Below are 72,089 nucleotides of genomic sequence, written 5' to 3'. Positions count from 1 at the left end.
GAGCGAGGAATTAAATATTATTATAATATGCGAAAAAGTGATCTCCTTACTGAGTTATCGCACACACCTATACAATCAATTGAACGGAGATATATACTTCGCATGGATCCGGAGTATCTACTTGATGAGCCTGTTTAAGAAATATCATCAACAATTTTAGCTCCGTCACCTTTTCAGCCTATTAGAAAAATTAGAACAGAAATAAATAAAAAGATTAATTCTCTTGCAGATTGGATTGTATCATATGATCCAGAACCAATTAAAAAGATAGTGAATAAAAAAGTTGATGAATTAAAGTCTACAGTTTTAAATTTGTATCAAAAATTTGGAATTAGAAATACGATAGAATTGATATTATCACAATCAGCTGTTAAGAATGTAACAAATCAGTTTTCAGTTAAAGGAATAAAAGGATATGATGCTATATCTTTCATGAATGCTGCTAAAAAAAGTGCAGTTAAAATACTTAAAGAAAATAGAAAATCAAAAGTTAATATAGTTCTCACTTGTGAAATAGAGAAAACTAGTATTACAACAGGAGAAACTATAACCACAACCGTTCCATTTACAATGAAGAGTACTGTTGTATTAGAATCAACAGATTTATATGAGTTTTATGAAATAGCAAAGTTTAGAATTTTAGAAAATTTATTATCATTTCAACAGCTAGGGTTTCTAACAGAAGCAAATTGGAGATTTGCTATTGTAAATGCACATGAAAATAAGAATGATTGCGATGCAGCAACTGAATGTCACATTTGCGGAAAAGATTTGGATAATGATAAAGTACGTGACTACTGTCACATTACTGGAAAATATAGAGGTGCTGCTCATAATATTTGTAATTTAAAATAAAAAATTCCAGATTTCTTCCCGGTACTATTTCATAATTTATCTGGTTATGATAGTCACTTTTTTATCAAGAAATTATCAGGAGGTAAATTGAGCTGTATCCCAAACAACGAAGAAAAGTATATTAGCTTTACTAGAGAGATTAAAGTTAGAGAGTTTGTTAAAGATGGAAAGAGTGTTGAAATAAAGCGTCAAATTCGTTTCTTAGACAGTTATAGATTTATGCTTTCTAGTTTAGATTCTTTATTAAAAAATTTATCAAAAGAGCAATGTAAAAATATCGGAAAATTGTATTCAGGTAAACAATTAGATTCATTACTAAAAAAAGGCGCATATCCATATGATTAGGTAGACTCTGTTGATAAATTTAATGAAACCCAATTACCCGCAAAAAAATCGTACTTTTCTAAATTGAACGATGAAGATATTAGTGATGATGATTACTCACATGCACAAACTGTATGGAACGAATTTAAATGTAAATCATTTAAAAATTATCATAATTTGTACAACGTTTCAGATGTACTTTTACTAGCAGATGTTTTTGAAAATTTCAGAGATGTTTGCATGAAAATTTTTAATTAGATCCGGCTTGGTATTATACACCACCAGGGTTAGCTTGAGATGCAGCATTGAAGAAAACAAAAGTAAAATTCGAACTGTTGAGGGACTACGATATGGTACTAATGATAAAGAAAGGTATAAGAGGTGGAATCAGTATGATATTGAATAGATTAGGAACATCTAATAATAAGTACATGGATGAGGCATATGATAAAAGCAAAGAATCAACATTCATCCAACATCTAGACGCTAATAATCTATATGGATGGGCGATGAGTAAGACAATTCCAGCACATGGGTTTAAATGGATGGATGAAGATGAGTTGAAAAACTGGAAATCAATTTTATGTGTGCTAGAAGTTAATTTAAATTATCCTGAACATCTGCATGATGATCATAATGACTACCCACTTGCTCCTAAAAGAGTAAAAGTAGGTTCTGCGAACCCATGCAGTGTAGGTTCTGCAAACCCATGCGGAGTAGATAAAGTTGAAAAATTAATTCCCAACTGATTTTGAAAAAGACTTTTTCAAACTGATGAACAACTCAGTATTTGGAAAAACAATGAAGAACATTGAGAACAGAGTTGACGTTAGATTAGTGACGAATAGAAATGAAGCTGTTAAATTAGCTTCTAGACCAAACTTCGAGAGTCGAACGATATTCGATGAAAGTTTAATAGGGATTCAGATGAAGAGAACCAAATTAATGTATAACAAACCAATTTACTTAGGCATGTGCATTTTAGATTTAAGTAAAACTCTAATGTGCAAATTTCATTACGATTACATAAAGAATAAATATTCTGATCGAGCAAAACTATTATTTAAAGATACTGATTCTTTAGCATACGAAATAAAAACAGAAGATTTTTATGCTGATATTTCTGAAGATGTTGAAAGCAAATTTGATACAAGTGAATTTGATCCAAAGCATCTAACAATAGAATTTGTAGGATTCAAAGTTAAAGGAAACAAAAAAGTAACTGGAATGTTTAAAGATGAGTCTGGAGGAGCATAAATTGAATAATTTGTAGGACTCAGATCAAAGTTGTATTTTTACAAAGTACACGGAAAAGATAATAAAAATGTGAAGGAGTAAAGAAAAATGTTGTTAAAAAGTATATAACACATGAAGATTATAAACATTGTTTATTAAATAAAGTGGATCAAATTAGAAAAATGAATGTAATAAAGTCAAATTCACATGAAATTTACACAGAAGAGGTCAATAAAATAGCATTAAGTGCAGACGGTGATAAAAGAGTCATTTAAGAAGACGGAATTCGCACAGCATATTGGCACAACAAATTAAAAGAAATCAATAGCAAACAGGTCAATTAGGCAGTAGATCCTTCCGATCCACAAATTAGGCAGCAGGAATGAGCAACATGAAAAAATAATTTTTTACAAGAAAAAAAATTATTAAAAGTGATCTAAATAAATTTTTTATATATATAAAATGAGAATGACAATAGAAAATGCTAGTAATACTAATAACAAACGAAAGTTGAAATTAAAAACTTTAATAATTAGTAAAGATGGTATAATAAGGAGAATAAAAATAATGATAAATAAGATTGATGAACTTGATAAAGTAATAAAAGCAGTATAAGAACATTACAAATATTACGGTGAAGAATTAACAATGTAGATTTTTCCATATATTACAGCCAAAAAATTGATAAATATGATCCATATAAAGGTTACTACAATCACATTGAAATCTATAAGTAAAAAATTTTTATAGTATATTATATTAAAAAAATTAACAAATTTATTAATGTTGAAGGAATAATTCTACCTAATGAACCTATAACAAATTTTCAATTGATAGAAGCAGCAAAAAAACTAAAATTAAAAAATTTTAAAGGTGTATTTTCAGAGATCAATTACCCAAAAATACAAAAAGAAAAGAATGTGTAATATTAAATACAGGAGATTCAAGTATACAGTGTTTTCATTGGATTTGCTGGTACAAAGACGGTGAAAATAAATTAAGTTTTGACTCTTATGCACAACCCCCATCTGTCGAAGTTGTTAATTATTTAAAAGACTCTGTTTATTATAATAGTGATAGAGTTCAGTTTGGAAATACTTCATTCTGTGAACATTTGTGTCTCTATGTTTTAAAAAAACTAGATGAAGGATATTATTTTCAGAATGTTATTAATAATCTATGGTAATTTTTTTTGGCAATATATAAAATGCCTGTTGATAAATTCGGACGTACAACAATTAATTCAACTACAAGTCGAGTCGTTTCAAATGGATTAACAGCATCTCAAACTAATAGTTTGTTTATTAGAAGAGATGGGCAAAATAATGCAACTAGTGATATTGACATGAATACAAACAAACTAGTGAATGTAGCAGAACCTACGAATCCAAATGATGCTGCTAGAAAGTATTATGTTGACACAATAAGACCTAATCCTTGCAGTTTTGAAATACTACCAAATTCAAGTTTAACATGCATGGGAGTAAAATCCCAGACTCTTGAACCAAATACAGGTACTGATGGAACAGCAATTTTTATTCAAAATAGTGGTCCTGGTAGTCTCAGAAAACTATGGTTAGCATTTAAAGGAACAAATCCTAATGAAAGTGTATCAAGTAACGTACTTATTAGGATATATGCAGATAATACGCTTTGCATAGGAAGTATTGGAATAAATACTTTAGGTTTAGCTTGTGATTTATTATTCGCCCCACTTGGTGGACCATTTTATACTAACTCTTTACAAGGTTAAAATATACATTCTAATATTGAATTAGGAGGATACTTTACACTTGATTTATCATTTAGAACTAATCTAAAAATTGAATTATACAATAAAACTGGAAATCCATTTACATATTGGTTGCAACCTATTATTACAATAAGTTCAACACAACAAGCAAATATTATTTCATTAATACCCCTATTTATTTTAGATCTTAAACTATACTCATCAACATTTAGATATTTGAACACAACTTATGGTAATGAATTATATTATTGAACACTGCAGATAATAGAAACGGTGTTTATTTAAAATATATTAGAATGCATATTATCGGTAGATCTGGAAGTTGGTGGGAATCAAGAGTAGGCATGTATGGCGCAATCAGTTCAAATTAAAGACAGAACTTAAATTAAAAAGCATCATCTTTAATACACTGAACAAATCGCAAAGCATCTTCTATGCTAAGGTGTTTGTTTTTCATTAGATAGGCTGACAATAGAAATACTTCTTGATTGACCAGCCAAGGTAAATGAAATATAACGACATAAAAATAAACAAATGAAAAAACAGAAGAAAAATATAAATCATTTGACTATTAAAAATTACAAATAGAATTGATAATACTTACAAATCGCTCCGCTCATTTTCAAAGGTTTGACCACTCTGCGCGCATTATTATGAACTAATGTTGTAGGTATATTAAAAATAAAATTTTGATATGTTATCGTAATTTCTGAACCTTGACGTAAAGTTTTTCTGAAAGGAAAATGAGTATATTTACATAACTTATATAGATTGACACCATATCTATCATAAAATTTATACAGTGTTGGTCTAAAAAACTTTTATTTTTTAAGAAATATTTTACAAAGCACTTTTTTCAATAGAGACAATTTATGAGAAAAAAACAGATGAAAACATATAACACCTCATAAATAAAATTTTAGACAATGTTTAAAAATTAATATTTTTAAAACTAATAAGTTTTATTATTTATTATTTAATATTTCAACTGTTAATATGTTAGTATACGTAGTTTATAAATATATTAAAATAGTTATTTCAAATACCATATTTACCAATGTTATAAAGTTTTTTTGAAAGATGTTTAATTTGAGTAAGGAAAATTTCTTTATTCATCTTTGAATAACAATATCTAATTCTTGCTTCAAGCTCTTCCAAATTCTCAACTCTCCAATTATTCTCGTACACTAGCCGTTTTAAATCACCCCAAAAGTTTTCAATTGGTCTTGCTTCTGGAACGTTAGCTGCGTTTATATCTTTGGGTAAAACTTTGATTTTTTTCAATTTTAAAAAGTCGATGACGGACTTTGCGTATGGTGATCGTGCTAGATCAGGCCAAAAGATAAACTCATTGTCTTTTTTAAAATATTCTGATACTAGTGGAAGTAAAGTCTTAGAGGAAGTAAAGTTTTTAGTATCCTTTTATAAGTGTACTGGTTGATTGCCTGCTTACTGTGATGAATATAAAGAGGGCACATTCCACGGGGGCTGATGCAACAGGAAACTAACAGCTTGTCCTCGTACTTTTTACGCAAATTGTATCTTACTTGGTCAGAACATTGAGAAGGATCAGCCACATAAAGCCTATCATTACCAGCTAATGTGCTATTGTTTAAGGTAAAATAGCTTTCATCATCCATAACAAAATCCAAGTTTTTGTAATTTTCGTACAATTTACGACATTTAGGACGCATAGCTTGCTTCTGCTGATGGCTACGATCTGGACGATTTGTTTTTTTGAAAGTTTGAATGTTAGTCATTGTTTTTAATACTTGGGAAATTCGAGTTTGACTACAGTTAAAAACTTGAGCTACTTTTTTTTGGGAGCACCCGACTTATTTTCAAAAAATCCAGCAATCTTTGGAATATTTTCTTTAGTAGCTACCTTAGCGATTCGACCACTTCCAAATTTTCTTTTTAGAGATCCATTCTCCAATTTTACGATTTTATTGTAAGCAGTTGATCTGGGTAAACCCCATTTTAAAAACTGCTTAGCAACAAACGCTTTACCTTTTTCTCGATTTTTTTGGAAAAAAATGTCCTTAATTTTTTCGAGGTCCTTTACTTTGACCATTTTATTTCCAATATTTAAATAATACTTTTAACTTAATTAAACTAAATTTAAATAGATTATAAAATCCTCTTTCAAATAAGTATTAAGGTTTTTTGCGTGCATAAAATAAATTACATAATAGATGCAAATAAAATTTGTCCGAAATTATATTTATAGGGTATTATGTAGGTACCAAAATTAAACTTTTTAGCAATCCATAGGCGTTTTTAATTAGAATAAGTAAAACTTATTTTAATAGCCCTTTTATTTCTTATATATTTTGAAAAAATTGTCGTCCGAGTTTTGACAAAACTATGAGCAAATATTTAAGAGACCAAAAGTGTACCTTGTTGCTTTGAAAATATATTGACACTAAGAACATGAAAATACACTTCTATGGAGTACTTGTGTTTTACCTTAATTAAATATAGCTTTATTACATGTTCTTTAGTACTTTTTACTAGGGGTGCACCGATGCATCGGCCACAGCATCGGTCGTAGTAACCATCGGCTGATGCCGAGTGTTTAAAAAAATCAGTTTTTTTAACTTTGTGCATCTATATCGTATAAAAAAATATAATAAATATACTTTTTTATACAATATAGAAACAAAAAATAAAAAAAATTTCTTTTTCAAAACAATCGGCATCGGCCTTGGTAACCATCGGCCGATGCCGATTGTTTTGAAAAATGAGCCTTTTTAATTTTGTGTTTCTATATTGTATAAAAAAATATCATTATTATATTTTTTTATACAATATAGAAACACAAAATTAAAAAAACTGATTTTTTTAAACTATCAGCACTGGCCGATGGTTACCATAACCGATGCCGAGCCCGATGAATCGGTGCACCCCTACTTTTTATATATAATTATGCATAAATAATGTCTCTAAAACAAGTTAGAAAAGAAGTGCAAATAAAATTTTAGATTTCAATTCATAAGCTTAAATTGCCTTTCTAAGGTTAGAAAAATAGAACAAAAATGTATATACAATTATGAGAAATCATTTATTTAACATTATAACCATCGTTCTTACGATTTCTGATCTCATCAATAATAGTTTTAATTTGGGATCGGCGACCTCAGGAAGTCAAAGTGTAACTGGTTTTCAAAGTAAAAATAAAAGCAAAGATTATAATAAAACCATGTGAAACTGTTGTTTTTCCGGAATGCTTTGGACCATTGCACAGTGGTTTGAAATAATTAAAAAGTGGCATTAATTCAAGATTTGCAAAAACCCGATGTATATAGTTCTGATTATGCAAGATTAATGCAAACTAGTCATATTTTCGTGTTCTGAAAGAATTTTATTTTTGGCCACTTGGCGCTTTCCCGCAAATGCTCAAAATTGGCATTTTTTAAAGAACAATTATTTAGTGAAAATGCAATAACTTCGAACTTTTATTTTATTTCTTAAATTGCACCTGTGAACTTTCATATATTATATATCAATTGGAAAAATATTAAACAGGCTTTCGTAGTTTATTGTTAAATATTTTATAAAATTACATTTCATGCCGTAAAATGCAGAAAAAATAACCTTTTAGACAAGGAAGTAAAAGCATGTTTTAATGTGACTTTTATTAAATTCTGTATATTTCAGTAAAAATCTGAATACGTATAGATAAACTTCGACCCTTCTTCTTTAAATCCAATAAAGGTTTTGATGCCGCTCGAACCCGCCTAAGAATAACTATTTTCAATTTGAAAATGTTTCTACTTAAATTGATTTTTTTTTTCTTTACATAAAACATGACTGTCATTTTCAATCAAATTGCATTATGTTGTCATAAAAAGATACATTTGTGGTAACTTATATAACTGTGGTAAGACCTACTATTTTTATAACTTCAAAATACTTCCTTTAAATTAATATAACCTCAAAAACTTTCGCAAGTTGAAAGAATTTTCAAAAATTCTTTGTTTGTTGATTTAAAATTGTGAAAATAAATAATAAAATACAAATCGTTCAAATGAAGTTAAAGAATAAAGATTTTCTTTTGTGACTGGTGATGTTATTAAAACGTCGGAATGTTTAAAATTTTGGAGAAGAAGAATGTTATGAAAATTGAAGGTGCTCAAGAAAAAGAATTAGAAAAAAATTATTAACATTACAAACCACGTACAAACAAAAATGAAGGATATTCAATACTCCATGTATAAAATTCATAGAAAGTCAATATCCTGGTTAGCACATGAATTTAATTTTGAATTTAAAGTGGTTATCTGGAAACTCTCAAACTCTCAAACGTATAAGAAGCGCCAGAATTAAAGAAAGGGCGGCATACATGGCCTTTTAAAGACAAAGGAAAACGAGGTAAAAGAATAGTAATTTCTAATCAAGAGGGACTTGCTTTTCTATTAAATTATGGTTTCACTAAATCTCAGTACATAGAGAAAAGATTGGAAAGTAAAAAGAGAGGTGCAGATGTTTGGCCGCTTTACAGCGATAAACATCTGCACCCAGATATTCTGGTATCTAAAAAAACGTTGACCAAATAATATGCACATCTCTGACAAGATGGCAAATGTGTCATTACAAAATCTTCTAATACATACTGTTCAAAGAATAGTTGAATCACAAGAGACGCATTTTGTACCAAAAATTACTAATAAAGAAAAGGACTCAATTGATTTGATTTTTGTTGTAAATAAGAGACTTGATGGAGCTGATGTGTTTTGAGCAAACCCAACTCCTAATTCTATTAGATTTTGCACAATGATCTTAAAGTACGCTAAAGAAAGTAAAGAACTTATTCTCGAAACAAATTTTTTTGTTGAACGACAAATAAATTAATAATAAATAAATATGGCTACCAAACGAAACATCAAAAGTTCTTTATTTTTAACAGGCATCGATGGAAAAGTTTAAGTGGATATCACTGAAACATCGTCTTATCAATTGTGTCCGCTTTGTAAAGCAACACCTACTGAAATAAGTCACATTGAAAACTACACAAACAAATTTATTTAACACTGAGAAAGCATTTTTACTCTTTAGAATAAGTCCACTTAATTGCTGGATCCATTTTATGGATTATCTCCTTCATTTGTCGTACAAATTGGATATTAAGCAATGGCAGGCAAAACGAAAAATAAATAAAGGTTATGTAAAAGCTCAAAAAAGTCTTATACAAAAAAGATTTTGGAAAAAACTAAATTTACACGTAGACAAACGCCGTCCAGGTGGCACTGGTTCATCTAATAATGGTAATACTGCACAACGAGCTTTTTCTGATCCAATATTTTTATCAGAAATTGTGGATATAGATATAAATCTTATTGTCCATTTAAGAACAATATTAATATGTTTGTCTTGTCAAATTCCGATTGATAAAAGCAAATTTGAAAATTGTTGTTTACAAACGGTTTTAATTATCAGTGAGAAATATTCATGGTATAAAATTTCTATAGGTGTTCATAAAGTGTTAGCTCATGGAGCTTAAACCATGGTTAAATTAATTTTGCCAGTTGGAACTTATGGCGAAAATACTGCAGAAAGTCTTCACAAATGTCATAGAAAAGATCGTATCGATCATCCAAGAAAAACCTCAAGAATTAACAACTTAACTGATGTTTTAAGTCAAGTTTTAGAAAAATCAGATCCTTATATTTCCAGTATTATTTTGAAAAGTCGTTTGAAGTCTTTATGTTAATCAGTGCTACCAGAAGAGGTGTTGCAACTTTTACTGATTTAAAGTTCCACAAGAAGTAAGGATTTTAATGAAGAGATTTTACCTGAACTAATTGATCGACAATTAGATTGCGTTGATATAGAAGCTGGTAGCCGATAGCGAATAAAATACTCAGCTATAACTACAAAATTTACTTTTAATTAAAATAATTTGAAACCACTATTATTAAATGATATCAGTGCTTCTATTTTGTATGTTTTTTCTTATTTCGCAATTCCCCTTACTTGGGGTAAACCTCTTTTGTATTTTTTTAAAAAGTCAATTTTTTTGATTATATTTTTAATGTAATAATTTTACTTTATGTATGTTAAGGAATATATTAAAAAATAAAATTGGAGCGTTATTTTTAGCACTGAATAAAAATGACTATCATGCTTTATGTAAGAAAATCAATTTAAGTAGAAACATTTTCAAATTGAAAAGAGTTGTCTTGGGCAATCCGGGTGACATCAAAACCTTTATTGGAATAAAAGAAGAATGGTCGAAGTTTTTCCATACGTATTCAGATTTTTACAGAAACATACAGAATTTAATAAAAGTCACATTCAAACATACTATTATTTTATAGTCTAAAAAGTTATTTTTCTCTGCATTTTTACGGCATGAAATGTAATTTTATAAAATATTTAACAACAAACTCTGAAAGCCTGTTTAATATTCTTCCTATTGATATATAATATATTAGAGTTCACTTGTGCTGTTTAAGAAATAAAATAAAATTTCGAAATTACTGCTTTTTCACTAAACAGTTGTTCTTTAAAAAACCGCAATTTTGAGCATTTGCGGGGAAGCGCCAAGTGGTTTGAAAAAAAAAATTCTTTCAGAACATGAAAATAAGTCAATTTGTAACAATCTTGCGTAATCAGAACTTTATATTTTGGATTTTCTCAAATCTTGAATTTTTGCCACTTTTTGATTATTTCAAACCATTGTGCATTGATTAAAAATCGAAAGTCAGAAATGCAATGCAAACTTTAGTTTTTGAGTTTTAGAGTTAAATGAAAAGGTTTAAAAACGCCAAAAGGCGTACTTCGGAGCGGAAAGTTTAACAAATAAGTTTCTTTTTTTTCTTTCTTTCTTAATTTTGAATTTTTTTTTTGTACATATATTTCGCCGTTCTACAATAATTAGAATATCTAAGTAAATAATTAAATATTTACATGACAAGAGCAAAAAAAAAGGACAATAGTTATATATATATATTATGTAAATATATATATATATATATATATATATATATATATATATATATATATATATATATATATATATATATATATATATATATTTATATATATATATATATATATATATATATATATATAGAGAGAGAGAGAGAGAGAGAGAGATAGCAAAAATAAAAAGATAAAAAAAGAATGCGCACACTCACATATAAATATATGGTAAACAATAAGGAGAACTTTTTATATAAGACTTCAAGAGTATATAGTATAAACTTTTTTACAACCTCGGTAATAAACAAAAGATAAAATTTATTTTAATAGAATTTTTTTTTTTTTTTATATGTGTATATATAAATCTAATAAATATATTCATAACTATGTAAATGGAATCATAAGAGTACTCTTATTTAACGCCTTAGAAGAAATTTAATTCATTGTCGTTTAGTAAAAGAGTTTGCCTAAGTTTTGTTTTAAATTGGTTAAGCGAAGAGAGCGTTTTAAGATCATCAATTAAAAGTGTATTCCACAATTTTGGTCCTCGATTTGTAATTGATTTTAGTGGCTATATAATAAGTTTTGGATTGACTAAAATTGTTTTTTGAGAATCTTGTGCTGTATCAATGATTTATTTTTTTGAATATTGAGTAAAATAAAGGCGGTGCCATTTTTTTATCTAGTTTAAACATAATTCTAAGAAGTTGATAAAGATTTACTTTGAAAACATTTAATATATTGAGTTTACTAAAATAAATTTTTGTATGGGAGAGTCGAACTTCATTTGTAATAATAATAAAGAAGTTTATATACTTTTGTAACGTTGGTGCTGCACCAAGCAATATTTTCATAGTTTAGGTAGCAATGTACAAATGAAAAGTATATGTATTTCAAACAAGATTGGTTTAAAAACTGTTTAGCTTTATACAAAACACCAATATTTTTTGAAATTTTATTCTTAATTACATTTATATGTTCTCTCCAGTTAATATTTTCATCTAGAATTACTCCCAACAAGGCTGCAAGCAACAACGCTCAAGTTGGGAGTTACTAGAAAACAAAAAAGAGAGTTAATGAGCAATAAAAAGGTTGACAATAAAAAGTGAAAAAGTTCTAGATTGTTAGTTAAACATTTAACACTGCAAAGAAAAATAATGCTACCAAATCAAATTGTTAACTTGATGGAGGCTAGACTTTACAAACCTTAAAATTACTTGCATCCTAGCAAGCACAAAGATGTTTATAAGAAGTCTTGAGATGGCTAAAATAAAAATGAGACATTTAAAAGACGCTTTAAAGATGATAAATTTTTGATGTCTTTTTTCAGATATCTAATAGACGCAGCTAAAGCATTTAATTTTTATGCAAATTCTTGAGACGTAAGAGATAAAAATGAGACATCTGAATGACATCATAAAGACGATCACATCCTAGTTGTAATAATTTAGACATCTGTTAGACACATTTAAGATGTCTGATGTCGCAAAAACTTAAATTCCGTCTCCGTGAAATTATAATATATGCCAATTATATGCCGCGTAATCGAGGTATTTGAATGTCACACAGAGTTAGGGAAACATAAAGATGGGAAAGAGATTTAAAGGGTTAAAGTGCGGGGGAAAAAAAATACAAATAAATTTTTAAAACAAGCATAAACTGATAAAGTAAAAAGAAATGACTTTGCCTCATTAGAAGAACCAGTCCAAATATGACAACAAGAGGGGTCTTTTGTGGAGGAAATTTTTTGATCAAACCCTCAATGGTCTTACTAATAACAGATAAAAGACTTATCGGACAATAGTAGGAGGGGTGAGAAAGTTTTTCTTAAGTTTTAAAAAGTTGGAGCCACAGTTGTCATTTACTAGCAGGCAGGAAAAATAGAATCAGTCAAGCACTTATTAAATAGTTTAGAGAGAATTGAATAGAGCTCTGGAAACCCTTTTGCAAAACTATGAGAAGATGCACAATTTGCATCAGACAGCACCTTTTTACATCGATTTCTTGCAACAACAAACTTTTTTTCAAAAGAATTGTTCTTTTGAAAAAGATAAAAAAAGTGATTACGCTTAGATATTGCTGCTGCACAAAAAGAAAGAACCAATTAAAAAAAATGAGGCTTGACCTAGAACCAACTAGAGGGAAAAAAAGCTTACGCACCTGCTTGAATCCATGAGGTTAATAAGTTAGCACATATATTTGTAAAAAGAAAAAAGACGTCACCCTGAAAAAATCTGAAAAATCTTAGTTAGCTTTAGGGTAGTAATTAATACTGCGATAATTGGGTCTGAAAAAGAAAGATGTGATGAAATCTTTATGAAGATCATTACATGGTTAAAACCATCTAATAGGTATCAGTGAGGATGTTTGTGAAATAAACCTTACTGAGAGTTAGCACAAAGTTAAAAAAGCCTTACTCTTATCCGGCTCCAGAACCATTAAACTGAGTTTTATAGCTATGCGTTCATTTAAAAGTATTATGAAGAGTTAAATAGCCTCTATCAAGAAGGCACATGCAAATTATATGAGTAGAGTCAAAAAGAACCAGTATTCATCAATCTGAGCAGTGGACAATGCAACACAGGATTACACCTACGCCAGTCTAATAGATAAAGAAGGTCTTCAAGGCTGGTCAATTGCCTAGGAGGCTTTCTGAATTGCATTAGCTGAATGCAGTTAGCATCCATCCAAGATGAGTATTTTTTATCGAGACAGCATCAAAATAGACATAACTTGTTTGTTCTTGGTAACTAATGACGTATTTAAAAATGGAGTTCGACTATTTTTTTTTTCAACTGCAAGGTAGGTGTATTAAATGATTTGATTGAATTTTTTGCTTTCTTAACCTACCCAAAGCACAATTGGAAGTCGTCATCATTTCTCACTTTACATTTTACATTTTAACATTTACATTTTAACATTTTAATTACATTTAAACGAAAAGTTTTAACCTTTTTAAAATTGCATACGCAATTGAGAAATAAAGTACGATTATCAGCTGCCAAATACCAGATGTTATTGTATAGTTAATTTTTATACCGTTATGTTGTGTTTGTGTATGAATTAGACAATTAGACTGAATTCGGTAAAAGTAATAATTTGTTGCGTATAAATTTTTTTTAAACTGTAAGAAGTTCTTCAATTTATAAGTTCTTAGTTGCATATTCAATATTTTTAAAATATAAACAATATATTTTGTTATGTCGTTGCATATCAAGGATAATGATTCTATAATCCTTGTTGCATATACAAATTAACTTTTAAATGTATGTTCTCATTTTCAATTTTATATTAAATCTTCCGTTGTATTAAGTTAACTTTTCATTTCTTATTTTATCTGAATTACTAGTCTCCAATTTATTTAATCGTGTTACGAATAATAAAGTATTGTTGCACGAGAGTTTATTACTTCACTGATATATTTAATAAAAGGTAATTAATAAATTTGTAATAATTAAAAATTTTACAACAGGTACTGAATTTATAAATTTGTAATAATTTAGATTTTGACTCATAATAATGGAAAAGAAATTAAGTAGTACAAGCGGTGCAGCAAAAAGAAGAAAGTTAAAAGAAACAAAAGCTACTTTAGCTAAATTGCCGAAGCTAACAACGTTTTTGAAACCAATCGAAAAGCGAGCGGAAACGGAAGTGGAAAGTCAAAACTCTGCAGAAGTGGTATGTATAAATCAGTCAGTAGAACATGATGATATCGAAGAAAACATTGCTACTGGTAATAAAAATGTGAACGAAGAAGATGTGAATAGGTCTCCGAGAAACCACTGAACACGGTGATTTAAGCATAGGATGTTATTGTGAGCATGCGCATTAAGTTACACTATATAAAAAATGGCGGAGCAGTTTTTCCGTAAAAACTAAAAACTTTAGTGATTGATTTCCTTTCTAAATGTCTATTTAATCTTCGCAATCAAAAAAATGAAAAAATTTTTTAAATTATATAATTGATAAGCTCTTTATTAAATTGAAAAGAATAATAATAATAAGTCGTAAAGTAAGACATTTTTTTGCTTAAAATAATTAAGTTTTTACGTGAAAAAAAAAAACAGCATCCCCTCAATTATTTAAAGAATATCTTGCGACTGAAAATTTTTTGGATAAAAATTAAAACATATTCTTTTTCTCGATACTGTAAGGAAAAATTTTATGTTAATCATTTTCACCAGTCATTTTTTTAAATCGAGATAATTTATATAACGTTAGGCAAAAATTATTTTATTTTTTTGACTAAAAAAATGTAAGGTTAGCTTATTTATGCTCAAGAGTTAAAATCAATAAGGTCAATTTGAAAATGAAATTTAAATTAGGATTTTATTTTTCTTTTAAACTTTTAAAATTTGTAATAAATTTTCAACTAATTTTAAAATTCTTTTTCAAAAATAATTGTAAAATTTTATAAACTCATTTTTCTTTTTTTTACAATTGGCTTTATATCTTTTGCTTTAGGGTGATTTCTTTAACAGTGCTTTCTAGCCGACTACAACCCATTATATGCCAGAATAATCTATTATGACTGTTGAATTTGGCGTGTAAACTTTCACCACCTTGTTCACAATACACACCGATTCTTAATCTCCATTTTTCAATAAACTGATATACATGGTTTTCAAGCAAATGCATTTTAGGTGTTACAGAAGCATCTGGCCATGTAAATATATAAAATTCCATGAGTTTTTGGATTGCTAAATTAAAATTTTAAATAAAAATTGACGAGATTTTCCATTATACAATACAGAAAGAAAAATAATACTCAATAATATCATACTGTAAAAATAAAAAGGGGTAGTTTAGGTATTATAATTTACAATCAAGAGAAAAATTTACAAGAGTAAAATCGAAAAAGTTAGTTAAATATTTACCAAGCTCCTGAATATCATTATCTTTGAAATAGTGTGAACTATTCTTAATATTATGACACCTAGAATAATATAAAAATAACTTTTTAAATTTCTGACTCACATCGATAGATAGTAAGTGAACACCGGTAATCTATAAATCCAAGTTCTACAACTAGCTGTGGAATCGAATTGCATTTTAAGTCAAGCAATGGTTGATGCTATAAATAAAAAAAATATCAAAAAAAGTCAAATCAATTCATAAATCAAGGCATTAATTAATTCATAAATCAAGGCATTATAAACATTGAGCTTTAAATATATTATTTTATGCAATACATTTTTTAAATATATATAATAAAATGTATATACACATATATGCATATATAAAATATATATATATATATATATATATATATATATATATATATATATATATATATATATATATATATATATATATATATATATATATATCTATCCACCTATCTACACTGCGACCATTTTCTATAGGCGCATGTTGATTTTGTCTCAAAAACGTACTTAACTTTATTTTTATAGTGTATTTTAATAAATTATAAATAAAGTATCAAAAAATAATGAAAATTATCAAAAAATAATATCAAATTTAAAAAGAGGCCAATCATGAATGAATTAAATTCAAAAGATAGCTGACTATTTTCTATAGACGCAGTTCCCATTTTTTAACATAACTATCAAAAAAAATGTTTTTATCACATTTTTAGTACTCAATTGGAACTCCTTTGCGCTCAATTACTTGATAAATTCGTTTTGGTATACTTCCACCAAGTTTTCCAGCACTTTTGGCTCCATGTCCTCCCAGCATTCTGATATCGCTAATTTTAGCTCTGCCACAGAGTTATATTGCTTTTGGTCAGCATAGATACGTCTTACATTGATTCCCCAGATGTTTTCAAAAGGATTCAAATTTGGACTGCGAGCAGGCCACCATATTTGCTCAATTTTTTTAACTTCAAACCAAGCTTTAGTCTCGTTACTAGTGTGAATGCTGGCGTTGTCTTGTTGAAAAACAAACTTTTTGCGTCGATATTTGTTTTTAAATAGAATCGAACATAATTTTAGCAGTATGTATTCAGAAATTTTTCATTTTGAAAGATGTAAATGCTAAATTTAACTTTCCTGTTGCACAAAACCCAAGATAAAACCATCAAAGATCCATCTCCGAAATTACTTGTGAAAAAATACTTGGGTTTTCTCCTTAAATCACGCCAGTAGCCACTAAAACCATCAGGCCCATTAAGATTAAATTTTTTCTCGTCCGAAAATATCACCTGGTATTGAAAACAGAAATACTCAGCTATTTAGACATCTTACGTATTCATGAGAATTTAATCTAAAAGTTCTTACTTGTTTCCAATCGTGTGCCATGTTTTCGTGGGCGAATTCCATCCGTTTCTGTTTGTGAAAGGGCTTCAAACTTGGTGCTTTATTCATTTTTGATCGTTCAATGTGTACAATCGTAAAATGTATCTTTAAGAACTTTCCTAATCGTCTCCTTGCAAACATTTAAATCCAAATCTGACTTAATTGTTTTCAAACATTTTGATGAACTTGATGCAAGTCGAGCAATTCTGCGATTTTCACGGTCTGAAACCTTAGATTTCTTTGGTTTCCTCTTGATTGTTGCATAATCTGTTGGATTAATCAAGAAATTATGGATAACGTGATTTAATCTTGTCAATTTTTTAGTAATTTTTTAACTTTTTCTCGATGATAAGCCAATATTTAACCTATTTCAATATCGGTAAGGACCTTTCTATTCGGCATTTGGTTAAAGTTCAACTAAATTTTGACTCACAAAATAAAAAATACTACAGAATATAAGAAATTTGCGTAAAAACTTTAGTGCGTCTATAGAAAATTGGCACGTGAATATTAAAAATTTAATTATTTTAATACAATCAAGACTATTTATTTAAATGATGCATAATGGATCATTGTTTTCTTACATATATTTATTCAAAAGTACCATTAGAACAATTTTATTACCACTGTAACACTGCAAATCCGCTATATTCTACATGCGTCTATAGAAAATGGTCGCAGTGTATATATATATATATATATATATATATATATATATATATATATATATATATATATATATATATATATATATATATATATATATATATATATATATATATAGTATTAAAACAACTACCTTAAGCATTTTGTGAACATGGTCTCCTACAAAACATTTCCTTCGATAAGGCTTGCCTTTAAACTTATTTTCTTTCAATATATCATCTAGTTTTTGAATTCATGGTACTGACACTTTATCTAGTTCGTTACACTCGTGTAAACTTTGTAGTTCTATTGACTAATAATATCTTTGTAGTTCTATTGACTAATAATAATCAAATTAAGTACACAAAGTTTACAGATATTTAATCTTTTAATTATATTATAGTTTTAAAGCAAGTTTTATGTATAAATTTTGATTAATAGTAAATTTAATGATTCATATTTTTTACTGAAAAACTATACCTTTTTGTTTTTTCTCAATTCATAATAAAGAACTCTTGGTTTACATGTTTTCAAAATATCTTCTGCTCTTTCTGGATCATGCAAAACTTGTATTCCAACTGTGTCTTGCAAAAGAGCAATTTCTTCAAGACAACCTGTAATAACGCTATTCAAAAGACTTGATTGGACATGCATGGAAATAAACTTGTTAAATTCTGATTTATCAATAGTTTTATTACTTAATGCAAGTTCTCCAGCAAGTTTTATATCAATTAAATGACACTCGTCTTCTAACATAATAAAAAATTTCAAGTAGATACCCAGAGATATATGTAATGCAGGCACTGCAACCTGTTAAAGTTAATAAAAACAATTGTTATAATTTTATAGTATAACAGCATTATTTAAATAAAAAGAACTAAATTACTTGATCCAGAGGAATATTAATCAAAGATTGATCAATAACATCGTTGAAAAGCTTTGCATTCTTTAAAACTCCTCCATAACTCTGAAAATACTCAAAGTTATCTCTTAAAGAATAAAGTGTACTATGTGAAACATTATGTTTTCAATTTTCAGGAGTTATTTTGATCTTTTCCTTTGTTATGTCACAAAAGAGGCAGCAGACCTGCCGACCTGTGAAATGAAGAAAAAAAGGAATAAATAATGTGTTGTACAACTGTTTAAAAAAATAATTATTCACTTGCAGATATAGATTTGTTAGGAAAATTATTTATTTATTTCATAGTAGAAAAAAAACTTACCACTAGCTCCTGTGATTCCATATACACTGCACAGAAAATCGTAATCTCCAAACAAAAAAACACGACAATAGTGATTTTTAAACAAAAAAGATTTTTTATCCAAGACTTTGTGGAGAATAAATATTTTACAGCTTTGATACATTAATAACATCTTAAAACTAATTACAAAGTACCCACCCAAACATGTGTGAAAACTAAAGAAAAAAAAAGTAATTTGAATTGTTCTGAAAAATTAGATTTTATTGTTCAGAACAAATATTAACCGTGACTGCTGTGACATATTAACTTACTTCCAAACCATTTTTTGCATCTCATCAACTTGCTGTGTATATCAAGACAGTCCAACTTTCAGGTTGACACAATAGTCTTTTGCTTCAAAAGTACTAAACACAAAACTATTTGATTTTGAGTTAGGCTGATTTTGATTAACAACTTGGTAACTCATTTTAAAAGAACCACCTCCATGATCACTACCAATTTTTATATGTATATCATCCTTTATAATCCCACCATGTTTAAGTAAGTTAAACCTTAAAATATTAACATTTAAATTTGTATATAAGTTTGTATATATATATATATATATATATATATATATATATATATATATATATATATATATATATATATACATATATATATATATATATATATATATATATATATATATATATATATATATATATATATATATATATATATATATATATATATATATATATATATATATATATATATATATATATATAACCCTCGGAATTAGGAAAAATGAGGTCGGCAAATTATTGCTTATTAATTTTTTTGAGGTCGGCATCAGGTCGGAAATAATTGTTTAATACAAAGGTGTGACCATAAAAAATCGAAAGGAGGTCGGCAATTTTTTGCCGACCTCAAACACTTTCAGGTCGGTACCCTAATTCCGAGGGTTGTATATATATATATATATATATATATATATATATATATATATATATATATATATATATATATATATATATATATATATATTAAACCATCGTCGCGATAAAGGCCTATATCTTTTATATTGATTATTTTACTTATCAATATAAAAGATATAGGCCTTTATCGCAACGATGGTTTATTAGTAATGCGTAGAAAATCTGGTCCACAGCTCGACAAAATTAGAAAAGATATTATAAAAATTTTTAAAAATATTGGCTTTCAAATCGAAATAAACATAAATTTAAAAACTGTGAATTTTATTGATGTCACATTTAACCTCTCTGAAAATTCATATAAGCCTTTCAAAAAACCAAACGATGAACTATTTTATATTAACATTCACTCTAACCATCCACCCCAAGTTCTAAAACAAATCCCGATTTCAATTAATAACAGACTAAACCAAAACTCCTCAAATGAAAATGTATTCAATTCAATTCCTCTAAACGAATAATTGAAGATGCCCTAAAAAAAAGTGGTTTTGAAAATTTTGAACTAAAATTTGACCCTGAAAAAAAGAATACAAAAAAAAGAAATAGAACTAGAAATGTAATTTGGTTCAACCCCCCATATAGCAAAAATGATTCTACTAACATAGGAAAAGTGTTTTTAAAATTGGTCGATAAGTATTTCCCGCGATCTAATAAATTACATAAAATTTTTAATCGAAATACAATTAAAGTTAGCTACAGTTGCACAAAAAATATGGAAAGAATTATAAAAGGTCACAATAAGGCTTTGTTAAACAAAAAAGAAATCCTAAATGAAAAAACTACAGAAAATTGTAATTGTAAACAAAGAATCAATTGTCCAATGAGTGGAAGTTGTTTATCAAAAAATGTGGTATATAAATGTGTTGTTTCCTCTAAGAATGTACCTGATAAACAATACATTGGCATAACAGAGGGTGAATGGAAAAAACGTTTTGCCAATTATAAGCAATCTTTCAAGAATAAAAAATATTCAAAAGACACCATGCTGTCAAAATATATATGGGAATTAAAAGAAAAAAATATTGGTGATTTTATACTGAATTGGTCTATCCTTAAAACAGCGCCTGCATATAACAATATTTCCAAAAAATGCATACTATGCCTACAAGAAAAATTTGAAATAATTACACATGCAAATCAAGAATGCTTATTAAACAAAAGATCGGAAATTATTTCTAAATGTAGGCACGAAAATAAGTTTCTCCTAAAAAACTATAAAAATAAATGAGTTCAAATAATATTTACATTAACTACCCTTTTTAAAAAAACATTTAAAAAAAATAGCATAAGTAATCATTTCTAAAGAATTTTTTTCCATGCTTTATCTAAGGTTACTTTCTATATATGTTTGTGTGCCACAAAATTTGAAATCAATTTTTGAAAGCTTTTTCTCAACCAATTTTGCTCAAATTTTGCACACTTAATCATTTTCGATGACAATACAAGGAAATGGAAAAATTTGACCAAGAAAAGTTAATTAAGTTAACAAAAATTTAATTTGTATTTTCCCATACATTTTATTTATTTGATATGAATTGCGTATTACGTCACAAAAATCATTGATTTGCAAATTATTTGCAGTTTCGAAGACATTAAAGCGCAGCGATTCAAAACCTATTGTTTTTTAAGTCTTAAGTTAAAAAACAAAGTTTTGGTAAAAACAGTAATTTTTAAATTTTAAAAAAAAAAAAAACAGTAATTTTTCCTTCTACAAAAGATAACAAAAAAAGAATTTCTAGGCCCAATAGAATTCTGCTTGCATAAAGCATGGATTTGAAAAAAGAATTTTTTTTTGATTTACTAGTTTATAATAATGTCAGCAAATTCCACAAATGTGTGAAAATTTACAGTAGTTAAGGCATTTGCAACTTCCTGTAATTTAATTTTTGGTATAAATTGAAGTTTTATTAATTTGATCATCTATTTCTGATGAATCTTTGTTGATGAAACACAGTGTTTAATGGAAAAAAACTTTGTTAAGTGATTTTCTACTACTAATATATATATATATATATATATATATATATATAGTTCTATAGTTTGTTGGCTTTAGGAAGAGCGGAAGGAAAAAAGTGATTCTTACGCCAACACATACGTCACTTTTAATTACTTTTGACTTTCGTCCAACATTTCCGTGTTGGACGAAAGTAAAAACCATTAATTTAATTACAAATTAATCGTTTTTTAAAAAAACCACAAAAACGCAAATTTAATTGACCAGAATGTTTTTAAAAACATTCTGAATGTTTTTATAACATTTTGAATGTTTTTAACAATATAAACAAAGTTTTTATTTTTATTTTTTTTAATAAAATGTTTTTATTTTTATTTTTTTTAATAAAATGTTTTTATTTTTATTTTTTTTCTGTAAATCATGCGCGGAGTGTTGCTACATCGACTATCTTATAGCCTGACTCGCAAGGGAGTGCTGCTACATCGACTGACAAATAGCCTGACTCGCAAGGGAGTGCTGCTACATCGACTGACAAATAGCCTGACTCGCAAGGGAGTGCTGCTACATCGACTGACAAATAGCCTGACCCGCAAGGGAGTGCTGCTACATCGACTGAGGGTTTGGTTGGGGCAGGCAGTCTATCATTATTAAAAAAAAAAAATTCCGGTCTTGCATTTTAATTTTTACTTTTTGTCAACAAAATATCGAAAAAACTATCTGACAAAAACTAAGCGTTATATATATATATATATATATATATATATATACATATATATATATATATATATATAAATATATATATATATATATATATATGTATATATATATATATATATATATATATATATATATATATATACATATATTTATATATATATATATATATATAAATATATATACATGTATATATATCAATATGGTTATCAATTTGATAGTATAGTTGGTAAATATGTAGGTAAATTTTATATTTTATTAATATTAAAGAATATTTTATTATAGGTAAGTTTCCAATTTGTTCAGAAAAATTTAATTTTATATTAAGTTATGTGAATGTAATATCTTCATTATTCCTAATTATTTTTTTTTTTATTAATAAAAGTTTTTGTTATTTAATAGAGTTTTTATTTTAAACAAAATGTTTTTATATGAAAAAAGATCAGCAGGATATTATTGAGCGATTATTTGAAAATTGTTTTAGAAAATAATTTTAAGTGATTGTTTTTAATGTAGTTCTATAAAATAAATTATTAACTCATTTGATAAAAATTCAGTAAGTAGCGGCTTTGAACTTTACATAAAACTATCAACCCATAACACGCATTTATTAGCTATGTTGCTATCATTAGGGAAAAAGTATCATATTTTTGTGACAATGGTCAGCACTTTCGCAGAATTTTGTTTTAATTAGTAAAAGTAAAAGATCTAATTTTAAATAGAACACTTATTTCTAAGCAATTAAATGGTAACGATTTTTTAATGAGATTAGAATATATAGTTATATCATCAATAAAAGGAGTAATTTTTAAAGATAGGCTACCAGGAAAAATATTAACATATAATGGAATTAACAAGAGAATGGACTCATAATTTAAAGAAAATGATGTAGAGAATGATACTGCATAGGCAGGTGCGGATGAAGCATTGTTTGATATTTGACCTAATTTCCAGACATGGGACAAGTTCTAAAAATTATATGTTTATACTTATATCAAGTAAGGATGCTTTGCAAAAAAGTGCAATGATTGGAGCTGGGGAACAAAAAAGTCCTAAAATATTAGCTACACCTGCCGCAATCTTGAGAGCAACAAGTTTTTTTACTTTTTTCAATCAAACTTTTATTTATCGAAAAATTTTAAAACTCAAACACAACCTCTTAGCAATCAACAATTATGATCTTATAAAATTCGCAACCTTCTCAAAATGATGGGGTTTCAAACTCTTTATGGTCGTATTTTTGAACGCTTAAAGATTTTAGTGTGAGTTTTAAAATTTAATGGTGAATATACATTTAGTTAAGAATTGTATAAAAATTATTTCATCTACTTGTTGCACTGACGTTTAGGGCTGATGTAGCTAAAATAATAAAAAATTTGTGTTCAAAGGCTCCAATCATTGCAATTTTTTGCCAAGCATCCTTATTTGATATAAATATAAACATATAAACTTTTGGAGTTTGGTCAATTTCTGGAAGTTAGGTTTCTTAAACATCAAAAAATGCAACATCCGCATCTGATCGGTAAAGTGTGTTCTAAATATTATCCCGAATACACCATGTAAAGAGAGCATTTGGAAATAAACAGCATGCTAAAATTTAATAGAAGACTTTAATTAGTCAAAAGTAATGGAGTGATTAGCTTGATATTTGCACTGTTTGTCCAAAAATATGTTGTTAATGGTTTAAAAAAGTTTCACTTTTTGAAAATTTATAAGGCTATTTGTAAGACTTCTTCAAATCATATTTTCAGAAATGTGTTTATAATGTTGTTGAAAACGTTTGTCAAGTTGCAGTATCCATGAGCTTCCTAAACAATGAATGCATGAAAGATCATCTTTAAGGATTTGTTAAAGGTAGTTGACCAAGTAGAACAAGAAACACAATTTTCAAAAATGATATGGGTTTTGAAATCAGGTCATTAGTATAAGCTGTGAAACAGCTGCAAGGAATGCAGGTAGATTTAATTGGAGCTGTCCAATTTCGAGCGCTATAATGGCGTGGTTGATGTGGAGGAGACAATTTTTATATACACATGTAGTTTGCTATATGACTGTTCTTAGTCATATAGCAAACTAGAAAATTTGTCACTTTTATTCTTAGGAATAAAAGTGACAAATTTTCAGTTATAACTTCCGTCAGCTTGGTGCCTGCCATATTTCAAGGTTTTCAGAAGATGTTATTTATATTCCTATGTTCCAGACTCTTTACAATCATTGTAAAAGTGCAGAAAAAAACATTAGGTTTTGTTGCAATTACTAGAAATAAAGTTTACTTTCAAACTGTTTTCTTAAACTTGATTTTTTTTCTCTCCGAATTGTTATGCTTCTTTTAGTGCTATGTTTTTTTACTCTCACTCTATCCCAATATCTGTGCTAGTTCTCTGATAGGCTAATTCGATTAACAGCTGTAAAATGAAAGAATATTAAAAATGCCTAGTTTTTCATGGATGGTGTCCTTGTTTTAGGTAATGTGCATTATCAAAACAGCTTTTGACTTTGTCAGGATAAACAAAATTGAGACAACTGCATAGCTATTTCTTTGTAATGCCATGCAGAGAAAGTATATTTGCCAAATAGTTTCAATCTATTTTTTACAAATATGCCTGATTTTTGGAGTAACATTTTACCTGTAAATTATACCTTTTTCAAAATTCACTAGACCTACTCTCTTATTGTGAGACTTATTTATGTCCATTGATCTCAGTTTACAATATTTTATATTTTAACTCAGAAATTATATTTTAGAGACTTATAGAAAAATATAAATATTTCTATAAGTCTCTAAAAAGTTTAATAAGTTTATTTAATGTTGTTTGTTCAGACAAGTCTAACATTCCTTATTTTAAACATGTCTCTCCTTAGGATAATGCAGAACTCAACGCAAATTACTTCTCCTCTAATGTCTCTCTTGAACCTAATGGTCTAACTTTTATAAACTGGTCTAAACTTAAATAATAATCTCATCTTGAGTCTATCAAAGTATACTTTGACAACCAATACAAATTTTGACTCCCTTGCTTTGGAAGTCGATATTTGTATTGGTTTTTGTTTGGAGGGTTTTGCTTGGAGGTTGTAAAGCAAGAACTTTGTTATTGACGTATGAAAGAATTTTGATAAAGTCTAGCTTGCTTATTTTTTCTAAAAGCTTGCTTTACAAGTTGTATTCAGCAAAGATTTTTTGACATTACCACCTTATTTCCAATAACTTTTTGGGTTTCACAAACTTCTGATTACAAGGTTCTGTGTTATTTTTAATTTATGTTAATTATCTTCCTGAGAATTTTAACTCTTTTTACATCTTTAACAGTTTTTGGTTTGCAGTAGCTAACGAATTTGGATAAAAAAAAAACTCTTTTATTTACTGCTGATAATTGCCGCACTGCTGGTAAACTTTAGGCATTTTTGGATTATTTTTCACTGACCTCTTATGGAAACCATATATAAAATCTGTTGCAAAGTTAGCCACTGTTTAGGTTGCCTTTTTTCATACTCCTGATTTCATTCACTATAAATTTTCTTGCTTATCTTTAGTCTATATATGTCTTGTTCATCTTTTTATGAAAAATTGTTTTCATATTTTGAGTATTTTTCTAGTGTTTCATTTTTTAAACAAATTTTTAAAAAGTTTTAAATATAGTAGGACCTTGACCTTCAATCTCGAGTCTTTGTTCTATTGTTGCAAGATGCATTTGTTTGTTTTTGGTAAAAATACAAATATGGTTACTGTTGAAGCGAGGAATCATCTTTTGCCTTATAAAACAAAACTTATTTATGCATCATTCAGCTATGTTGTAAACGTAGTTATTTTTCTTTCACAATAATGCTTTAGATTACTTACTGTCTTAATGATTTCTTTAATTTTACAGTTTTAAGCTTTTCAAATCCTTTGTCAACCGTTTTCTTCTTAATTCTTCTTTATTCTTTTTTTTTATTTTTGTTGACTCCCAACTTAAAGTTTAATAACTTAAGCAAATTGTGGTTGTTGCATATGAATTTGTTTAAAGAAAACGTTTGTATTTATGTAGGATACTGTAAATAATATTATATTTAATGTTTTATTTGAGCCTAGAATTAGTTATGTAAAGACTTGCATATTTTTTCAAACTTTAATTTTTTTTACATCTTTCAAATATAGTAACAGATCACAATATATGAGAAAAATGATTAAAAAAAAAAGTTTTCTTTTATAACAGGTTTTAACTCTTTATTAATTTTTATAACGTTAGAAAAATTAATTAGGATCAAAAAAAACCTGTTATATAAGAAAACATTTTTTTACAAAACATTTTTTCTCATCTATTGTGATCTACTACTATCCTTAAAAGATGTATTACTATCCTTGAAATAATAAATTAAACAGTTAATCAAATATCATTAAACAGTCTAATTGATGTTTCCTTTACTAAGTTGAGGGCCATCCTAAGTTAAAAGTAAATCAATTAGCACTTTGAACTTAGTAAAGAGAACATCAATCATACTGTTTAACGATATTTGATTAACTGTGTAGTTTTGTTCATTTTATTGTTCGGAATCTGCAGCAACACCCTAAGTTAGTATTGTTTTTCATATAAAGAAAAACATTACTAACTTAGGGTGTTGTTGCAAATTCCAAAAAATAAAATGAACAAAACCTTTTTTTACAAACATTAAAAAAACAAACACGTAGTTAAGAGAATTTATTGTAAAAATTTTATAAATTGCCCTGGTGATTTTAGAATTGTTAAACAAAAAGTTAAATTTTATTTCTGCAGCGAAAAAATGAAACTATTGAAATACTGCAAAAGAGAAAAAAAAGTTGAAAAAACTTCAGAAAGATATACACATCATTTGTAAATAGAAAGAAAAACAGTTATCCTAACATACACATTTTGGCAAAAGTATGGTATCATTAACTTTGACAAATTACAATGTATTATGGAGATATGATGAATAAAATACTTAGCATGTTTGATTTCTATTGGTGTGGTCAATTATAGTACCTTAAAGGGTTTTCTTATATATCTCACAAGCAGGTATAACTATAGTTATTTTAAACAGGAATGACTATAGCTATCCTAAAAACACCTGAAAACAAGGGCTTCAGTAAAAAAAGGAGGCTTAGAATCGTAAGTAAAATTATGTAGTCGTAAATAAGTAAAACTAATTTATATAGGTTTATTTTTTGAAAGTATTAAGAACTCATCATTCAAAACTGTTTTACTTTAAAATAATCAGCAGTAATGCTGATATAGCCAGCTTTAAGATGCACAAAATACATTATAACTCGGGTTCATTGACGCGTGGATGTTTTTTTTATAAAGCAGTACAGATTTCATACTCCAGGATGAATTGAAAATGATGTAGGCAACCTGTAAACGGGTTATTAGTTACAGCATTAAGGGAATACAGGACTATATGCAGATGTTATAAATAATAAGGCAATAAAGAAAATACTAAACTGATTGATTACATAAACATATACCATCAAAGATTCAAAATTCGTTACAAACAATTGTTTTCAGAAAATTCAATACCGACTGTTATTACAAAGTATATAAATTATATAAAAATAAATACATGTTTTACAATAAAGTGTTTTAATAACTATACTCTTAGGAATATATATATATATATATATATATATATATATATATATATATATATATATATATATATATATATATATATATATATATATATATATATATATATCTAAATATATATATATATATATATATATATATGTATGTATATATATATATATATATATATATATATATATATATATATATATATATATATATATATATATATAGTTTTTTATTTATTTTATTTTTAATGTTATGTTTTACAGGGGATCTCAACTTTGTAATAAAGAACTCAATTACGTTTTATTTATTTAAATTTAAAGGGCGTCAGCTTTTTTTAAAAAAATTTAAAATGAATGAAAATAAAAACAGATTAGTACAGAAATTCAATTCCTAAGGTAGTATAATTTAAATATCTCTTTTAAGTTTTTAACTTTTAAGTTTTTATTTTTTTATTTAAGTTCTATTATCCACAATTTTATATAAGAAAGTTGAAAACAGTCTTAAGATTTAAGACAAATTTAGTCTAGATTTTATTATAAGAAGGGGCTCATTGTTTTACTAGATATTTTTGAAAGATCCTTAAAAAACTAATTTTTCAGTTTAATGCTGTGTTTAAAATATAACTATGCAGGGTTATAATTTGTATTTGCTAAACAAAACAGGAACTGTTCTTAATTTTTCCCATATTTCGCCATCATGGTTCTAACGAAGATGTTTCTTATAAGTTTAAAAGTAAAGCAAGGCTAAAACAAGGTAAAACAAGGCTATTATTAGTTAGGTTTCTTTTATGTATTATATTTGGTTGTGGAACTCTAGTAACTTAAATCATGTTTTGCTGGAGTGACAAAATCAAATAACGCCTATATACGACTCTTTTTTTATCTTTAAACACAAATGTTTTAGCAATATTGTTTAAATCTTTTTTTTTTAACATATCAAGCCATGTTTTTAGTTTAAAAGTTTTCAATTGTTTTTGTCAGTCTGACATTATTTCTTAAATATTTCCAGATTTAGGAAACCTTATAAAAAAACTTTCTAGAGGTAACCTATCACAATATCTAAAAACTGATCTACAAATTCCCCAAAAACAATATTTGCAGGACCTTCTTCATATTTATCAAATTGATTGTGCGAGTATCAAATATCATAATCACTTGCGCTAAATCAAGCAGTTCTATTTTTAGAGCACAAACTGAACGCTATTACTATTCTCGAACGTTTCTTTCGATTTTTTTGGCTACTATGTTTAACGTTTTTACTTGATCCTACTTTATATTTAACGGCTATATTATAACTATTGTTATATAAATAATTAATGCAATCAATATTTTAATATTTAATATAGTTGTTGTAAAAATTAATTTCTCCACATTTGTGAAATAAGTTTTTTTAAAACGAAGCATTTTTAATTTTAAAAACAAAATTTAAAATACTCCGTTTTTATTTTTATTTTTATTTTTTTTTTATTTTTTTTTTATTCGAATTTCCAAACAATGTTAAATTGAAGAATTCTTTTTATCAAATTTAATATAACTGTATATAAATGCATTGCCGGATAAACCATAATCAAGCCTGTAAGCAGTGCAAGCGGTTAAAGCAATACAGCTATAGCCAAGGGGGAGATTTCTATGGCACCCCTAAGCCTATAATTAACCAACTAGTAAAATAAACTACTATTTATTCAAAAGAAAAACTAATAAAATGTTATTTTTCTTGCTTTTCTATCGGCAAATTCTTTTATTAGTTTATTAATGTCGATTTTTTCAACAATTTTACATTTGATTGACAAAGTTTTAAAATTTGTTAACTTAGACTAAAATATTGTTGATCGTAGATAGGTTTTTATCATCTTAAGCTTTGAAAAATTCCAAAAATTCAACCGTTTCATGTATAGTCATTTGGATTTAGCTCTTGTAAGGGTCGCTCTTTAATGAAATTTAAAACAAAAGCAGAAGTAACCACATTCTTATCATACAAACAAATAATTTTTTTTTTATGATAAGAAAAACATGCACAACCTGCTATCGTCTTTATTTAAAGTAGAGTCCTCAGTTAATTTCAATTAGAGATTATTACAAAGTTTGACGAGGTCAGGTTTTTCCGGAATCTGTTTTATGTTGTACAAAAAAAGACCATGATTCTGAATACATACTTAACTAATCAAATTTTTCATTGAATAAGCTTAATGTAGAGTCCAAAAGAGAGTTAAAAAATTCAACTTCAAATTTATTTTCTCGTAAAGTTATTGGCTCATTGCGTACAGTTTCTCCAGCTTGACGTCTAATACATCGAACTCTTGATGTGGCTTTAAACACAGGTTAGACTTCTAGCTCTTCAGCCATATCCTTTGCCGTTAAAATAGCGCTTATGAATCCTGTATTTCTATATTCCTCCAAAAAAGTGCAGTATTTTTTCAACATTTCTGTGCATTTACCGAGATCAATGTCAGTTGATTGTAAAGATTTCATACGACTTTACCTTGAAAAAGTGCTTTATACCAAACAACCACAGAAAGTATAAATCTGAAATCTTTTAACTGTTCTGCTAGAGTAGTAGCTTCATGATAACCTTGAACATGAGTTTTTAGATTTTCAATAGTCAAAGTAATTAAAGCGTAAAGGATGACACTAATTTGATAAAACTGTCACTGAGCTTTTTAATGGCATATAATTCCAAATAATTGGTTAGAATTTTCTGTCGATGAACTGAAGCTGAAATCAATGTGAACAACCTCTAAAGTACCCCAAATAAAGTAAATGAGTATACAGACCACCTTAATGCATCACGTAGTACGAAATTGTAGATATGACAGGCACACGGTACATAAACAGCTAAAGGTTTTATGTCTAAAATTCTTGTTCAAACCCCAATATTTTTTCCTTTCATGTGTACCCCTTTGTCATAACCCTGACTCCCACATTCGTTCAATTCCAGTCCGTATTTATTTAAGACATCTATTTAGTGAGACTTTCACCATTCGACTCATTTACAGTAAAAAATTCTGTGAAATGTTCATTCACTGATATTTTATCATCCTCTAATGATAAATCAAGAAACAGTATAGTCAGTGAAAGTTGTTCTAGATGAGTAAAGCCCCGAGTACCGTCAGCGAAAATTGAATAATATTTTGATTTCATTGCGCGCGATATAACTTTTGACTTCTCTTTTCTACCTATCTGCTCTATTAACACAATTTGTATATCTTTTCCGCAGTAGTGTTCTAAAATATAACCCTTAATAGCTAACGGCAAGTGCTCCCACATAACTGGATCAAATTTGGTAAATAGTTGTACTAAGCCTAGAACGTTCCATTATTAGGCGTTTATAATTTGTCAGTAGTGAACGCTATATTGTTTTCAGCTAAATAAAGTAATAATATGCATCAATCTAGACAAAACAATATTTCACCTTGTAGTTTCTTTTTTAAGTAAATGTTGTTCTTGGCAATCTATTTTTTTTCCTGATTTTAATCGTAGATCAGTGTTGATTCATGAAAGGTAAAATTTTTTATAAGAAGTGCTATTTTCAACCGTGATCTACTATCAAATAGCCAGCAACAAAAACAATAAACTCGATCCTTATTGACAAAGTGATTTATTTCGTTGTCTGCAAGTTTTTTTATGAAATGACAAATAGAGAAATGCCGGTCTGTATCATTCTTTGGATAACTATCAATTTGAGTTTGCACTTGGCAGTTAGATATTATATGATCAATAGTTTCGTTTTATCAAATAAATGGCCATATGGCTGGATTCGAAATATTTAGGAAAACAGTGCTAAAGTCATCTGGAGTTTGAATTTGTTGTACATCGCCAACGGAGTCATCGCATGTAGATATTGTAGTTGTAGCACAACTTATCTGATCACTTTGGAAAACTTCGTTTGCAATATCTTCAATACCAATTTAATCTACTGATGCATTCGTTGCTACTTCAGATGTAGATGTCACATTCAGGTCTTGATTTTTTGTTGTGGTATAACTATCTATATTTATAAACTTTTTTGTATTGTGAAATTCCTTTTCTTTTTCTGCTTTCCGTTTTCCATATTCTGACCAAGATTGTTTTCTTTTCATAATCAACGTGTTCAAACATTTTGCAACAATTAGCAAAGTAGTAATCAACAAGTTAAGTAAATCTCTGTAAATCCAAATACTTTTAAAAATGAATTACGACAATTAAATGTTGTTAAAACGTTATTTAAGCAAGATAATTTTTTAATTGCGTAAATGCGTAATTGAATCTTAATACTCATTAGTTAATGACCCCTAAAAGTAGTCCTAGATATACCTATAAGCTGACTCGGCCACATCCTCAAGCCCTGCGATTTTTGGAGTCCTATAATTTAATTGAAAAATGTTTAAATCTGTACAGTAAAGAATAAAGCTATGAAGTTAATACTTTTAGAGTGTATTTTAGAACCTAATTGTTGTGCGGACATAAATATAAACATACATAAACTTGAATGTTCTCAAACATCTAAACAAGCAGTGATCAAGTTGAGGCAACTAAACGTTATATGCGTGGTCAAGAAAAGAGAACAATCGCACAATATTCCCGACCAAGCCTGTTATTTTAGTTATTTTATTTGACTTAAAAAGTGAATCGATTTCACAAAAACGGATTTCAAAAGCGTAAAAAAAAAGCTGAAAAAGAACAAGAATTTATAAAAATTCAGAAACTTAGTGGTTTTTTGTGATAGTCGGAAGTACAGAGCCCATAAGTCGCTCCATTGAAACAGAACAGTTAATTATAGAAAACGATCATCACCTGCAAATCGTCACGCCCAATAAGTAACTGATAGCTGTACCTTAAACATCAACAAATACGATGATATTTGCTACGGGAACATCTCTCTGAAGACGATATTTGTTTGGAATTTGAAAAGGAACAAAAATTATTCAGTATTTTGATAATGGTTTCCATGAATCAAAACAGTTTTACAAGGACCATGACTGGTTAAGAAAATCTTTATTACTTTTTGAAGGGTTTTTGAGATTTCCTTTTTTTTTTACTACAAATAGATTGAGAGATTGGAAAACTGCTGTTTTGCTGTTAAAAAGCTACGAAAATTGTATAAAAACACAAGAAGCTTTAATGGTTTATTTAATAAGAAGAATTCACAACATATTGAACAACAAACCAAAAGAAGATTAAAAAAAAAACATTAACATTGGACAATGGTTTTAAAGCGTGTGGTAGCACTTTGGTTTAAAAAAATCTAACATTCAGAGGTTCCAACGAAAGTTTGTCGAAAAAAGTAATTAAAATTTACTTGGACTCCTTTTTTATCAGAACAATTTTTTTTTTAATTTATTAAAATGAAAATTTAAGATAAGAAAGTTCTACACTTTCTTGAAAAAGGGCCCCAAAAAGAGATTCAGCCATGGACCTTAAAGGTTGTGAATCCGGCCCTACTTATTAGCACTGATTGATTATTTACTCATGTAATGTTTTTTAGTTTAACTAATAAAATTTGCTTACGTTCAATAGGTCTTTGTGGAGTTTTCTTGACGATTTTTAATACGGCCTAATTTGTAACAAATATAAATAAGTTCATAAAATTTTGTAGCTTTTCTTTTCTTTCGTAGATATAATAAAAGACAAAAAGTTTTTAAGTAAAATAATAGTAGTTTTAATTATTTAAAATTGAATGCAATTGAATCTCGAATTACCAATGTAATAATTTCTGTCTAAATTTTGCCCCATTTTGTTCGACGCCCTGGGCGATCGCCCAACCAGGCCCTACCCTATCGCCGCCACTGCCTGTGTGCAAAATTAATTTTTTTAGTATACTTTATATAACAAATATATAAAAAGATGATTTGTTTTAGTTTTGAAATAGCTTTTTAACAAAATTCTTTACATAATCTTTAATTTTTTAGATTGACGCTCGAATGAATTTAAATTAGAAATAATTAAACTAGTTTATAAGTAGTAAAATAAAAGAACTAAATTGCGAGAAAGCAAACATAATAATAAGCAAACGTATGACGATAATGTTTTGTTATGAATGGGGAAATATTTAATTTTTTAAACATTATATTTAAATTTTATTGGTAACTTTCTTAATAACAATATTGTTTAATTAAAAAAATATTTGGACTTAAATTGACTTTTAACGTGGTTTTAAATTAAATTTAGTTACAAAACGGAATTTTAAATTCGCACGTGACTTTTTATTTGACTTAGTTTAATATTAATTTAATGTATTTTAATATTACTTTTAATGGTAATAAATATGTAGAGTGAGTAAAGTTACATTTACTTGCGTTTTGCTTTTCCAGTACGCAACAAAACCTCATAACAAGGCTTGTTGAGTGCCTCAAAGTTTGCACAAGATGCTACTACGCGGACATGAGTTTGTGAGGAGAATGGTCTCCTCTATAGGCATGCTCTCTAAAGAGGCACAGGAACCGCAAAACAGGACATTCCACGAAATCTGCAAAACTTTTTTGTAAAAACTACGAAAGCAAATGCAGTCATTCAAAAACAAGCTATGACGTGTTAGGCTAACTTTTGTGCTTAAAAGACCCATTTCTAAAAATTTAAAATCTCAACTCTCAGAAGGAAGTGATTTTCTTCAGACTTTGAGTGTCGATTGACCCAAAATATATATAACTTTTTAAACATGTATGTATGTTTTATAAATAATTGTAGCTAACGCCTTTTTGCAGCATTTAAAAACAAAAGCTCTCATTATTGCTGAGGTTAGTCAATTTTCACTGAGGAGGTAAATGACAGTCATGCTTGCTGAAGAAATTTAAATAACAGTCATGCTTGATTTGACTCAAAACAAAATCATGATAAGTTTCTAGAATTATAAATAAACAAGATCCAGCATTAAAGTATACTTCAGGAAAAGAAAATAATGAAAAAAAGTTGCACTTTTTGGATATAACTGTAACCAACACTAATAACATATACTATGACTTCAAATTCCACTAAAAGTTGATTATCACTAATACACAAATAAATCCAGCATAAAGCGTAAATAGTTATGGTTGTTTTTAAAGGTTTTGTATCTCATCCCATTAAATTTAAATGACGATCTTAATGATGAAATACAGTTTTTAGTTTACACGTTTTCAGATAATTTTTACTAACTGTGGGGATGCACCTGAGACAACTTCCGTGGCAAATGCTGACTTAAGTAAGCATCTGCTAAGGTTGCTTCTCTTTATTGTGTTAGTCATTTTATTACTCATGATTTTATTTTCTATCTTTACACTCTTACAATAATCGGTTTTTCAAACTATCAAATTTGGTTCGTTTATTGGGTTTGTCCCAATAAACGAACCGAATTTGAATATCTAAAAAACCAATATATTTTGGTTTTTCAGGAACCCCAAAATAATTTTGATTTCTAGAAAATCAATTTGAATATCTAAACAATCAAACTAAGTTGGTTTTCTAGAAAATCAACGCTATTTGGTTTTCTGGATAATCAAAATTGGTTCGTTTATTGGGACAAGCCGTAAATCCAAAATTTGGTTTTTTCAGCAATAACAATGAAAATTAAATTTTATGTCATAATGCTTAAAATAAAACGTTTATAGTTATTTAACTTAGCTTAATGATGTTTTGTAGAATAGAAATAATTGGCCAGAAATTACCATTTACTAAAAAATAAGCTAGCAAAAAGCAACCCGTAATACGGGTTATGGTGGGTCTGTTACATAATGAATTTATGGTGGCTGTTTTCCACAATATAAAGTTGCGAAACTTTAACTAATACCCTTTTAGAAAAACGCATTCAAAATAAAAAATTAAACCATCTGTAAATTAACATAAAAAGTATGAGAAGGTATAATAATTTACCAATTATTTAACATTATTTGAGTTGTTTACAACTGGCATAGGTACTATCAGTGTAAGGTAAAACCGTTTTCCTCAACATTCCTAAGTTCAACCCAATACGTTTTTAGTTACTAACACAAAATAATAACACTTTATCATGCTTTATATTGACAAAAAACAAAAGCAAAATTCTTGTTATATTTTTTATAGCATGAACTTTAACTAATTATTAAGATTAATACAAAGTGAACTTATATTATACGGAAGCTATTAATTTTTTGCTATCACCTTGATTAATTTTTCTTTAAAATTGTCTTAAAAACGTCAAATGCACACAACTAAATAAATTTATTAAAAATAACTAATTTTAGTTGTATAAAAAGGGTGTTCCAGGCCAACATTTTTCAACTATATCTATAACCATAAACTCATATCATAATTAACTATAAACTTATCTATATTCTTATAAGTCATTTTAATCATTATACTATCTAAAAATTCTTATCTCATTTCAACTATTGTCTTAACTATAATTTCTGAGCCAAAATAAAATAATATAAAGATAATGGGAGTATAACAATCATAATATATTAATATATTATGTTTACAAACTATAAACTCTGAGCTAAAAAAAATTTTTGTACTTTTTTATAAATCAATTTTTCAGACTTATCAATTCTTTATTATCAACCCATGAGTTGAATGAATTAGGATACCCATACCACTTTACTAATGATAAGTTTACGAATAACTTTTTCAATCCTAAATATGTTTTGATCAGTTTTTTGCATTTCTTTTTCATAAAAAGTACTTTGTATTTCTTCACTATTATCGTCAGTTATTTTATACGTTGGTGGATCTGTAAACTGAATCTGTGACACTGTAAAATCTTCTTCAGTCCATCTCGGTGTGCATCCTTTTTCAAACGTTTCTTTCTTTTTAATTATCCTAACTCTATCACCAATTGAAAGCTTTGGTTTTACAGATTCATTTCATTTCCATTTAAATTTAAACAAACAATATTTTTATTCTTTTTATCGCTAGCTTCAACTGGTGTCATTTTAATTGAAGAATGCTTTATGTTGTTGTATTTATTTACCATTTAATCTAAACCGTTAGTATATTTTCTAGTAGAATTAGCTGAATTTCATTGTTCTATTCCAACGTTCAACTACACAACTTTTTTTTCATTTTAAAATGAATATAACTCAACACGTAGCGCTTTAACATGCTTATTATAAAATTCTAAGCCTTTATCTACCCACATTTTTTGACACTTTCTTTCTTTAAAGATTTTGCTTAAAGCATTAGCAACATCAACTCCAGTTTTACTCTTCAATGGAGCAATCCATCCATATTTCGAAAAAATATCTATCACCATTAAAAAGTATTTTATGCTGTCATTGAATTTGGAAAAAGATTTCATGTCAACTAAATCAGCAGCCCATATCTCATCGATTCCATTTACAATCACTTTTCTTTTTCTGAAATGTTTTACAATTGGTCTATGAAGTTCGTTTGCAAGTTTGTCAGTCCATTTTAGGTCTTTCAAACCCATAAGAATTAGGTCTTTATCCTCTTTTTTTTTACTGATCGTTGGTAGTTTTTTTGAGTACTTTTAGTTTCAACACCCAATCCAAACTTTGCTTTAGATGATATAATAGGTTTTATAATACCTCGTTCAATTCTTTCACGTATTGTCGGATTTTTTATAGCATCCATTTTTTTCAATCATAATTTTATCAGCTAAATTTGTTTTTGCCGTGTCATCAAAGTATTTATAAGCAAGATCGTGATGGTAAGCTGCATTATCAACTCTATCTATAGATTTACTCCAGTCTTTATATGCGTCGGTAGAAGTTAATCGTTCATCTAAATTAGTACCAGGACCTGCAAAGTTCATTTCAGGTATATGCATTTCACCTGGAAACTTCGACTATGGTAGTTTTATTTTACATGTTGCTGAATTAATCGAACTCACATAATCTCCTCCTGTTTTTGATGATACAAATTGAGTTTTTGTTTTTCCGCAAATAGCGCAAGTTCCTCGTTGCATATTTCTATTGTTTTTACTCATAACATTTTGCAAGTTTAGTGTAATTGTTGTGTTTCTACATTTAACGCAGTAGATTTTTAGATATAAACAAATAATGCTATACAGCATTTTTATATATAAAAATGAAAATTTATATATAAAAAATTGATATTATAGATTTGTCATGGAATGCGAATAACACTAAGAAAAATAATAATAAGTTGTTTCCTAAGAGTATAAGAGGAATTATTGTTGGAAAGTCGGGTTGTGGAAAAACTACTTTATTATTGAACTTACTTTTGAGACCTGGTTAGTTAGACTATAATAATTTACATGTTTTCGGAAAGTCGCTTTTTTAACCAGAATACAAAATATTAAAACAATCTTTTGAAAAAAAATTGCCAAAAGAAATTATTCTTAAACTATTTAAGTTACAAGACAAAATAGAAAAATTAAATGCAAACCCTGAGCTTATAATTGAAGACATTTAAATGAGAAAACAGATATGGAGTGAAAGTTTTTTGAAACAGCAGAAAATGTACCAGATCCTCAAGATCTTTATATTCATAAGAATAATTTGATGATATTTGATGATTTACAATTAACAAAGCAAAATAAGTGTGAAAAATATTATATAAAAGGAAGACATAGTAATGTAGATTGTTTCTATCTTGCACAAAATTATTTTATGTCACCTTGGCAAACTATGCAAGAAAATACAAATTTTATTTGCTTATTTCAACAAGATTCAAAGAATTTAAATCACATTGATAATGATCATGTTTCAAGTGATATGACAAAAGATGAGTTTAAAAACTTTTGGAAGAAAGCTTGGTCAGAACCTCATGGGTTTGTTATTATAGATCTATCTTCTAAAAAAGATTATGGAAAGTATAGAAGTGGATTAAATTGTTTTTATATACCAACTTGTTGAAAATAGCAGTGTAAAAAAATATAAAAAACAAAATATTATCTTCTATATATATAAAAAAAAAGGCATATTATTTATCAGTGAGCGGAAATAGCAGTATATTTAGAACTAGTTATAGCCCTATTATTATACTTAGAGAAGGCAGAGAATAGGAAATGGCTCTAGTTAGTTTGTAGACATATCACAGTTTTCCTAATATTAATTCTTCAAACAACATATTTAGATGTAGCGCAAATAATGGATCAACTAGGAAGGATATAAACATTCCAGATGGATGTTATGAAATTAATAATATAAATAAATATATCCAATTGATTATGACAGGAAACGGTGATGCAAGTTCAGTAGTAGCAAATATTACAATTGAAGGTAATAAGAATACATTAAGATCAGCTTTAACTATTGCAGCTCGTTATAAAATTGATTTTACAACTTCAAATTCAATTAGAACTGTTTTTGGTTTTGACAGTGGAATATATTCAGCGGCGACAATATATCAACTAGTATAGTAAACATTTTAAATGTTAATAGTATACGGGTAACAAGTGATATAATATGATCTTCGTATGTAAATGGAGGAACTGATAACGTTATATATTTATTTTTTCTAACTGTTGGTCCTGAATATAAAGTTGTTTAAGAGCCGTATAACTTAATTTATTTACCAGTAACACTAAAAAAAAGATCAAGAATCGAAAATAAATTGCTCGATCAAGATGGAAATTTTTTGAATTTACGAGGAGAAAAATTAACTATTACATTTCATATAAGAGAAGTCAAGTAGTATTTATTATTAAAATAAAACGTAAAAAATAGTTTTATATACATATAAAAATGAGTATATGTACAAACATTAAAGTAAATGTTTCGCAAGGGCAATTAGAAAAACTTAAAAAAGCAATTGAAGATGGTTATGGAGCTAGTATTAAGTTATCGCATTCAGATCTTAATGGTGAGCATGTATCAGCTGTAACAAATACACAATTGAATAGAATTAAAAGAGCATATGAAAAAGGTACTGGTGTAATAATTAATTTAAGTAAAACACAACTAGCTCACAATTCTCAAATAGAGGGAGGATTTATTGGTGCACTTTTACCTTTCCTTAGTAAAGCTGGAAGATTTTTATTATCAAGTGTCGCTCAAGCATTTGCAACAGGTTAACTAACAGGAGTAGGTTCAGCAGTTGGATCAGCTATTGTTGATAAAATTGCTGGAAGAGGTACTGTGTACAAGAAAAAGAATGGACAAGGAGTTAAAATGACAGCTGCAGGATCTGGTTTATATTTGACACCATTGAGTAAGGGAGGCTCTGATGGATTGTACGTACGTAATGGAAATGAGTATACATCAACAGGATCAGGTTTATTATTAGGACCAAATTCACCATTGCTAATATTCGATTCTTGAATATGATTCTGTGATTTCTCGAAATTTTTTTTATATTGCATATAAAAAGAAAAGGCAAGAAATAATCCGTCAATACACAAATTAAAAACAAATATATACCAAATGAACCTCTATATTATACATTTATTATAATATCATCAACATCAACATCAATATCATACAACATTTATTATAATATCATCAACAGTTTCTGATATTACAGAGTTTACAAAACTCTGTAATATCAGAAACTGTTGATGATATTATAATAAATGTTGTTAATACTTCTGATTCTGATCTATTGATTAAAAAAGGAGATAGTTTACGTTTTGTGAATTTAAAAATTATTTACAAAACAATTATTTTTACTTGTTAAATTGGAATATAACATATATTCAAATATTACGCCTAGTATATCTAGTGCAAATGATAATAAAACTTTCAATAAAAAATATCCAAATCTTCCAAGTTCACCTGATGAATAAAATAAGATTATTAGTGCACATATATATATCGCCTAAACACAATTAGTGAGATTCAAAAAGAAATAGAGAGTGAGAGAGAAAAGAGAAATATGTTAAGTAAAAAGTATCATAGAGCTGTAAAAATAATTTCGGCAATTGATAATTTATTACTAGCAAGCACTATGGAACTATTGGAATTGGCTTTTTAGCAACAATAATTGCAGCACCAGTCGCTATCGCATATGAAAGTGCAGCATTAGGAGCAGGTGTTTTATCATTAACAGGAGGGCAAGTTAATAAAAAATTAAATTTAAAAGCAGAAAAGCATGAAAAAGTTAACCCTTTAACAGTGGACGACGGTTATATCCGTCAAAGCTAAAGCAATACTTATATGTGAACAACGGATATAGCCGTCGCTGAATATGCTTTGTTTTGAAGACTTATATCTCAGGCAAAACTGAATGAAATTCAAAGGTTTTTTCAATAAGAGATTTAAAAAAGATTTTAACTTTCTGTTCTGTATTTTATTTAAGTTTATTCTATCTCGCAAAGCATTAATTTTTCAATCAAAGTTAAAACTTTATTAAAAAATGGCGCAAGGAAAACAGCACGATACTTCCAATTTTATTCTTCCAAAAACGAAGTTTACTGCTGAAGAAGCTCTTCGTATTTTGTTGGAAAGTGACAACGAAGGTTCTTTTGAGTCCGAAGAAGAGTTTTCTAGCTCAAGTGAATCAGATTATACGGAATCAGATAGTGATTCAGATATTGAAGCTCATGAACTGCAGGCGAATTGGAATGTCGATTGTAATGAAATGTCTTCAGCAGGCGTTGTTCAAACAAATAAACAAAAAAAGGTCGAAAATATGCAATATTCATGGTCTAATGATGAAATTTTAGGCTGCTGTGCCAATTATGAGTTTACTGGTACCCCAGGAGTACATCCTGACATAACCACTTTTGAACCACACCAACTGTTTGAGTTCTTTGTAACCGATGAAATTTGTGATTACATATTTGAACAAACAAACTTGTATGCTTTGCAATCTCTAAAAGAGAAGCAGTTAAAGCCAAAATCTAGATTTAAAATGTGGACTCCAGTAACTAGGGATGAAATACGTATATATATTGGTTTGATTCTGTATCGTGGTATTATTTGGAAACCAACATATGAGTTGTATCATACAACCAATGTGATATATGCTACACCAGTGGTGCGTAAAGTTATCAAGTATGATAGATTTAGACTTATTGATACATTTATTCACTTTGTTAATAATTCTCATTTAAAAGAAAGTGCTCTAAAGTGTGCAAAAATAAAGCCTATTCATGACTATCTATTCACACTTTTTCGTAAAGCTTATGTGCCTCAACGCAATATTGCCATTGATGAATCTTTACTTTTATGGAAAAGAAAATTGAGCTGGAAACAGTATATCCCAAGTAAACGAGCAAGATTTGGTTTAAAGTCATTCATTCTAGCTGAAACTAAAACAGGATATATTTGGAATGGTTTTTTATACACAGGGAAGGTGGATAAGATAAACACTGACAATTATAATTATATGGCTACAAGTATTGTTATGACACTTATGAATAATCTTTTAAACAAAGGTTATTGTGTATTCATTGATAACTGGTACACATCTGTTGAAGTTTGTCACAAACTTTTATTAAATAAAACTGATTGTGTTGGCACAGTAAGAAAAGACCGGAAAAGTCTGCCAACTGGATTAATTTGCAAAAAGTTACAACCAGATGAGAAGTTTGTTCAGTTTGGAAAAAGTACAGGTATTATGTGTACGAAATGGAGAGATTAAAAGGATATCTATTTATTAAGCACTTGCATTAAAAATAGTATCGTAGAAGTAACTAGATCTGGTAAACCAAGAATAATACCTGCTGTTGTTGATTTATATAACAAAAACATGGGCGATGTCGATCAAGGTGACCAAATGTTAACCACTTATATTTCAGAACGTAAAAGGGTTAAGAAATGGTATAAAAAATACTTCATGCACCTAATAAACACATCTGTTCATAATGCTTACTGTATAGCTAAAAAGTTAGGACTTACAAAAACATCAATTGTATTTCGCCAAAGTATTATTGATTACATATTTTCAACTTATGTTGACCAAACGAAGAACTTAAAAGCTAGAGGTTGTTCTTCAGTTAATTCTAATCCAATGACACTAGTTGAGAGACATTTTCCATCATTAATACCTCCTAATCCAATGAGGGCAACCCCATCTAGAAGATGTGCAGTATGTAGTGCTAACAAAATACGAGCTGACACTAGATACATGTGTATTGATTGTGATGTTGGTCTCTGTGTTAATTATTGTTTTAAACACTATCATACTTCTAGAGACTTAAAAATAAATGTTTTATAATACTTATTTATTTGAATATTGTAAAAAATATGTTTCGTTTTCTTTTTTGTGACTTAATGTTATAAAAAAAAAATTCTTTAAAACAACCATTAAAATCGGAATTTAAAAAAAGTACTCCACTAGGAAAGAGCCGCCGTGAAAAAAATATTCCACTGTTAAAGGGTTAAAGTACTTGCTGATTCAAAACTAAATACAATTAGTGACTATATATCTCTAAAGCTTTGGTAGGTAGAAGTATAGATGACAATGAATTTAAACTAATACTAAGTGAACTTGAAAATTTAAAGCCATCCTAGAGCAAATTAAAACAAATTCAAAAGAATTAACTAATGAACAAACTGAAGAATCAATAATTAAACAAGGAAGAGATGAAGCAATTAATATACTCAAAAGCAGATTTAGTAAAAATAAAACCGTTAAAACAAAAAACGTAACATAAATTGTTATGTCACGTTTTTTTATATTTATTTATAAAAAGCATAATGTTATTTCTAAAAATTAAGGATCCTGAAAAAAGAGACAAAATTGTTAAAGATTACTTAGATACTAAAAAAAGAATACAGCAGAATAATTAAATGAAAAGATGAGTGAAACTAATTTACAGTTAGGCTTAGAAAAGTTGTACAAGCCATTAATTGACAGTCAAGATGGAATAAAAGAAAGCATATCTAAATTGCATGATCAAGCTGATAAATTTGTACTCTTTTTTTCAAATTCTTATCCTGAAGCAAATAAAGAGATAATGATAACTGATTCTGAAGAACTATTGCCTTATCATAAAAAAAAAAAAGATATGAGGTCAGGAAAAATTGCAGCAGGTTATTTAAATATGTAGGCTAATAGTAAAAAATCTACTGAATCTACATTTGGGATACGTAATAAAGAAGATGGTATATTTTATATGGGAAAAAAGCCAATACATATTAGTGATGAGAATGTAACCATTGATGATGAAACATATTATGGTACTCCTGGTCTATGGGAATTGTTAACAAAGTTTAAACCTGATAAGAGAATATATAATGAAGATGATCTTAAAAAATATAGAGATATATTAATACAAACAGATGCAATTCCTTCTGATGCTAACCCAAACAAACCAAAGTCGTCTCGTAGTGGAAAAGACACATAAATAATAGCCCCCATTTGGAGAGACATAAATAAAAATAAGAAGCGTAAATCAAAAGGAAATGGAATTGAAGGAAGAACAGTAATGCAAACTGTAATTCTTCCTAGCGACCCTTATGCATTAATTGAAAAGCTTGATTTATGTATAGCTGCATGGAAAGCAGGTAACACTGGAGCAAGAAATGAAGCTGATGCAATTTGTGATGAATTATTTAGACAAGGTATAATAGATAGTTCACAGCATAAAGCTATACAAAATAATTTATAATATATCAGTGCATGTAAAAAAATATATAGTAAATAAGCAAATGCTACTTGTTTATAATAAGAGATATATAAAGAAACATGCTATTGGAGAAAGTGATATATTCGAAAGTATAAGAGATTTATTAAAACGAATAAAAGCGTCAAATGTAACAAGAGTATAATCAGCTATGTTGAAAAAGATGTCTGCTACTGATTTAAGAAAAAGTGCAATAACTGCTGCTAAATCAGCAGGAAAAGAACTTTCAACATCAGCGATAGAAGCTGCTAGAAATGCTGCAGTTAAAAACGGAAAACAAATAATTGATAAAGCATCTTCAAAAACAGTTTCACAACCTGTTAATAATATAAAAATTGATGAAATAATTTCAAATTTGGTTGGATCAAATGATCTTATTATTAATGGATCTGAAAGATCTTAAAAAAATAATGCAAATGATATAACAACAAATATAAATAAAAAATGGTGATGGAGTCTGCAATAAGATCAGTAATAAAAGTATCAAATGAAAATGCTATAAGAATAGAAGATCTTGTTAAAAAAGGACGCGGCCTTTGATTTGCGTTGAAGACTTGCTAAATTTTTTATATAGTTTTTTAAGAATTGTCAATCAAAACATTTTTTTTTTATATTGCATATAAAAAATAAAATGACGACTTCCGAAGTATTAAATTTACAGAAATACCAATTGTAGATAATGGAATTGAAAGATTTGAATTCCATGAATATGAACCAGTGAATGGTACAAATCTAAATGCTGGAGAAATAAGTATCAACGTTGAGCAACAAGATTTGTTCACACTTCCATCTGAGGCTTTTCTCTTATCTGTAGGACAACTTCTTAAAGCTAATGGAACAGCTTATGCTAATACAGATGCAGTGGCGCTTACAAATAATGATATTATGCAATTATTTAGACAAATATCATACCAATTATCAAACCAAGATATAGAAATTGTTTATTACCCAGGTCAAGCAACTACAATGTTTGGAATACTTAAATATCCAAATGACTTTCAATTAGCAGTTGTGGCAATTAGCAATTAAATCAGTTGTGGTATGGTGATAATACAACAACATCAGTACATGCTGATAACCCAGGGTTTGCAATAAGACAATCATACATAATTCAGAAACCAACTAGAAAAGGAACATTTTCATTATGCGTACCTTTAAGACACATTTTTGGATTCTGTGATGATTACGACAAATTTATTTATGGGGTTAAACATACAATAACTGTTGTAAGACAAAGTGACGATGACGCAATTTTTAAGCTAGCTGCTGCAGCTGCAGGAAAAGTTAATCTTAATAAAATATCGTTGTTTATACCATACGTGATCGCATCAAATGCAGAAAGGTTTAAACTTTATAAGCAAATCGAATCAAAAGTGACACTTCCAGTAAGTTTTCGAGCGCGTAAATGTGATAGTATATCTGTTGCACAATCTACTTCATTTACTTGGAGATTGAGCGTAAAGACATTTCCTGAAAACCCAAGATACATTATTGTTGGATTTCAAATAAGTAAGAGAGGGGATCAAAATGTTAAGGCCTCAATATTTGATTACTGCGACTTGAAAAATATGTACATTATGCTTAATCAAGAAAGATATCCTGCCGTTGATTAAAACTTGTTATTCCCAAATCAACAATTTTCAAGAGCTTATAGAGAACAATTTTCAAGAGCTTATAGAGAAGCAGCTGTGTTTAATGAAAAATTTTATGGAGTGAATGAATTGATCACACACAGCAATATAACTCCTTCCAACTATAAAGATTTATACCCACTCTTTGTTTTTGATGTTAGCAAACAATCAGAAAGATTAAAATTATCACCAATACATGTACAAATTAAAGCAACATTTAATACAGCTGTTCCAGATGTTACTCAGGCATCTACTGTTGTAATATCTGATAGAATGATAGAATTTCAATCAGATGGGAATAAAATGAATGTTTTTTATTAAATTTTTGTAAATTAAATTTTTTTGAAAATTAATGAAATATACAAAAAAAAGTTTAAAAAATTTATTAGAAGAAAATAATATTTCAAAAACATCTGACAATCTGGCTACATTGCTAATGATTGCTATGGAAAATGGGTTATTAAATAAAGAATCTATTATGACTAAAGTGAAGGAAGTAAATGAGAAAAGAACAGTTGGGAGACCTAGAATACATCCAGTGAATGAAGTAAATGAGAAGAATCCAGTTGGGAGACCTAGAAAAAATCGTGAAAAAGAAGAAAAAAAAATAGATCCAAAATATGAAAGATTAAGAACAATAACGAAAAAACCAGTCACTGTTAAATTAACTAACATGGAAACAGGAGAAACTAAAATATATAAATCATTATATAGCGCTATGCGTGAAACTAAGCATGGATGGAGATATCTCGAATGACGTGATGGAAAAGTTGATAATGGATTTAAGATTGAAATATTAAATTCTGAAAAGTTAAAAAAATAAAATCTTGCCATATAAAAATGGAAAATATACTAGATGAACCTATTCCAAATATAACATCTTCAGAAACTTTAACTCCTGCACCTTTTATATATAGAACATTGACAATTACAAAAGAGCAGGAGATTGCAAAATATCGAAATATTACTTATTATTGTAGAATACGAGGATGGGCATGTATTTAAAAACCAGAATAAATATGAAAAATAAAAGATGCTTAAAAAATATTTACATGTGCTTTGTAAAAATATTTCAAAATAAAAGCACGACAAGATTTTTTTATTTTGAAAAATCATTTAAAGAAAATGAAAATTAAAAAAAAATATCTTGCTATATAAAAATGGAAAATAAAAAGCCACAGAATTACAACAAATCGCAAAATAGCGAAAAATTCAATATTATTATAGAATGAAAAAAAGTTAATTATTAGAAGCGCTAGCGCACACACCTGTTGTGCGCACACAAACGCAATCAACATCAGTCGAACAGAGAAATATATTCGATGATCCTATTCCAGATATATCATCTTCAACAATTTTGACTCCTACACCTTTTATTGCAACTAATACATCAATATCTCGGAAAGAATCAAATAATAATTGCAATTATAATCTATTGCAAACTGGATTATGTCTTTTGTTCCTGATAAAGTTAAAAAAACAGCTAATGAAAATATTTTAGCATTAAAATCTAAAGTTGTAGAGTTGTATAATAAGTTTCACAAAAACCCAATAGAATTTAAGTTAAAGAAATCATCTGTTAAAAATGTGACAAAACAATTTACAGTTAAAGGGCTAAGTAGTTACGATGCTTTATCCTTCATAAATGCTGCTAAAAATAACGTTATTAAAGTACTAAACGAAAATAGAAATTTTTTTAGTTTATACAGTTCTCTATTTTGAAATGGAGCGTAGTGATATTAAAACAGGAGAAACTATAATCACATCTGCTCCATTTAGAACGAATAATCAAGTTGTATTAGAAACAACAGATGAGTTTTATGAAATATCAAAGCAGAAAACTTTAGAATCATTATCATTATATCAACAAGCAGGATGAGGTTGGAGATTTGTTTCTGTTGAAAATATGGATATAAATATTATTAAGTTTAATCCTCTTAAAGCTAAATCATATTTTCTACTTGATAAAAATTTAGAAAATAAAAGTGCGATAATTAATATAAAAAATGAAGAAGAAAAGCAATGTTTTAAGTGGTGTATTGCAAGAGGATTAAATAAAAAAGATAATCATCCTGAAAGAGTAGATAAAGAGCTGAAAAATCAAGCTGAAAAAATAAACTGGGATAAACTAGAATTTCTAGTATCATTAAACCAACTAATACAATTTGAGAATAGCAATCAAGATATCAGTGTCAATGTATATGGTTATGAAAACTCAAAAGTTCATATTTTGCACGTATCAAAGAATAACAATCTCAAACATTTAATAGATTTACTATTAATCTCAAATGGTGAAACTAATCATTACTGTTTAATAAAAAATTTAAGCAAATTACTTTCATCACAAACATCTAATAAACATTGCAAAAAATACTATTGTAGAAATTGTTTGTTAGGATTTAATTCAGAAGAACGTTTATCTAATCATAAATCGTATTGTGAAACACATGATTCAGTTCGTATCGAACTTCCACAACCAAATTCAACAATGCAATTTACTAATCACAATAAATCAATAAGAGTTCCGTTTGTAGTATATGCAGACTTTGAAAGTTTTATCAAACTTTTCTGTTATTATATTAAATGTTTTGATAAAAGTTTTTATAAAAGAAGTCCCATCACATATACTTCAACTAATGAAACAGATGATGCTGCACAAAAATTTGTCGATAGTTTTCACGAAGATATCATAAAAATTTGTGATATGATTAAATTTCCAAAAAAGATGATATTTACTCCTGAAAAGAAGCACAACTTTAAATCAGCAACAGAATGTCACATTTGTAGAGAAAAACTTGGAAAAGATAAAGTACGTGATCATTGTCATATTACTGGAAAATATGGAGGTGCTGCTCATCAAAATCGTAATTTAAATTATAAAATTCCAAAATTCTTTCCATTACTTTTTCACAATCTATCTGGTTATGATTCTCAATTATTTATAAAGATATTATCAGGAGGAAAATTGAGTTGTATATCAAACAATGAAGAAGTGTATATTAGCTTTTCTAGAGAAACTAAAGTTGATGAGTATATTAAAGTGGGTAAGAAATTTGAAGTTAAACATGAACTTCGTTTCTTAGATAGTTATAGATTTATGCCTTCTAGTTTAGATGCTTTATCAAAGAATTTAGCAAAAGACCAGTGTAAAAATATCGGAAAATTATACTCAATGAAAAAATTAGATTTGTTATTAAGAAAAGGTAAACACCCATATGATTGGGTTGATTCTATTAATAGATTTAATGAGACACAATTACCACTAAAAGAATCATTCTTTTAAAAATTAAACGATGAAGATATAAGTGATGATTATTACTCACATGCACAAAATGTATGGAATGAGTTTAATTGCAAAACATTCAGAGATTATCATGACTTGTACAATGTTTCAGATATGCTTTTACTAGCTGACGTCTTTGAAAATTTTAGAGATGTTTGTATGAATTGTTTTAAATTAGATCCTAATTGGTATTATACATCACCAGGATTAGCTTGGGATGCAGCATTTTGAAGCAAACAAAAATAAAATTAGAATTGCTAAGTGATTACGATATGATACTAATGATAAAGAAAGGTATAAGAGGTGGAATTAGAATGATATCAAATAGGTTAGGAACTTCTAATAATAAGTACATGGGTGATGATTATGATCAAAGAAAACCATCAAGATTCATCCAATATTTTGATGCTAATAGTTTATATCGATGGGCAATGAGTAAACCACTTCCAACACATGGTTTTAAATGGATGGATGAAAATGAAATAGAAAACTGGAAATCAGTTCCATGTATACTAGAGGTAGATCTAAATTACCCTGAATATCTGCATGATGAACATAACGATTATCCACTTGCATCTGAAAGGATAAATATTGATAAAGTTGAAAAATTAGTGCCCAACTTGAATAATAAGAAAAACTATATATTACATTATGAAAATCTAAAACTATATGAAAGATTAGGATTAAAGATTTAAAAAATTCATGGAGGAATAAAATTTGAAGAAAGAGCATGGCTAAATGAATACATTGAACTAAATACAAACCATAGAACTAATGCAACTAATGAATTCGAAAAAACATTAGATTATTAACAGACAGAAATGAAGCTATTAAACTAGCATCAAAACTGAACTTTTAAAGTAGAACAATATTTGATGAAAACTTAATAGCAATACATATGAAAAAAACAAAATTGAAATATGCTAAACCAATTTACATAGGAATGTGGATATTAGATTTGAGCAAAACTCTAATGTATGATTTTCATTATGATTACCTAAAAAAAAATATGCTGATTGAGCAAAACTATTATTCACAGATGCAGATTCTTTAGCAAACGAAATTAAATTAGAAGACTTTTATTCCGATATTTCTAAAGATATTAAAAGCAAATTTGATACAAATGAGTTTAACCCAAAGCACCCAGCAATTATTAATATAGGCTTTAAAGTTGGTGTTAAGAAAATAATAGGAATGTTTAAATATGAGACTGGAGGCGCACAAATTGAAGAATTTGTAGGACTCAGATCAAAGTTGTATTTTTACAAAGTACACAAAAGATAACAAAAAATGTGAAGGAGTAAAGAAAAATGTTGTTAAAGTATATAACACATGAAGATTACAAAGATTGTTTATTATGTAAGAGGAATCATATTAGGAAAATAAATGTAATAAGATCATATTCACATGAAATTTACACAGAAGAGATCAATAAAATAGCATCAATCGCAGAAGACAATAAAAGAGTTATTTTTGAAGATGGCATACACACATTAGCATATGGACACTACAAACTAAAAGAAAATAATTTATAGGATAAATAGGTTAAAGAGCCCAAATAGGTAAAAGAGCCCAAATAGGTAAAAGAGCCCAAATAGGTCGAAGAGCCAAATAGGTCAAAGAGCCTAAATAGGTAGAAGAGCCCAAATAGGTCAAAGAGCCCAAAAATATAAATATATATAAATAAAAATGGAAAATAAAAATTATAAACTTATAGGAATAATTTTACTAAATGAACCACTAACAAATTTTCAATTAATCGAAGCAGCAAAAAAACTAAAACTAAAATACTTTAGAGGTGTATTTGAAAGAGATGGATTACCGAATTCTTATGGATCCAAAGGATCTAAAAATACACAAAGAAAAGAATGTGGATTTGCTGGTACAAAGACGGAGTTAAAAAACTAAGTTTTGACTCTAATGGACTACCACCGCCCGTTGAAATTGTTAATTATTTAAAAAGTCCTGTTTATTATAATAGTGAAAGTTCAATTTGGAAACACCTCATTCTGTGGACACTTGTGTTTATATGTTTTAAAAAGACTAGATGAAGGATGTGATTTTTAGAATATTATTAATAATCTATGGTAATTTAAAAAAAAAACCATTAAAAATATTTTTCTTTATATATAAAATGCCTGTTGATATATTTGATCGCGATACTACTTCATCTGTAGCTGTAGATGGTTTAACAATATCTCAGGATACTAACTTGTTCATTAGGAGAGATGGAAAAAACAATGCAGCTAGTAATATTAATATGAATTCTAATAAATTAATAAAGTAGCAGAATCTACTAACTCACACGATGCTACTACAAAAAATTATGTTGATAATAAAACACTTAATCTTAATGAATTAGAAATAATACCAAATTCAAATTTAACGTGTCTTGGATTAAAAGAACAGACTATTCCACCAAATACAGGTGCTGATGCAACAACAGTTTTTGTACAATCTTCTGGTCCTGGTATACTCAGAAAACTATGGTTAGCACTTGAAGGATCAGATTCTAATCACAATGCTACAGATAACGTATTTCTTAGAATATACGCAGATTATGATCTGCGTATATTCTTTGCATCGGAGATTATTCTCTTTCTACAGATAGTGTTGGAGATAATAATATATCTTTAGCCTGAGATTTATTATTTTCACCACTTGGTAGACCATTTTATGATAACTCTTTACAAGGTTGCAATGTATACACAGCTAATGCATTAGGAGGATACTTTACACTTGATTTGCCATTTACTACTAGTCTAGTAATTCAATTATACAATAAAACTAGTCAAAATATTATATATTGGTTACAACCTTTTATTACAAGAACTACATCAATACCTCAATCATTATCATCTATTAAATTATAATCAGAAACATTTAGATTTATGAACACAACTTATGTTAAAGAACATATATTGTTAGACACTACAGACGTTGCTGGTCAAGGTGTTTATCTTAAATATATTACAATGCATGTAATTGGAGTATCTGGAAGTTGGTGGGAATCTAGAGTACGCATGCATGATTTATACGATTCTCCAGTTAATACTAACTCTATTGTACAACCTTGGACACCATATAATGGACAAGATTATACAGTATTTCAGGGATTTGATCAGAATAGTGTATGTATATACTGCTAATCTGGTTTAGAAGACTTTTATCTTTCTTCGTGGAACAGTGTTAATAATAATTCATTTAACAATGCAGCATCTGGGCTATTGTATCAATCAAGTAGTTCAATTGGTTCTACAACTACTATCTCATTTTACAGAAATTTTACTGATTCCATGCCTAGTGTTAGTAGTGGAAGAAGATTAATAGTAACATTAAACTCTGGTGATGCGGAAATTGGGCAATCTGGAAGTTTTCATGTAATAGGACATGCTTTCTTTGACGTGTAGCTAGATTACATTTACGCTTAGATTTCACAAATGAAATCAAGCTTAGATTTGCTTATCAAGCTTAGATTTGGAATTGAGCTTAGATTTCAGTTATAAAATTATAGCTTAACTTGAAAAATTGATTTGTAAAAAATTACAAAAATTTTTTTAACTCAGAGTTTATAGTTTGTAACCATAATATATTAATATATTATGATTGTTATACTCCCATTACCTTTATATTATTTTATTTTGGCTCGGAAATTATAGTTAAGACAATAGTTGAAATGAGATAAGAGTTTGTAGATAGTATAATGATCGAAATGACTTATGAGAATATAGATAAGTTTATAGTTAAATATGATATGAGTTTATGGTTATAGATAAAGTTGAAAAATTTTGGCCTGGAACGCCCTTTTTATACTACTAAGCTTATTATAAAAAACAAAGCATTTGAGTACAAATACATTTGAAAGGAAAAAATTAAATTTATAATCAAATATGTTTATGATAAATAAAAAAATATGTAAACTTTGATCTTTTATAGTGCATTAAAGCGTCATATGATGAAACCTAAAATAAAATTGTAACCGATAAGTAGACAAAAGAAAAAAAAGAAAAAAAACTGGAAAACAATTTACTTGCTTTTTGGTAATCTGTTGTCATACTTCAGTTGCTGTGATGATGCAGCTTATCGGTATTTTTTAATGACCTTATTTCATTTTGGCTTTTAGTAAACTTTGGTTTAATTTAAAAGTCATCACAACATATTTAACTTATTTTAATTAAAAAGGAAAATACCATATGCTTTAAGGAGCCATACTACAAACGTTAAAAATAAAAAATCAAATTGTGATATAAATAAACTTCATTTATATAGCTAAATGTATTGTTTGGCTTATTGTAAATTTTAAAAGCAGTGAGTTCAATAAATTAAACTACAAATTAACTAATTTTAACAATAGAATGTAGTATTATTATATTATCATAATTGAGTAATGAATCAATTTAAATATATTTAAGCTTAATTGGTGAAATACAAATAAAATTTTAATTAAAAAAGACCAAAACAAGTCAAATGATCAAAAAAAGTCTCGCGCCATTTTGGTTTGCAAGTGAAAGTAACAAAAATATCTGGTTTACCATACTTTTCAATTACAGCCATATCATCATCAAAATTTTCTTTTAAAGCCTAGGAATTCCTACATAAGTTGATGGCAAAACTACAACACCCCCTGGTCTAACATTATGATCATTTCCAAGGTTGTTTACGTATTCGTGTATGGCATCAGACAGCTCGCTTTTCAGTTTTTTTGGTTATTTCTGATGAAAGCAAGACGCTGGCCTTCACATTTAACATCAAAAGCATTTTGCTGAAACAGTTTTTTGCCATAAAAGAGTAAAGAAAAAAATTGTCTGACTGAAAGTTTATAAATTTATTACTGAGATAATGTAACTTGATTTCTAACCAATGTAGCACGTTCAGGGTTGTGAACCAATTGATTATGCCAAACAGCATCACCAAATGGAAATAATAGAGTGTAAACTATAGGATCTAAGTTGACATACATATGAGATAGAGTTTTAAAAGGAAGACCTTGGGTAAATAAAAACTTCCCTGGAAGCAGGTGGTGCAACATATTCACCAACAAATACAACTGCAACTTGATTATGTCATGGGAGATTATAGCGACGTTTATCATACCCTTTGAGTAAAGACATTTTTACAACTGACAGTGAGCGACCTTCTGTAGCTTCATCTTCCATTTCAGCCATATTTTTAAATGCAACGCAAATGGGTTCTCTTCACTAATAATGGTTTGTAATCGAAACATTAAATCATTTACGCAAAGATCATTACACGTTGTCGCATTCTAAAATTTACTGCTGCAAGTGCATCATAGATGTATAGTTGACAATATTTTGGCGGATCATTTTGATTTGGCCTAAGATTACCTATACGATGAAAAATTTAATCATATATTCTAAAATATCGTGGCCCATGATTCATGGGTTAAACTACATTAGTTTTAATTAAAGCAAATAAAATACAGGCATTACAATATCTAATATATATTATAAAATTCAGATTGGCATTTCCATCTATATATTTTTATTTAAATAAATCTTGTACATAAGTTGGAAATAGTAGAGGTTGCGACAAAATTACTTTTCCATTATGACAACATAAAATGTGTTTCATCAGGAATTTTCTGAGCACCACAATGCTGACAAATATAATTCATTTCTCCTAAATAGTTATAATCTGAAATAGTATTACTTCTTGCCATACAATGCATTCCTTTGTATTTAGCAGTTCTTCTAGCATTTTGTCGATTATTAATTTCATTTGCCTAAGCCTACTTCTTCCATTTCTGCTTCAAATATTTTCAACTTGCCTAACCAAGATCTCCTCATTTGGGTCCGAATTATTTATATATAACAAAACTAAAATCTCTTTACCTGCATCAGAAACACGCAGCTCGCGCAATAAATTTTAAAAATCGGTTTTTTCATACGAAACAACTTTTTAAAGAAATGAATATTTTAAATGTATATCAATAAAATGTATTTAACATTTTATGTTTCATGTTTAAATGTAGAGAAAATTTGTTGCCAAACGTATTACAAAATCTTAATTGTATGAAACCTAAAAACAAATATAATCTTCGAATTAATAACAATCTTACTGCCCCTTTTTGCCATAAAAGCAAAGACCAGTTTTTTGTTTCTTATCAAGGTCCTTATCTCTGGAACAAAATAGTCTTACCAAATTTTGATTTTTCTACCCAACTGAGTTTTGCTTCATTCAAACAAAAACTTAAAAGAGTTATATTTTTAATTGAAAATATTTTGATTTATTTTTAATTGTTTTTTTGTTTTCTTTGTTTGTTTGTTCGTTGTTGCTCTATTTTGTATATTTTATTTATTTTTTAATCTTGAATTTTTAAAATTTATCTTGGTTTTTACATGTTTTTGCATAAAGTTGTATTATTATTATTATTTCACTTAAGACATTGTATTTTTATCAAAAATTAACCATATATTGTAAAGGGCTTCATGACAAGATCCACATGATCTTCTAGAAGTCCTGTCGTTACTAATGTAAAAATTGTAAAATATAAAAAAAAAAAAAAAAAGAAAAAAAAATTATTTGCTGCTTGCCGAGCAGCATTTCTAGTATTTTGTTAATTATTAGTTTCATCTCGCCTAAGTCTATCTCCTTATTCTCTGCGACAATTAACTTGCTTATTAACGTTTCCATTTTCTAAACTAACATCTGCTTCGAGCCTAATATCATCCATTTAAACTTCACTTTTGATTGAAAAAAAAAATCTTAACCAAATCTCGAAGATTGTTATCTTTCTTATATAACATTTTTTCTACTCTAAATAGAAGACACGAGTAAGTTTTATATATAAAAAAATGCCTTTTAAAATAAATTATACAATAATCTTATGAGGTTTAATATATATATATATATATATATAAGATAGAAGATGTTTGAAAAAAAATTAACTTAGCAAATAATAATAAAAATAATTATTAAAAACCTGCAATTCTTATAACAAACATAATACTAAAATATTAAAAAAAAAAAATTATTTGGGTTGGCTTTTAGTGAATAATCAAAGCATTAACTTTTAATAATGAAATTACCTATTTATCATTTTTTACAATAGAAACCAACGTGAAGGTAAGCCAAATGTCTATCAACTCAAAAAATAACAAAAAATAACATCACAACAACAACACACAACAATAGCACACACAGTCAGTATAATATGCATACAATAAAACTTAAGTAACATTCATATATAACAGAACATAAATAATAACATTTGGCAAAATGTTATTAAAATACATTATTACGTATTTTCAGAATAATTAATTATAAAGGCTTGAAAACACCTGGACCTAAAGCAGTTGTTACTGCTTTAGGTCTGTTTGACACTAAACACTGCCGTGTAACTTTCTGCTATAAGTAGATCACATGGTTTGTAAGGTTGACAAATCATGCTCTACACGTTTACCTAGTCACAACTCTTTGAAAACGTGATAATAATCTAGCGATATGCCAACAACGAACATGTGCACACAAAAGTTTAAAAAATGACACGAGAAAACTTAAAAAGATTAAAAGTAAACAATATATATATATAATATTTTTATTTTGATAATAACTGTAATCATCAAAATAAAAGTTAATCTTTACTTACGATTCATGTGACATGACATGTCAATGTTGGCACAAAGTTTTAATTTATTTTTCTAAGTTTTCTAAAAACGAACAAATATAGTTAATAGCATCTCAGAAATATTAAAGTAGTAATAACCAAATTTATGGAAATAGCATTAGTATAACTTATTTGTTGCATAAAAAGTAATTAGGCCTCATCCATACCCCAATTTTTCTTATAAAAAAATAAAATATAAGCTCAATAAAAGAAAAATTGCTAACAAAAAATAAAGCTAAAAGAAAAGATAAAGCAAACAAAATGTAAACGATTTGAAAAATTAAAACGATATATATATAAAAATAAATTATGTATATATAAATTGCAAAACTACTCTATATCCTTAGTTCAATTATAATCTAATCTTAACGATAACTATTTATCTAAAAATGATTCTTTATGTAATATTTCTAAACTAATAAATAATTACTAAATTCCAACTGGTAAAAAATTTTAACTCGCTTGACATTTCTTTATCCAATGATCGCGTGTATTTTAAGAACGCGCTCTTTCAAACTCAGAAAAGCCTAGTAGAACTACTAATTAGAACTACTATTAAAACGAAAGCGAAACGACATTAAACGTTGAACGTTAACTTTAGCAATTATATGAGGAAGATAAATAATGCTATATATAAATAGTATTCTATATCGAAGGATTTATGTGCTATGGAAGATAATAGTATACTACTATATCAGTTAAAAAAGAAAAAATTCTCTTTAAAAACAAGTAATAGAGAGTTTAAAAAAATAATATTGATTTAAAAAATGGTTTTGAAACAAATTAATAACATCAGCATGTTATTGAGTTTTTTTAAATTTAATATTATAAGTTCAAAAAACTAGCAATGTTTTTAATGTTGTCAGGAAGTTTACTACTTCGTTCGAAAACATGGTGTTCTAGAAAAAATTTTTTGTGAAGTTTCTTTGGATTTGCAATATCAAAAATACAATACCAACAGATGACGAGCCATAAACCACAAATTACATCAGAAATAGAATTGCTTAGTTTCACCCCGTCAACTACGAGACTTATTCGTATTGGATTTATAGCATCTCCTTCAATTTTCAGAGCACGGGTGGGATAGATTGGATCCTAATAAAAAGATCCTAATAAAAAGAAGCATATGATTAACAAATATAAAAAAATACATTAGTTATCTTTAACAATGTATTTGATAAGATAAATATAAAAATAATATATATGCAAATATTTAGAATAAAAGTAATTAAAGGTTAAATATATTAAAATAAATATCGCATTAAAACAGGGTTTAAGTTTTTAAGTAACAAAAATTGAACTGAATAACTTTTTCCGTCAATTTCTATTTAAATAAATGAATATTAAAATAATTTATATGATATAATAATATATAATCATTTAAATGAATCAATGATATAATAATATACAATCATTTAAATGATCTATAAGTTTACTGGCGTCATGGTGAACAAAAGTCACAAAAAATGCCTGGGGGTATTAAAACATAAAGGTTTTTTATTGTTGCTGAAAATAGAAAAATAAAATAAAAATTTAAAATTAGAGAAATAATTAAATAATGTTAATATTAAATTAATTATTACCATTACTATTATTACCATCACTAATCTCATCCAGTACCTTATTGCACAATGTTTGCCATCTAGCTGACTAAAGTTTTTTTTAAATCTATTAACTTCTTATTTCCCTCCTTCTTTCTACCCAGTAATAACATGCAGCTATTGTCAATATCTCTTTTTGTAATAACTCTTGCTGCTGCAAAAAGCTAAAAATAAAACAAAGAATACAACTTCACTACGCTATTAAATAAATAAAAAAGATTCAAAGGCTCCAACAACATGTAAAAGAAAAAAAAACTGATTATGCAATAAATTTGGTGACAAAAGCAAAACTGAGTTCAAGAAAGGCACACAAAGTCTGCAAAACTCTTGCAAAAGATGGAATTTCTATTTTAACTCCAAGTCAAAGTGGTGTTTAAAAAGCTACAATAAAAGCAGGAGAAAAATTAAAAGAGCATTTTATTAAAACTCTAAGAAACGAAAGCTGGAGCTTGCACTTTGATGGGAAGCACATAAAGAATACAGAGTACCAGGTTGTAGTTCTAAAAAATAAAAATAGAGAAGTTAAACTAGCAGTTCTTGCACTGATCAATGGAAAAGGTGAAACAATATTCAATGGAATAAAAACTGTTATTGATGAATATAAGCTATGGGCTGGAATTAAGTTAATAATTTCTGATACAACCTCTGCAAATACAGTAAATATCTGTTGGGGCAGTCACACTACTACGGAAGCATTTTGTTAAGCTTGGATTAGACAAACCTCTTTATATTGGATGCCAGCATCATGTTCTTGATACATTACTAAAACATGTGATGAATGATTATTTTGAAGCAGCAACAATCTCGCCTAATCTCAATTATTGGTTCATTAGCAGAATAACAGAAGAGTACCAGCAACTGAAAGCATCTTTTAACAATTCTAAAGATGCTCTGAAAGAAGAAGAAGAAATTGTTTGGAGAGATGATATGGCTTTCCTTCATCACTTGATCACTTGTTACAGACAGTTTAAGAAAACAGGATGCTTCCCTAAATTAAATTTCATAACTTTGCCAAATATAAGCAATGCAAGATGGAATAGCCGAGCAATCTATGCTTTGCTAGCTTATACTTTACTTCCAGAATTTTGACAATCAGCCGAAGGTCAGTCATCATGTGACTTTATTAGTGGCACGTGGAGTGACATCTGGTTTTCTGGTCAGGTTTATAATCAAGATAACTACAATAATTTGGCAGCCGTTTGCAAAGATCACTCAAAGGCAATAAAGACTTTAAGGACTTTTTGGTTGGTTGAGCCGACTCCAATCCCAACTCAAAGGTCAAACATTTGTGCTGAACGTGCAATTAATGCTCTGCAGGATTTACTTCCATTGAAAAGTATTGTATTAGTAAGTAAAGTTAGTATAGAAAAGTATTAGTAAGTACATTGAAAAAATTAACATTAAATTTCTTTTGACAAATGAACACTAAAACCTGTATGTTTGTATTTCTGATTAAAAAAACCATTTTTTACAATGTATAATTGTATATATTTTTATAAATTTGAATAAAGGGGTGACATTTTTTTAACGTTGACACTTGCCATTGGATTTTTCTTAATCTTTGCATTAAAACTCCACAAAAAGTAACATGGGGATAGGGTCTTTAAAAATTGTCATATCCCTAATATATATATATATATATATATATATGTATATATATATATATATATATATATATATATATATATATATATATATATATATATATATATATATATATAAATATATATATATATATATATATATATATATATATATATATATATATATATATATATATATATATATATATATATATATGTATATATATATATTATTTATATGTTGACGTTAATATATAAAGACAATATTTATAACTTATATGTAAAAGTTACAATTCAAAAATAAATATAAATATAAAGAAGTCAAAAAAAAAAATTTAAGTTTTTTTATAAGTATGAAAGATACCCTGAACATTTTTAATTTAATTTATATAACCGAAACTTGGTGCGATTCTGATGAAGAATATTCTAATCAAAGGATCCAAAATCGAGAAAAAAACGGAGTCGAGAAAAAATCGGAATTTCGATAAAACTTTGTTATAAATTAAAAAATTAAACTATCTAGTTGATAATTAAATATTGTTCTTATATATATTTTTTTTAAAATTTTATATGTTTCGATTTATAATTAATAATAAATTGTTTAATGTTTCGGCAGAACTAGGAGTTGGCAATCTTACCATTCCTAAACAATATATTCGGTGGTGATGAACATTTAAATTGTAGTATCTTCTACCTCTATTGCTACACCATTCGTCACCTGTTGGTCCAAATTTTTCTCCTTTTGCTTTCAATGTAGCCAATTCAGCGATCATTAAACATTTGGCTTCAGCATGAAACAACTTAATTTTTTCTGAAATTGTGAATGCTGACTTGGGCAAACTATGCCCATAATTTTCAAAAAGCATTCTAAGTGTTTCAGATTGAGTTATGGACCTAATTAAATATCCATCAAAAGCTCTAAACTTGGCAAGAAGATAGTTCAACGACACCTTGAACTATCTTCTTGTCAGACTGGTCTGGAACTGGATGGTTTAAAATCTATTTTCTTGCAACTTTTGACGTGAACTATCAGGCCGTTTGGGCTGCTTCCTGGAAAAGCGATTCTTTTATGGCATTTTTTGCAATCTCCGTATTTCTTATCATTTACCACAACTTTATCAAAGTACTTCCACGCTTCCGAAACTATTTTTCTCTATAAAAGAAAAATTATCAATTTGACTGTGACAGATATTTGTTTTTAATTTTATTTTAATTGTGATAAGTTATCACATTTTAAGTTATTAATTAAGTTATTTATTCTAATAGGTAAGTATAATGAAACATTAATTATTATTATTTGATATCAGCGATAACATTTTATTAAACAATTTCGCCACAATGCACAGTGGGCCGAATATTAGACTTATGGTGGACAAAGTTATTTTGATCATACGATATACGACATTATTGTAAAAAAAAAAGGTATTATATGTTTAAAACTTACCTCGTTATTTTAAGACCAGTTTTTGTATATATTATAAATAATGATCTTGACTTAAAATTTTTTTTTCGTTAAGTTAAACTATTAAATAGTTAAAATACATTAACTAATATCACACACGCATAATACTACAAAAGTTACTGTTTACAATATCATTGCTTAAAAATTAAAAAATTCTTGCTTTTTTGACAAAAAAAGATATTTTATTATGCATTCCATTTATTATACCACAACTAATTTTTGTGAATTTAAAAACTTCTATTATTAAAAAGATATTATTATACTCAAAAGAGTTTTGGAAATAGTACAATGGAAAAGTACGAGAATGTTTTATTAAATGGTTTTGAATAGAACAAGCTTTTTTTTTGAGGTTTTTTTTCACCACCACCACCACCTGGCCCACTGTGCATTACTAATTGCTTTGTGATGTAAATTAGTGTTGATATTGAACAAAAAGAACACTTATATTTTGAAAACAACATGAACTATTGTAAAAGCAGTATAGAAATAAAATAAGAATTTAATTATTTTACGAGTAAAAAGTGATATTTTCTAAAAACCTCGTCGAAGTTCCGTCGAGGTTTCTCAATTACTCTCGAACTCCGAAACTCCGAAAAACCGAGAAAAATCCGACGAGACGGAGTTCCAAATGGATCCATTGATTCTAATTCAAATATCCACTTGCCTGGTTATAAAATAATATCACTCGCCCGTAAAGCGAAAAAGTGAGGTGGCGGTGTGTTTATTTATATAAAAGAAAGTTTTCAATTTTTTACGAGGTTTGACATGTGTATTTCTGATGACGATAAAGCACGGTGGTTTAGTAATGGACATTTATTATGCGCATGCGTTATATTCTGCTCAAATGTTGATAAACAATAATGTCCGCAAGTAAACAAAGAATTACTAATAAAGTTGTTAAACTTCAAATTAGATTTATTTGTAGATATTTCTAAATAGTCTATAAGAAATGATATCAAAACAATACTTTAGGTATGGTCTGTGTCATCAAAGGTATCATTTAAGTAATTTTACAAAGAGAATGGAAGTGGGACTAAAGTGAAACTAAGCTGTTTTTTAGGCGAAGTTTAACTTGTGCTTACATTGTAGTCTATATTCATAAGTTTTAAATTTTTTAGTGACTACCTTGGTTTTTTTTTTTTAATATAAAAGTTCGTGAATTGTTTAAAGCAAAAATCAAAAACCGTTTCCTTTTTTTTGTGATAATATAATGCTTTTAAAGATTAGTAAGTTTTCTTTTTATTTGAAAGGTTAAAAATACTGACAGAAACATTATATAGGCTTTAATACTGCCATTTATTTTCTTTAACTCATTTTGCAGTATTTTATCGTATTATTTTTAGTATCTACAATTTTTCTTTTTCTTGGCTGAGCTTTTTTTTGGTATTTTTTTACAGTTGGGTTGTTTTTTATGAAATGCTCATTTATCATGCTTTTTAATCTACGCACTCCTTTCATATGGCAGTAGGTACTCTTCATGCGGTTGATTTCAGCATGAAGACTTTCTCCACCTTGCTCTCCATAAGTACCTAGTCCTACTCCCCATTTTCTAATGAAAGGTAATGCATGGTACTCCAGCAAATGAAGCTTGGGTGTGATTGAAGCATTTAGCCAGTTTTCACGGAAGTACTTCATGAAATCTTTGATTCGATTTTCTGTAACCAATAATATGTATATATATATATATATATATATATATATATATATATATATATATATAATATATATAAATATATGCATATATATATATATATATATATTTATATATATATATATATATATATATATATATATATATATATATATAAATTAGTAAAAAAACACTTATCTAACTTTTTTCTTCAATTTTAAGTTTTACCATTGCTGGATCATCATGAAGAGTCCTACTCTTCCTGATGATCAAGCAATGGTGAAACTTAAAGTTGAAGAAAAAAGATAGATAAGTGTTTCTTACTAATTTATTGCTCTGTTCTTTAAGAACATTAAGCACTCTTTTGGCAGAACACAATAAATAGAGAAAAATAATTTTCTCTATTTATTGTGTTCTGCCAAATTATAACATAAGACATACCAAGGTCCTGTTTGTTATCTTCATTGAACTGATTGCAGGAGTTAATAAGCTTGTGACATATTCCAAACTTAGAGAAGAGTACCTTGAAGTTTTTACAAACTTCAATAGTTTCTCTGTGTATATCAGTGCCGTTGAACCCAAGTTCAACTACAAGGTTTGGTATAGAGTTGCAAAGTTCAAGGATACTTTTCTCCTAATTTAATATATAAAATAATTGTGAAATATGTATTATATATAGTAACTGTTGTTAATTATGTATCTAGTTATGTCTAATGATGTTAGTATTAGCCATCTATTCCACTTACACACACACAGAGACACACACACACGCACACATATATTTATACTCTATTTTACATTTAAATTTACGTAGAGTTTGTTTTTAGTAAAAAGTAGATTTTATAAATGTAGGAAATATATATTAGATATTATTTTACCTTTAACCTTTTGTTAACATGATTACCAACAAAACTTTTCCCGTGATATGCTTGTCTTTGTACTCCTAATGAGTTAAGTACCTTATCAAGTTTGTTTACAAGTGGCGCAAATGATTTTTTTATATGGTCTGCTTCAAGCAGTATTTTCAGTTCTGAGATCTATGATTAAATATGTTCTTAGGATAAATTCAAAAAAACATAACCAATGAAACAAAACTTAGATATTCCATGTATAAGATTCTCAACTGTATTATTCCGGGTTTAATTACCAATCTAAATTAAATATTTTTAGTAAATAATAAAAATTAAAGTTGTTACCTGTTCTTTCTTTTACTTTTCAAAGTGAATCAGGTGACGTTCAATAACTAATTTAATTTTTTCTTCATTTTCAGGGTTAAAAATTATTTGCATTTCAAGTGCTTCTGTTATAACACGTGTTTTATCTTCAAGTGCTTGAGTACTTATTTGAAGTTGATTTATTTGGCGCTGGTGCTCTATATATGCATTAAATTCCTCACAGTCAAGTGTTTGGTAGGTTACTGCCATTCGACCTGCAATTTTTATGTCAATTGTGTGACAAGAGTCTTCTAACATGTTGAAAAACTTTAAGTATATACCAAGTGAGATATGTAAAGCAGGAACTCTTATCTGATAGTACAAGAAAGTTTATATTATTATTTACAATTGCATACACCACCATTTACATTTACCCCACCAATAACTTGTATTGTATTCTATTGAATAAACAATTATGTGAATTTGCGAAGAATTCCTAATAAATAAAATCAAAATAATGTGAATAATAAATAAAAGCAAGGCACCTGATCAAGTGGCATATTGAACAACCGTTGGTCAATAACATTGTCACATAACTTGGCAAACTTGGGATCTGCACTATGGTTGTTAAATTTTGCTAGAGATAAATCTAGTGTCTTTAGTGATCGCATTTCAATGTTATCGTTAATTTGATTTGACATTCCTTGACTTGTTATGTTGCAAAACAGGCATGAGTGTCTACCTAAAGTAATAGAACAAGTTTGTGTTAAGAAAGCAAAATAAATCATGTTGCATGTATCTGGCCCAGATGAGTTTTTTTAAAGAAATCTGTATTAAATATGTACTTACCATTTGCACCAGTTATTCCATAAATTGCACACAAGAACTCATAATCACCGAATACAAATACACGAATCTGCTTTTCTCTAAAATTGAACAGAATTAAATTATTATACATTTTTTTAAAAATAAACTGTAATCTATCATAATCCTGACAATTGTGGTAAGAAACCAAGAGTTGATGATTTTGTTTATGTCAAATATTGTTTGGATGTTTTTGAATTTTAGTGTGCTTGGATAATTGAATTATTTTGTTGTTTATAATATGTTTTTACTTCCAGATCATTTTTTGCAAAAAATCGATTTCTGATGTAAATCTTGTCAATGAAATTTTCAAATTTGTGGTATAATCTTTTGCCTCAAATATATTAAATATTTGTTTTGGCATTAGGCTTTTCCACATTTGCTACTTGATAAAACATTTTGAACGAATCACCTCCATAGTCACCTCCTATTTTTATATGGATTTCGTTGTCTTTAATCTTGATGTATAATAAGAGGTTGTTGCTAAAATTATAACAAAAAAAATTAATTTTTGTTTTTATAGTATTGCATTTAATTTATTGTAGTATGTTAAAGTATTTTTTTAAAAAGATTTGTTTGTACCTATCTAGTCTATCTAGTACATTTGTTATATGTCCTTGTAGATTTTCAATATATGCACATGGCAATTCCTTGATTTCATAAGAACAGTTTGAATCTTTTTTTTCAACCATAAATGGAGCGTTTTTAACAATAAGATCATCACATGACCATTTCTTAGCCACATTTCTTTGTTTTGCATTAGAAGCACAAATTACATTGTTGTTTTTCAACCACCTAAAATGATAATGTTTTTTTATTATCAATAACTATTAAAAGTATCGAATTTGTCTTTTCAATATTTCTATATAATAATTGCAATCTTGTGTACCTAGATAATATTTTCATGTTGACATAAGTACTGCTCATGTTTGCTTTTAAACTGATCATTTCTTCAGCAGATATTTTGGCTTTTGAAATATTTGATTTGCTCAGAATATTTTCTTTTTCATTTTCATTAAAAGAATTCAAAAGAGTAGCAGTTTGCTTGATTGTAGAACTAATGCTTTCTCCACATGTTTTGCTCATATTATGTTTTAGATGTAATTGTCGTCTGCGAATTGTGCGTAAACATACATCTGAGCTTTCTTTGTAGGCTCTTGGTGTTGATGTGAAGCATAAGGGCTAAAATGTTGTGTAATTTATTTAAAATATTCAAAAAATCATACTATAGTTTTCTTTTATAAAATAAGGAGCATTTTTGTTTTGTTATAGTAATTTTACAGTCTCTTTTTTTGTAAAGATAGTCTTACCCTTGGTCCTCCTGTCGGAAATTCAATTACATTGGATTTTGTTTGAGACATTTTTTGTTTTATTACATGCAGAGCAGCATCTTCAATATTTCTTGGTATAACACTAGTTGATATATCTGAAAAGTTTATTTGTGAAGTTGATGACGATGATATTGATAATGTTGTTGAACTTGATATTGGAGTTGTCTGACAAGTTTTTTGATGTTTCTTTCGTTCTGACAGTTGTTTGACTTTATACAATCTACCACAACCTGGCTTGCATACTTCTTGCAAATTTTCTAACAATTCAATGACATTGGTTGATGAAATTAACCCATCACTTGGAATTGAAAAGGAACATTTAGGGCATTTTGTTTTTGTTATTAGTTTGCCAATTATAAGTGGTAATAGACATGGTGCACAGAATGAATGAAGACAGTTTTTTATAATAATTGGTTTATGCATAATTTCGTTGCAAATAGTACACACACAAAGATGCACATGAGGGTTTAAAGTGAAGTTAATATCTTGCAGTTTAAGATTAAATTTTGTTTGAGGTAAAAGTTTAGATTGTATGTTATTTATTTTGTGTCTAGTCCAAATATTTTCACTATAACTAATACTTAAAGGTCTTCCACTTATCTTTTTCTTTTTTTTTCTTCCTTTGTTGGCTTTGAAGCAAACACATTCAGTTACATTGCAATTTTCAGGCCAAGATCGTAATTTTAATTCAGTGTTTGAACCTTTTTTCAATATTTCTTAATATTGAAAAGCATCTATAACACATTTTTTGAGGATGCTTATTTGGGTGGTCCTTATCGATTCGGATAAAAAAACAAAATTCTATTCTGACAATATGTTTTGTTAAAAGAACACTATCATTATCTAGACTTTCTCCACATATTCTGCATAATGTTTTTAGTTTTGTTTCATGTGACATTTTTATGTGTTTTTTTATTGCTAAAATATAAGATTTGATGTACAAAATTTTTAAACTTAAAAAAGTAACCGGACTCTGATTTTTTTTTTATTATAAAGTTAAAACCATCTTTTTTTAAAATATATATATCTTTAAAGCATAAAAATTCTAATAAATGCTTAATTATTAAGTTTTAGTAGTAAGGATGACCATAATAAAATTTTCGACTTTCCTGCGTATTTTATCTCATAAAAATTAATAAATTAAGTATTTCAAATACGATATGTTTTCCTTGGCCACACGTTTTATCAGTTTATAGTTTATATCTGATTTATACATCTTCGAAGCATTGATATGACCTTTTTTATTAGGTTACGGTGAAAGACCATTACAAAAAAAAATCAAAATTACTGTGATGTTGTTGTTTTTAAAGTAACGCATGCGCATAATAAATGTCCACAAATGCTTAAAATTAAACCACCGTGAAAGAGATTCTAACGATCGAAATTTTAACCAAATTAACTAAAAATATACTTTTAAGTTGTTTCTATCGCCCATATTCTGGCGTAATTAAATGTTTTAACAATTATTTAATCACAACAATTATAAAAAAAACTGACCAAAAAATCAAACTAAACTATTTAATTGGTGATTTCAACTTAAATTCTTTTGAATACCACATCAATTACACCATGAAAATGTAAAATGTTTTATAACAATTTATTTAAAAATAGAATGTTTCCATTAATAGATAAACCAACTAGAATTACCTAAAAAAAACAGCTTCGCTAATTATTAACATCATATAACAAACGATATTTTTTATGAATCTCTAAAAAAGGTATCATTAAAAGCGACATCTCCGATCATTTCTCTATTTCCTTCTCTATAAATTTAGAACCAAAGGAAATACCAATTAACAAACAAATCTTTTTTAAACGTATTTACAACGAAGCAAATATCATCGTTTTGGCAGCAACTGTCATTGCTTCATTGGAAAAATATAAACACTTCATCCGACGTTAACTTCACTTACAACCAACTCCTAAAATTTTTTTTATGAAATATATGATGCTAACTTTCCAAAGTGTAAAATAAATCTAAAACCGAAAAATGTAAAATTGCCATGGATTACGAACAGTCCAAGAAAATCTTCGAAAGTCAAACAAAAATTATACAATAAATATTTAAAAGCTAAGACAATTGAAAGTAAAACCGTCTACAAAAATTATGCGAAAGTTTTTGAAAGACTTAGAAAGAATCTAAAAAAAAAATTCTATTATAGTTTACTTAAGCCAAACGAAAATCATTCCAAACGCACATGACAAATTCTAAAAGAAATTACTGGTAACACTAAATCTAAATCATTCGCTTTAAAAAATGGCATTAAAATTAATGATGAAATCATATATGATTCTCGTGAAATAGCAATTAAGCTAAACAAATTTTTTGTCTCAGTTGGACCTAATTTAGCAAAAAAAATTCCAAATATAAAAAATAAGATTGATATCTTGTCTTAAGCGGCAACTAATCTTGATCCTTTTGAATTATCACTTGAGGAATATGAAACTGCTTTTAGTATGCTAAAACCAAACAAAACGAGTGGTTTTGATGATATAAATAGCAAAATAATTAAAAATTCAAACGAAGTTATTAAAGGCATTCTCTTTAAGATTTTTTCATCTTCAATAAGACAAGAAGTTTTCCTGATCAGTTTAAAATAGCAAAAGTTACACCGATATTCAAAGGAGGAGATCTAACAAATGTTACTAACTATTGCCCTATATGTGTTCTTCCAGTTTTTTGGAAAATTCTAGGAAGAATTATGTATAACAGAATTTACAAACATTTTACTGACAACCGTTTGTTATATAACCATCAGTATGGATTTAAAAAAAATAACTCTACAAAACCCGTGATTCTCCAGTTAATACGTAGTATCACTGAATCGTTTAAAAATTCTGAGTATGCCTTAGGCATCTTCATTGACTTATCCAAAGCCTTTTATACCATGGACCGTAAAATTTTTTTTCAAAAACTAAAACAATACGGAATAACTTGGAAATGTCCTTAAATGGTTAAAATGTTATTTAAATAATCGCAAATAATTTGTATTCGTTGGCGCTCCTTCACCAATGAACCTGCTATAGATTACCTGCGGTGTTCCACAAGGATCAATTCTCGGACCTCTTCTTTTTCTCATATATATTAACGATCTTCATAAGGTATCCAGAATAAAGACAATAATGTTCGCCAATTATCAAAACCTATTTTTAACACATAATAACATCCCTACACTGTTTCAACTTATGTATATAGAATTAAACAAGATTTCTTATTGGTTCAAATCATTAAAAAAAACTAATTGGATTTTCTTTCATCCACTTTAAAAAAAAAAAAAATTAATTCCTAACAAAATGCCATCCCTTTTCATTGGTTATGTTGAAATAAACAGAGTATATGTTACAAAGTTTTTAGGTGTTTATATTGAAAATAACCTACTTAAAATTCACATTGAAAATTTATGCAACAAAACTTCAAAAAGTATAGAGTTTTATATAAGGTAAGAAGGTTTTAGTATAAGAAAATTCTAACTCAATTATATTTATCTTTTATTCACAGCCATACTATGCGTATATTGCATGGGCTAGTACCAATAAAAGCAAACTTGAACCTCTTCATCGTCATCAGAAGCACATAGCACATTTAATAAATTTTTTAAATTAATAAATTTGTGAACGTTTTACACATGCAAAACCTCTATTAAGAAAAATGAATGCACTAAATATATATCAACTTAATATTTTTAATGTACTATGCTTTATGTTTTTATGTAAAATCAATTCTTAGCCGGTTTCATTTCAAAATATGTATTTGTCAAAAGATAAAAAAATACAATTAAATATTTCTACAAATTAATATTGGAATTCTTTATTATCTATATCAATTCATGATCCTTCAGTTTTTATTTAATATTTTTAACACTCTTCTGTTATGAAAAAAGTTTCAAAATCTGCCATTTTGAAACTTTTTTCATTCTAATATTATTAATATTAGTACCAATATTTTGGCATTCTTTATTTATCTAAGTATTTATTTATCTCTTTTAATTCAACCATTCTCTACTTCGTACTAAATGTTTGTTGTCGCTGTCATTATTCACTAAATTTTTGTTGCTGCTGATATTGTCCTTATTTATGAAAGTCTCTTTTTATTATGATTGTTATCATTTTGTTACTATTATTACTATTATTATTATTGCTATCATTGTTATTATTATTTAGATTGTAATTTATTGAAATTTAAAGTTTACAAATCTCATTGTGATCACAAGTTTCGACAAATTTTATGGTGCAGCGCGCAACTGTAGGCAAAATTGTTTGCAAAAATAACTTCTGCCACAAGTTTTTAAGTTTCATAAAGTCAATAGAGATTTAAACCATGTTCGTGCTGACAATATAACGCGTTTTATTTTAACCATGGTTTCTACTTTAAATCAATAAAACGATGTGGAAAGGATGTTTTATATTAACATGAACATTTTAAATCAACAAAACAACCTCACCGTATTTCTTTATTATTGTTTTGTATAATTTTTAACGATAAAAACTTAATACGCGTTTAAAATAAAACATTTTTAACAAATAGATGATTTATACATATTAATACAAACGCAGGGGCGAAGCTCCGCATTATCATCTATATCAATCATGCGGGTTCCCGGGTTTTAGGAACCCGAACTTGAGCAAAATCCTTACTTAAACGCCCTCAGCTCCTAGCCTAAGAGCATTTATTGTATTCCATTAATCCCTTAAACAAAATTTGATACCGGGCCCATCTAAAGCAAGCTACACCACTTTACATGTGCAATCGGCTATATGCTTTAAACGATTATTAATTTATTATTTGGAATGTTTTGAACAGAAAGTTTAGGGATTTTTTTAGAAGAAAGGTTTTTCATCTGTTTAATTAACATTAGTCATTTCAAAAACATGTTAAAGGTTTCGTAATTTAAAAAAAGAAAAATGAATGTATTACTCACTTTCTCCAACTAACTTCTCGTCTGCTTTGTCACGTTTGATTACTAGTTAAGTTTTACCGTTGTGTTTATGCAAAAAAAAAACGTTCTGTTCAGAAAAATTTTACAGCAGTAGTTGCGTAGGAAGTGTTCGAATTTTTAAGGCAGGTTCTAAATTAAAAGTTT

The 72,089-nt window shown here is 27.8% G+C and overlaps 5 protein-coding genes across 5 annotated transcripts; 3 read left to right on the top strand and 2 right to left on the bottom strand.

Moving 5' to 3' along the window:
- Positions 1-37,408: 37,408 nt before the first annotated feature.
- Positions 37,409-37,774, bottom strand: LOC136086375 (uncharacterized). The gene has a single exon (XM_065808671.1). The coding sequence runs from the start codon at positions 37,772-37,774 to the stop codon at positions 37,409-37,411; it is 366 nt and encodes a 121-aa protein (XP_065664743.1).
- Positions 37,775-41,625: 3,851 nt separating this feature from the next.
- On the top strand, positions 41,626-42,855 carry LOC136086374 (piggyBac transposable element-derived protein 4-like). Its single transcript, XM_065808670.1, has one exon. The coding sequence runs from the start codon at positions 41,626-41,628 to the stop codon at positions 42,853-42,855; it is 1,230 nt and encodes a 409-aa protein (XP_065664742.1).
- Positions 42,856-45,286: 2,431 nt separating this feature from the next.
- On the top strand, positions 45,287-46,794 carry LOC136086373 (uncharacterized). The gene is made up of 4 exons (XM_065808669.1): positions 45,287-45,374; positions 45,504-45,856; positions 45,958-46,412; positions 46,488-46,794. Exons 1-4 carry the CDS (start codon positions 45,287-45,289, stop codon positions 46,792-46,794), a joined length of 1,203 nt encoding a protein of 400 aa, XP_065664741.1.
- Positions 46,795-48,379: 1,585 nt separating this feature from the next.
- On the top strand, positions 48,380-49,756 carry LOC136086372 (uncharacterized). The gene has a single exon (XM_065808668.1). It carries the CDS (start codon positions 48,380-48,382, stop codon positions 49,754-49,756), a length of 1,377 nt encoding a protein of 458 aa, XP_065664740.1.
- A 16,172-nt stretch (positions 49,757-65,928) lies between these two features.
- On the bottom strand, positions 65,929-67,676 carry LOC124816987 (uncharacterized). The gene is made up of 4 exons (XM_065808091.1): positions 66,988-67,676; positions 66,567-66,859; positions 66,260-66,472; positions 65,929-66,160 (listed from the first exon to the last, which is right to left on the bottom strand). The coding sequence occupies exons 1-4, from the start codon at positions 67,429-67,431 to the stop codon at positions 66,022-66,024; spliced, it is 1,089 nt and encodes a 362-aa protein (XP_065664163.1). The 5' UTR covers positions 67,432-67,676; the 3' UTR covers positions 65,929-66,021.
- Between the last annotated feature and the right edge of the window lie 4,413 nt (positions 67,677-72,089).

The sequence above is a fragment of the Hydra vulgaris genome, chromosome 10 (genome assembly GCF_038396675.1).
Source record: "Hydra vulgaris chromosome 10, alternate assembly HydraT2T_AEP".
Taxonomy (NCBI): Eukaryota; Metazoa; Cnidaria; class Hydrozoa; order Anthoathecata; family Hydridae; genus Hydra; species Hydra vulgaris.
The sequence above is the reverse complement of the archived record's forward strand: the minus strand, read 5'-3'. Positions and strand labels throughout refer to the sequence as shown.

Excerpts from the sequence above, each read along its gene's own strand:
- LOC124816987 (XM_065808091.1), bottom strand. The coding sequence starts at position 67,431 with ATGCATAAACCAATTATTATAAAAAACTGTCTTCATTCATTCTGTGCA. Across the intron at positions 66,473-66,566 it reads AACATGAAAATATTATCTAG|GTGGTTGAAAAACAACAATG; the intron begins GTACACAAGATT and ends TTATCATTTTAG. Across the intron at positions 66,161-66,259 it reads GTACTAGATAGACTAGATAG|CAACAACCTCTTATTATACA; the intron begins GTACAAACAAAT and ends TTATAATTTTAG.
- LOC136086375 (XM_065808671.1), bottom strand. The coding sequence starts at position 37,774 with ATGGGTTTGAAAGACCTAAAATGGACTGACAAACTTGCAAACGAACTT.
- LOC136086372 (XM_065808668.1), top strand. The coding sequence starts at position 48,380 with ATGGATATAAATATTATTAAGTTTAATCCTCTTAAAGCTAAATCATAT.
- LOC136086374 (XM_065808670.1), top strand. The coding sequence starts at position 41,626 with ATGGCGCAAGGAAAACAGCACGATACTTCCAATTTTATTCTTCCAAAA.
- LOC136086373 (XM_065808669.1), top strand. The coding sequence starts at position 45,287 with ATGGTGATGGAGTCTGCAATAAGATCAGTAATAAAAGTATCAAATGAA. Across the intron at positions 45,375-45,503 it reads TCTTGTTAAAAAAGGACGCG|AAATACCAATTGTAGATAAT; the intron begins GCCTTTGATTTG and ends TTAAATTTACAG. Across the intron at positions 46,413-46,487 it reads TACTGCGACTTGAAAAATAT|AGCTTATAGAGAACAATTTT; the intron begins GTACATTATGCT and ends ACAATTTTCAAG.